Source organism: Muntiacus reevesi, chromosome 3, assembly GCF_963930625.1.
Source record: "Muntiacus reevesi chromosome 3, mMunRee1.1, whole genome shotgun sequence".
Classification (NCBI taxonomy): domain Eukaryota; kingdom Metazoa; phylum Chordata; class Mammalia; order Artiodactyla; family Cervidae; genus Muntiacus; species Muntiacus reevesi.
The window spans coordinates 153,410,611-153,482,699 of record NC_089251.1 but is presented as its reverse complement, the minus strand read 5'-3'; positions in this window follow the sequence as shown (position 1 = coordinate 153,482,699).

Genomic DNA, 72,089 nt, shown 5'->3' with positions numbered 1-72,089 from the left:
AGAAATGTGATATACAGAACAGTAAAATAATTAGTGCAATTTCCATACTAAAAAAAGACAGAGGCTGGATAAAACCACTGGTGTCCTGGTAAATGTTTAATAGCCAGCTGCCTAGGGTGGGAATAGGGGTGGAGCTGGAAAGATCCTGATTTTATAGCATTTGCTGACTCCCCTGCTGCAGATACTCTCATGACAGATTTCAGGCTACCTCACTGAATTGATACTTTCTGCTGCCTTCAGTGTAATGACCAAATTCTTCATAACTGGCCCTAACATAGAGTTATTTTACTAGGTAGTTTTTAAGGTTATGAACAAACCCGAGCCTACAGTCTCATAATTTTTGCCTCGGAATATGGAGAGACTTACCACATGATGAATTCTGTTTTGTTTATTTTTAATACAACTGAATACACTCGCACTTGAAAATAAATTTGGACCACTGATGTATAAGTAGTTTAGAGAGTCAAATAAAACTTTTCAATTTTATTTTCCTTTTAATTTTGTGCTTAATTTTCAACATTAAGCTGGTTAGATATATATTCTTTATGAAGAAAAGAGATCACTCAAAGGTTCCAAGAAGCATTAATGAACCAAGTGCACCAACATTTTCAATCAGTCAATCTTATTGTAGTAACTTAATATTTATCTCTTTCTGAATAGGTCTATAAAAGTTTGTTACCTATTAAGGTGTCTCCTTTCAAAATGATTACCAAGGGCTATATAAAAGACATAAAAACTAATTGGACATTTATTAATATTGAAAACAATCTCAGCTAAATAATTAATACCTGTTTCACACTCTACAAAAAAAATTTGCCTATTTCTTTTATGACATTTAAAAATCACAGATAGTTATAGGCATTTGTAAATAAGAATAAAATTCTGCTTGAGGAGAGCTTAATATTTTTTTCAACTAAGGAAACTTTTTTGGAGTAGTGATACAGCTCCATCTCCATAAGACAACTGTGGTTTTCTGTCAACATTGTATGGAATTCAGAGAAAGAAAGATGAAGTAAATGCAGCAAAATTGTGAACCTAGATGAAGAATTCATGGGTTGCCATTATACTATATTTGCAACTTTTCTAAGTTTAATTTTTCAAAGTACAGTTCCCTTCCAAATGGAATAGAAATGATGTTACAACATGCTTCTGCTGTTTGTTTGGCCCTAACTCTAGCCTACTGTAATGTGTTGGTAGTAGGTTAAGGTCAGGCATGAGATAGGCAAAACTAAAGAAATTTGGACATAGCTAATCCAGCAATGTATTCACTCGATTCAGAGAAGTTTCTGGGTCAGACACATAAGTAATCTGTTACACATAAGTGTAAAATGTGTGATAAATTGGGGAGTTAATATGGAATTGACAAAACCTAATGAATCCAGACAAAACTGGTTGTTAACTAGACCAAAGAGAACTAGGCTCCTCATAGAGCAAGCAGGAACCCTTGGAAGAATCTCAGGGGGTTCAGGAGTTCTCACTTCCAGTCATTACACTACCCCCATGCCCATTTGCAATTTTGTTACTTGGGGATATATTTTTAGAATGTAAGAGTGATTAGCTTCTCTAAACATCAATTTCCACATCAGACAAATAAGAATAGCAATACTTAATTCAAAGAATTCTGGGAAGATCAAAAGAAATTGTATGCTCATGATCTACCAGAGACTGTAGGCTCCTAGAAGAGAACGTGCTATACTGTGATAATCTCTGAAAGTCTTGGCATTGCATATGGGGAAAATCCAATAAAACTTAGGTTTCCAAATCCCTTAAATATAAGATAGTTTCAAAAGGATGTTTTATACTTAAGAATCTGAACTATCATTTTATGTTGCCTACATTTTTATTTCTTGTTTTTATTCTTGGAAAAGCTCAGAGGCAAAATCATGGAGCTTAAAAATAAGTCAGAATGTTTATGGAAGATTTAGGGGAAATCATCATGTCTCTAACCTTTAAAGATCTATTTTCAATATGAGATGATAGACAAATTATCTATCAGTATATGCACAAGGACTTCCATTTTTATAATATTACTGTTTAAAATACTTTGTATATTCAAGTCACAAAGAGTCGGACACGACTAAAGCAACTTAGTATGAATGCATGCAAATATTCTGTGAAATATCAAACTATTGAAGAGTTTGAATTTGCTTTTAATGGTTTCATTTTGTAAGCAATTAATGTGTAAACACTACATTTTCTAGAGAAAATGTTGCTTATAAGTAATTAAGGATGTATTGTATTAAATGGAAATCAAAACCAATTAAAAAAAACTATGATATATATTGTAAGAAGTCAAAATTGAATGAGATAAAGAAGTATGGAAGTCCAATTTTGAAGTGGGATAGAGAAAGTTATTAAAGAAAAACCTTTAACACTCCATGCAAGATTGTTGACAGATCCCAAACAGATATGAAAATTATCTTGAGAGAGTAGAGAAGAAATACTGGTTTTACTTTTATCGTGCTTTGTTTGTGCAACTGGGGTCAAGATTTTCACACTGGCTAGGGTTGAGTTATTTGAACTTTATGTCAATGGAGCATAGAACTTTCTTATTTTTCTGGGCTCCAAAATCACTGCAGATGGTGACTGCAGCCATGAAATTAAAAGACGCTTATTCCTTGGAAGGAATAAGCCATAACTTTATGACCAACCGAGGCAGCATATTAAAAAGCAGAGATATTACTTTGTCAACAAAGGTCTGTCTAGTCAAGGCTATGGTTTTTCCAGTGGTCATGTATGGATGTGAGAGTTGGACTATGAAGAAAGCTGAACACCGAGGAATTGATGCTTTTGAACTGTGATTTGGAAAAGACTCTTGAGAATTCCTTGGATTGCAAGGAGATCCAACCAGTCCATGCTAAAGGAAATCAGCCCTGGGTGTTCATTGGAAGGACTGATGTTGAAGCTGAAACTCCAATACTTTGACCACCTGATATGAAAAGCTGACTCATTGGAAGAGACCCTGATGCTGGGAACGATTGGAGTGGGGGCAGGAAGAGAAGGAGACAACAGAGGATGAGATGGTTGGATGGCATCACCGACTCAATGGACATGGGTTTGGGTGGACTCTGGGAGTTGGTCATGGACAGGGAGGCCTGGCGTGCTGCAGTTCATGGGGTTGCAAAGAGTCGGACACAACTGAGCAACTGAACTGAACTGAACTGAGAGGTGGGGCAAGAGGAAAGCTGCAGGGAAGTTTCTATAAACTTATCAGCAAACATCAAATATAAAATCAAACTTTTTATTAAAATCCATCTTTGATAATTAGGCTGATGACTGAAATGGAACATGTCTAATTTAATTGAACTTTAAAATAAGCCTTACTGCTCTTGTATTTATACTTATATGGAGAGTATATCATGCAAAATTCTGGGCTGGATGGTCAATACTGAAATCATATTGATTATGTCTTTTGCAGCCAAAGATAGAAAAGGCCTATACAGTCAGCAAAAACAGGACCTGGAGCTGATTGTGGCTCAGATCATGAGTTCCTCATTGCAAAATTCAGGCTTAAACTGAAGAAAGTAGGGAATAGCACTAGGTCATTCAGGTATGACCAAAATCAAATCTCTTATGATTATACAGTAGAGGGGATGAATAAACAGAGTGTCTGAAGAAGTATGGATGAAGGTTTGAATATTGCACCAGGAGCAGTGACCAAAACAATCCAAAGAGGTGGAAAAATGCAAGAAGGCAAAGTGTTTGTCTGAGGAGGCTTTACAAATAGCTGAGTAAAGAAGAGAAGCTAAAGGCAAATGAAAAAGGGAAAGATATCCCCAACTGAATGTTGAGTTCCAAAGAACAGCAAAAATAGATAAGAAAGCCTCCTTAAATAAACAGTACAGGGAAACAGTGAAAAGCAATAGAAAGACTAGAGATCTCTTTAAGAAGACTGGAAACATCAAAAGAAAATTTTATGGTATGATTGGCATGATAAAGAAGAGAAATTGTTCAGGACCTAGCAGAAGGAGAAGATGTTAAGAAGTGGCAAGAATACACAGAAGTAAAAAAACAAGATAGGTCTTAATGACTCAGATAACCACAGTCAGGCAGAGCTTCACACCCTGGAGTGTGAAGTTAAGTGAACCTGAGGAAGTATTACTAAAAACAAAGGTGCTGCATATTTGAGATATTTCAAATCCTAAAAGATGATGCTCTTGACCTGCTGCACTCAATATATCAGCCAATTTGGAAAACTCAGCAATAGCACAGGACTGGAAAATGTCAGCTTTCATTCCAGTCCCCAAGAAGGACAATGCCAAGAATGTTCAAACTATCATACAGTTGTGCTTACTTCACATTCAAGCAAGGTTATGCTCAAAATCCTTCAAGCTAGGCTTCAGCAGTACATGAGTTGACAACTTAAAGATGTACAGGCTGGATTTAGAAAAGTCAGAGGAACCAGAGATCAAATTGCCAACATCTGTTGGATCATTAGAAAGCAAGGAGATTCCAGAAAAACAACTACTTTACTTCATTGACTACACTAAAGCCTTTGGCTGTGTGGATCAATAAACTGTGGAAAATTCTTAGAGAGATGAAAGTACTAGACCACCTTACCTGTATCATGAGAAACCTATGTGTTGGTCAAGAAACAACAGTTAGAACTGGACATGGAACAACAGAGTGGTTCCAAATAGGAAAAGGAGTACATCAAGGCTGTATATTGTTACTCTGCTTATTTAACTTATATGCAGAGTATATCCTGTGAAATTCTGGGCTGGATGAATGAAAAACTTGGATCAAGATTGCTGGGAGAGATATCATAATCTCAGATATGCAGATGATACCACCCTTACAGCAGAAAGTGAAGAGGAACTAAAGGGTCTCTTGATGAAGGTGTAAGAGGAGACTGAGAAAGTTGGACTGAAACTCAATATTCAAAAAACTAAGATCATGGCATCCAGCCCCATCACTTCCTGGCAAATAGATGGGGAAACATTGGAAAACAGTGACAGATTTTATTCTCTTGGGCTCCAAAATCACTGCAGATGGTGACTGCATCCATGAAATTAAAAGATGCTTGCTCTTTGGAAGGAAAGCTAGGACCAACCTAGACAGCATATAAAAAAGCAGAGACTTATTTTGTCAACAAAGGTCCATCTATGTAATGCTATTGTTTTTCCAGTAGTCATGTATGAATTTGAGAGTTGGACCATAAGGAAAGCTGAGCACCAAAGAATTGATGCTTTTGAACTGTGGGTTGGAGAAGACTCTTGAGAGTCCCTTGGACTGCAAGAAGATCCAACCAGTCCATCCTCAAGGAAATCAGTCCTGAATATTCATTGGAAGAACTGTTTCTGAAGCTGAAACTCCAATACTTTGGCCACCTGATGCAAAGAACTGACTGTTTAGAAAAGACTCTGATGCTGGGAAAGATTGAAGGCAGGAGGAGAAGGGGATGGCAGAGGATGAATTGGGTGGATGGCATCACTGACTCGATGGAATTGAGTTTGAGCTAGCTTCAGGAGTTGGTGATGGACAGGGAAGCCTGGCGTGCTGTGTTTCATGGGGTCGCAAAGAGTCAGACACTACTGATCAACTGAACTAAACTGAACTGAATGGTGACCTCTAAGAGGACTTATGCCAGGGGGGGGCTTCCAATACTGCTGCTGCCAGTGCCTCCATCCCTGTGGTGAGGCCCTGTTGACCTACCCTTCACAGGACATCCTCCAACATCACCAGTGAGTTTTGTATCAGTCTCCTGTGGGGTCACTGCTCCTTTCCTCTGAGTCTTGGTATGCACAAAATTTGGTTTGTGCCCTTCCAAGTCTGGAGTATGTTTCCCCTAGTCCTGTGAAAGTCTTCTATTCAAATCCCACTAGACTTCAAGGTCAGATTCCCTGTGGATTCCCAATCCTTTTACCAGATTTCTAGGCTGGTAAGCCTGACATGTGGCTCAGAACCTTCACAAGAGTGGGAAAACTTCTTTGGCATTATTGTTCTACAGTTTGTGGGTCACCTACCCAGCAGGAAGGAGATTTGATTTTAGCATGACTGCACCTCTCCTACTGTCTTGTCGTGGCTTCTTCTTTGCCTTTGGACATGGGGAATCTTTCTTCGGTGAGTTCCAGCCTCTTCCTGTCAATGGTGTTCAACAATTAGTTGCAATTTCATTCTCTCACAGGAGGAGATGATCACACATCCTTCTACTTCACCATCTTCAGCTGGAAATCTCTAAATACTGTTTTTCTATAGTCAGTCATTATTGTTATATTATAATTAATATTCTTCATAGAGATTTATTGTATAGCTGCAGATTGCATCTTTTGTATTTTAAATAAGTGTACCTTTGCCTCTATAAGTGGAACTTAAGTAAGTTAATGTAGATTATTTAAAGCAAATGCTAGTCATGATAGATTTAATTTTTTTGCTATGACAGCTTATATAAATACAAATGATAGACTATTTGTTCCACAAAGGGATTATAAACATACTGATAGATGGAAGCGAGCTACCAATTTCTTCCTTTTATAAGTTTCCTTCAGACTTTTACAGTTAAATATTTCAACCAAAAGATCAAGGCATTTGTATCTCTTTAGAGGTATCCTTGTAGTGAAGGGGAAAACCTGAATATACATATTTAGTATTCATAGTTCTATTCTAGACTAAATTTTATTTGTTTTTTAATAAATTAGCTAGATACTTTTAGATGGCCTTTCCCAGAATATTCTGAATATTTTTTTTTTTTTAATCATTCCACTACTTTACCTACTGACATTTTCACTATTCAGAAGTGAGTGTGGTCAGCAGCTTCTAATTGTGTTTCTGACATTTGATTAAAAAAAAACACAAACCTAATGAATATTAAAACTGATTTATCTTAGGAGAAAGAGGAACATGTAATGAGATTAATATTCCACCTCTTATATTTTCAACAAGGTTAAAATTGAAAAAGTTCCCTTCACATTTATTTGCATAAGAAAGTACTATTGTATATGTTAACAACATTTTTAAATAGTGTAAGATTTTTCGATCATTTTGTGTATTAGTTGCATTTAAAAGTAGAAGGAAAAATAAGTATACTATCTTATGTAATTCTAACTTAAATAATTATCTAAAATTAGTTTTTAAAGTTTTATATTCAAAATTAGATTATATTAAACTTTAAAGATTAATTTTACCTGTAGTTACTTTTATTTCATATAAGGGATTAACACTGCTAACAGAAATATGCTGCAAGTATATTATGTTATATATTATTATACATTACATATATGTAGTATATATAAATAGTTTATATTTAAAGTAAAGCAATTTTCAATTCTCCAAAATATCTAGATCTACTATACTGTCTAAAAATAAGCTTAAAATCAAAACCACAATGAGGTACAATTACACGCCAGTCAGGATGGCTGCTATCCAAAAGTCTACAAGCAATAAATGCTGGAGAGGGTGTGGAGAAAAGGGAACCCTCTTACACTGTTGGTGGGGATGCAAACTAGTACAGCCACTATGGAAAACAGTGTGGAGATTCCTTAAAAAACTGGAAAGAGAACTGCCATATGAGCCAGCAATCCCACTCCTGGGCATACACACCGAGGAAACCAGATCTGAAAGAGACACGTGCACCCCAATGTTCATCACAGCACTGTTTATAATAGCCAGGACATGGAAGCAACCTAGATGCCCAACAGCAAACGAATGGATAAGGAAGCTGTGGTACATATACACCATGGAATATTGCTCAGCCATTAAAAAGAATTCATTTGAATCAGTTCTAATGAGATGGATGAAACTGGAGCCCATTTTACAGAGTGAAGTAAGCCAGAAAGGTAAAGACCAATACAGTATACTAACCCATATATATGGAATTTAGAAAGATGGTAACGATAACCCTATATGCAAAACAGAAAAAGAGACACAGATGTACAGAACAGACTTTGGGACTCTGTGGAAGAAGGAGAGGGTGGGATGTTTAGAGAGAACAGCATCAAAACATGTATACTATCAAGGGTGAAACAGATCACCAGCCCAGGTTGGATACATGAGACAAGTGCTCGGGCCTGGTGCACTGGGAAGACCCAGAGGGATCGGGTGGAGAGAGAGGTGGGAGGGCAGATCGGGATGGGGAATACATGTAAATCCATGGCTGATTCATGCCAATGTATGACAAAAATCACTACAATATTATAAAGTAATTAGCCTCCAACTAATAAAAAAATTTAAAAAAAATTAAAAAAAAAAATAACCTTAAAAAAATACTGAGTATAATAGGAAGCATAAACAATTATTTTTTTTTCCTTATGTAAACCAGGATTTTTAGATCACTTAAATATTATTAATAACTTGATAGATATCAATGACTACTATATCTCTATGATGGCTATTAATAATTATGATAAACTAATTCATTTATACATATATGTATTCAACTTAATTGCACATATATATATACATACATTTGTAAATATAAGCTATATAAAATGTATATATATATACACATTTTTTACTTTTCTCATGAGTTTTCATACTCTGTATTTCTCTGTGATCTCTCTGTGTATTTCATAACTAAATAAATTTTGAAGTGGGAGAAAAAGTCCCTCTAGGTAGTGATTTGATATAATGGTTTCAACTTAGAGTTATATATTACAGTAAACTGTGTGTATATCTGTGTAAAAGAAATATGTATTTGTATTAATTATAATTTGAAATACCAGTTTAATTCAAAAGTAAAAGACTTAAGTACCTAATTTGATGAGTCAAAACTGAAAATTTATGAACATGCAATCAAAGTGTAAATAATAGTAAAAACAACAACAACATCAACTAACTGAGCACTCACGGCATAAAGGAATTTAAGACTAAGTTGTGAACATTTATTTTCTTACCACCCTGATTATTTCAATATAATGATACTCTATGTTACCAGACCCTTATAACTGCTGTCTTATAGAAAGAGTATCCCTATTTCAGGTGTTGTGATCAAATAAGTTTGTGACATATATTGTCTTCCACCATCTTCTTCACTCCCCCCTCCCCTGACTTAAAAGTACTCATGCACTTGGCTCTCTTCCTAATGATGGGAGGGGCTAGCTATAATGAAAATACCAGTAATTACTCTTTCAGACCAGAGCTTAAATGTTGAGGATCAACATTTCAAGATTCTTGCTGCAAGACTGAAGCAATCATGCTAAATGAAGACTCAGATCATCAAGCCACAGTATCATCTCTTTAATTGTTTCTCTAATACACCAACAAGAGCAATATAAATGTATTACTGTAAAGATTAACAAAATAAAAGCTGATAAACAGATCTAGGATTTGTCTTTTTTTACCTATTGAATCATGTAAAATTATTCATATGTTTTTAAATGAATAGAAAGTGGGACCTATCCTTATAACTGAGAGAACTTTCGGTTCAGTTCAGTTCAGTTGCTCAGTCGTGTCCTACTCTTTGTGACCCCATAGACTGCAGCATGCCAGGCCTCCCTGTCCACCACCAACTCCCAGAGTTTACCCAAACTCATGTCGATTGAGTCAGTGATGCCAACCAACCATCCCATCCTCTGTCGTCCCCTTCTCCTCCTGCCTTCAATCTTTCCCAGCATCAGGGTCTTTTCCAATGAGTCAGCTCTTCCCATCAGGTGGTCAAAGTATTGGAGTTTCAGCTTCAGCATCATTCCCTCCAATGAACACCCAGGACTGATCTCCTTTACGATGGACTGGTTGGATCTCCTTGCCGTCCAAGGGACTCTCAAGTCTTCTCCAACACCACAGTTCAAAAGCATCAATATTCAGTGCTCATCTTTCTTTACAGTCCAATTCTCACATCCATACATAACCACTGGAAAAAACATAGCCTTTACTAGATGGACCTTTGTTAACAAAGTAATGTCTCTGCTTTTTAATATGTTGTCTAGGTTGGTCATAACTTTTCTTCCAAGGAGCAAGCGTCTTTTAATTTCATGGATGCAGTCACCATCTGCAGTGATTTGGGGGCCCTCAAAAATAAAGCCTCTCACTGTTTCCACTGTTTCCCCATTTATTTGCCATGAAGTGATGGGACCAGATACCATGATCTTAGTTTCCTGAATGTTGAGTTTTAAGCCAACTTTTTCACTTTCCTCTTTCCCTTTCATCAAGAGGTGCTTTAGTTCTCCTCTTTCTGCCATAAGGGTGATGTCATCTACATATCTGAGGTTATTGATATTTCTCCCAGCAATCGTGATTCCAGCTTGTGCTTCATCCAGCCCGTCATTTCACATGATGATGTGCTCTGCATATAAGTTAAATAAGCAGAGTGACAATATACAGCCTTGACTTATTCCTTTCCTGATTTGGAACCAGTCTGTTGTTCCATGTCTAGTTCTCACTGATGCTTCCTCACTTGCAAAGAGATTTCTCAAGTGGCAGTTCAAGTGGTCTGGTATTCCCATCTCTTTCCGAATTTTTTACAGTTTATTGTGATCCACACAGTCAAAGGCTTTGGCATAGTCAATAAAGCAGAAATAGATGTTTTTCTGGAACTCTGTTGCTTTTTTGATCATCCAGCTGATGTTGGCAATTTGATCTCTGACTCCTCTGCCTTTTCTAAAACCTGCTTGAACATCTTGAAGTTCACAGTTCACATATTGCTGAAGTCTGACTTGGAGAATTTTGAGTATTACTTTGGTAAGGTGTAAGATGAGTGCAATAGTGCAGGAGTTTGAGCATTATTTGGCAATTGCCTCTCTTTGGGATTGGAATGAAAACTGACCTTTTCCAGTCCGGTGGCCACTTCTGAGTTTTCTAGATTTGGTGGCATACTGAGTGCAGTATTTTCACAGCATCATTTTTTAGGATTTGAAATAGCTCAACTGGAATTCTATCACCTCCACTAGCTTTGTTTGTAGTGATGCTTCCTAAAGCCCACTTGACTTCACATTCTAGGATGTCTGGCTCTAGGTGAGTGATCACACCATCGTGATTATTTGGGTCATGAAGATATTTTCTGTACAGTTCTGTGTATTCTTTCCACCTTTTCTTAGTATCTTCTGCTTCTGTTAGGCCGATACCATTTCTGTCCTTTATTGAGCCCATCTTTGCATGAAATGTTCCCTTGGTATCTCTAATTCTCTTGAAGAGATCTCTAGTCTTTCCCATTCTATATTGTCCTCTATTTCTTTTCACTGATCACTGAGGAAGGCATTCTTATTTCTCCTTGCTATTCTTTGGATCTCTGCATTCAGATGGGTATATCTTTCCTTTGCTCCTTTGCTTTTCACCTCTCTTCTTTTCACAGCTATTTGTAAGGCATTCTCAGGCAGCCATTTTGCTTTTTTGCATTTCTTTTTCTTGGGAATGGTCTTGATCCCTGTCTCCTGTACAATGTCATGGACCTCCGTCCATAGCTCGTCAGGCACTCTGTCTATCAGATCTAGTCCCTTAAATCTATTTCTCACTTCCACTCTATAATTGTAAGGGATTTGATTTGGGTCATATCTGAATGGCCTAGTGGTTTTCCCCACTTTCTTCAATTTCAGTCTGAATTTGGCAATAAGGAGTTCATGATCTGAGCCACAGTCAGCTCCGGTCTTGTTTTTGCTGACTGTATAGAGTTTCTCCATCTTTGGCTTCAAAGAATATAATCAATCTGATTTCGGTCTTGGCCATCTGGTGATATCCACCTGTAGAGTCTTCTCTTTTGTTGTTGGAAGAGGGTGTTACCTCTGATCAGGCATTCTCTTGGCAAAACTATTAGCCTTTTCTCTGCTTCATTCTATATTCCAAGGTCAAATTTGCCTGTTATTCCAGGTGTTTCTTGACTTCCTACTTTTGCATTCCAGTCCCCTATAATGAAAAGGACATCTTATTTTGGTTGTAATTCTAAAAGGTCTTGTAGGTCTTCATAGAACCATTCAACTTCAGATTCTTCAGCATTACTGGTCAGTACATAGACTTGGATTATCATGAGATTGAATATTTTGCTTTGAAAATGAGCAGATATCCTTCTGTCATTTTTGAATTGCATCCAAGTACTGCATTTTGGAGTCTTTTGTTGACTATGATGGCCATTCCATTTCTTCTAAGGGATTCCTGCCCACAGTCATAGATATAATGGCCAACTGAGTTAAATTCACTCATTCCCGTCCATTTTAGTTCGCTGATTCCTAGAATGTTGACTTTTACTCTTGCTGTCTCCTGTTTGACCACTTCCAATTTACCTCGATTCAGTGTTGGAGCTGCGAGTGGCTGAGATGAGCTACCCCACGTCCAAGGTCAGGAGCAGCGGCTGTGAGGAGATACCTCACGTCAAGGTCAGGAGTAGCGGCTGCGCTTTACTTCTGCACCCGTGAAGAGATACCCATGTCCAAGGTAAGAGAAACCCCAGTAAGACAGTAGGCGTTAAGAGAGGGCATCAGAGGGCAGACAGACTGAAACCACAATCACAGAAAACTAGCCAGCTGATCACAGGACCACAGCCTTGTCTAACTCAATGACACTAGGCCATGCCGTGTGGGGCCACCCAAGAAAGACGGGTCATGGTGGAGAAGTCTGACAGAATGTGATCCACTGGAGAAGGGAATGGCAAACCACTTCAGTATTCTTCCCTTGAGAACCCCATGAACAGTATTAAAAGGCAAAAAGATAGGACACTGAAAGATGAACTCCCCAGGTCGGTAGGTGCCCAATATGCTACTGGAGATCAGTGGAGAAATAACTCCAGAAAGAATGAAGGGATGGAGTCAAAGCAAAAACAAGACCCAGTTCTGGATGTGACTGGTGATAGAAGCAAGGTCCAATGCTATAAAGAGAGCATTTTAGGCCACTATATAGCATTCCTTAAGAAAATAAAGATATGAATTCTTTAAACATAGTGTTTAACAAAATAAATTTTAAACATTTGTGATCAAATATTCAATATTGAATTTGATTTTTTGCTAAAATTTTATTCTTGTAAGAGACATAGTTGAACTAAGGAAATAAGATATATAATGCTTTTTGTATCTAAATAACATCAAATAAAATCTCTCATAATTGCCTTTACATTCAGAATATACATTATTCTCAAGAATCTGCATGTATTTGGTCTCAAAATAAATTATCTTAAAATCAGCTAATTACTTGCCATGGCACTAGTGCACATAGAAATGTATCTTTTCACAACTCTTTGTTAGAACTTTTAAACACAGTTTTAATTACTTCTGCTTCTTAGAGAATAGTGATATGGTGCCAATCTTCTCAGGTGACTCAGTGGTAAAGAATCTACCTGACAATTCAGAAGGCACAGGAAAGAAGGTTCAATCCCTAGGCCAGGAAGATCCCCTGAAGTAGGAAATGGCAACCCACTCCAGTGTTACTGCCTGGAGAATTCCATGCACAGAGGAGTCTGGCGGGCTACATTTCCTGTTGCAAAGAATCAGACACGACTGAGCGACTAAGCATGCACACTTATACATATTGGTTTATAGCAATGTCTCTGATTCAATCTATCACCACGATTCATTTTAATCTTCCATTCTTTTTATCTTTTAACTTCTCTCTGTGACAGTGAGAAGCCTGAATCCCACTGCCTACCATCCATTTACTTGTTTATTCAATCCCAGTAAACAGATAAAATATCTTTAGAGTGGTTAAGCATATCCCCTTGAGAAATGAATTTGAGTACAGTATTTAAAGTTTCTTTAGTTTTTCTTTTTTTCCATTTATTTTTATTAGTTGGAGGCTAATTACTTTACAATATTGTAGTGGTTTTTGTCATACATTGACATGAATCAGCCATGGATTTACATGTATTCCCCATGCTGATACCCCCTCCCACCTCCCTCTCCACCCGATTCCTCTGTTTTTCAATAGGTAAACAAAACACCATTATTCCAGAATTGCTTCGATCAATTCCTAAATTACCTTAACCAAGAGATGAAGGTTAATATTATCAATGATGTCATAAAGATAACAATTTCACTTGATATGAAAAGACAAAAAGGGCATTTTCCCTCTGAATTTTTTTTTCCTGAAAATACATAGGCTAAATTCATACATGAGAAAAAAGAAACAAATCAATTAAGATTAAGGTCACTTTACAGAATACCTGGACAGTACTTCTCAAGACTATGAAGATTATGAAAAGCAAGAAAAGACTGAGAAATAGTCATAGACAAGAGGATACTGGAGAAACATGACAACCAAATTTTGATTTTGTGGATAGGTTCCTAGTATAGAAAGAGGATATAACGAAAAACTGAAATCCAAATAAAGATAGAGTTCAGTTAAGAGTAGTATAGCAATGTCAGTTACTCAGTTTTGATGAATGTACAATGGCAACGTAAGATGTTAAGGGTGAAGCTGAGTGAGTGATATACAGAAACATTCACTGTACTATCTTTGTAAATTTTCTATACATCTGTAAAAAATCTTAAATGATAAAACCATGCAAATTGGTTTCCTTTACCTTTACTCTAAGAGTTTTTTGTTTCTTGTCAGATATGTTACATGCATTTTGGATATGTCTGTTTTAGTTTTATAGTTAATTTATGATTTTAAAGTTATTTTTGCAAAGTCATATCTATTTTTGCAATCTTATAGTCTCATTTTCAACTTTCATAGAAAATTTTCAACTCACTTCTTGTGGCTTAAGATTTTTCCTTCTGATTTCTAGGAAATGTCACATAAGGCTTTATGTAAAGGTTATATTTATTTCATAAGTGTGTGTGTGCTAAGTTGCTTCAGTCCTGTCTGACTCTTTGCAACCCTACGGACCACTGCCTGCCAGACTCCTCTGTCCGTAGGATTCTCCAGGCATGAATACTGGAGTGGGTTGCCATGCCTTCCTCCAGGGATCTTCCCAACACTGGGATTGAACTCGCATTTCTTACGTCTCTTGAACTGGCAGGCAGGTTGTTTACCACTAGTGCCACCAATGTAGTAATTTTATTTGGGGAAACTGGCATGTTTAAAAAGTGTAAATCTATCTATAATTTTTGATTCTCTCAAAGCTAATTTATAATTCGGTTCCTAGGAGAATAATTCCATTTGTCCCAAGCAAAATGTCAATAAAATTCTATCATACAAAATATGTATCTATTTTGTGTCAAACTAGTTTTGTTTTGCAGACTGAAAAAGAAAGTCCGCATAGTTTCCCTAGATGAAGATCACATTTCCAACGCAGTCATTTTGGGTCTCTCATGGCTGTGTCGTTTCAGTCAGTACTGACGTAGAGAAGGACTCCCCTGCAACTTTTACCTGGCCTTTGAGACTTACGTATTTTTCACTGCGTAAGTGAGAGAGAGAGTTACTCCCTCAGTGCAGATCACCATTGGTAACGATCCTGCCAGCAGTGTGCTGTGCTGTGCCGCTATGCTTAGTCGCTCAACCCTGTCCAACTCTTTGAGACCCCATGGACTATAACGCGCCAGGATCCTCTGTCCGTGGAATTCTCCAAGCAAGAATACTGGAGTGTGTTGCCATACCCTCTTCCAGGGGATTCTCCCAACCACAGGATCAAACCCAGGATTCCTGCATTGCAGACGAATTCTTTACCATCTGAGCCACCAGAAAAACAAGAATACTTGAGTGGGTAGCCTATCCATTCTCTAGGATATTTTCCCAATGCAGAAATTGAACTGGGGTCTCCTGCATTGCAGGCAGATTCTTTATCAGCTGAGCTACCAGGGAAGCCTGCAAGCAGCATAACTTGCCCAAAAGATAAAATTGAAAATAAAAAAATTAAGACAATGGAAATATTCAAAAGTTAAAGTGATAATTAGTAACAAAAAACATGGAGACTTAATAAGCTATTCATACTCTCCAATATGAGATTAAGCACACACCGTGATGAACAACAATTACATGTATGTACTAATAGCAGATAGTGTACAATTCTCTCCAGGATATGGAGAGAATTTTATTCTGCTTTCAGGTGAGAAACAGAGAAGAAAGCATGGCAAAAAAAAAAAAAAAAAAAAAAAAATTACCTCTTATTTGTACATTAACCTACAGACAAGAATGTTCTCAGGATTATTAAGGATTTCAGGAAAATATCAATTAGGTCTAGCTGGTCCATTGTGTCATTTAAAGTTTGTGTTTCCTTGTTAATTTTCTGTTTAGTTGATCTATCCATAGTTGTGAGTGGGGTATTAAAGTCTCCCACTATTATTGTGTTACTGTTAATTTCCTCTTTCATACTCATTAGTGTTTGCCTTACATATTGCAGTGCTCCTATGTTGGGTGCATATATATTTATAATTGTTATATCTTCTTCTTGGATTAATCCTTTGATCATTATGTAGTGCCGCTTCTTTGTCTCTTTTCACAGCCTTTATTTTAAAGTCTATTTTATCTGATCTGAGTATTGCGACTCCTGCTTTCTTTTGGTCTCCGTTTACATGAAATATATGATAGGAGGACAGAGTAATGAGAAAATGAAAGAAACAGGGAAAATTAAGTTGAGCAGCTATCATAGGAAATCTCTTTTGTTGTAACACTAAGCATTTTTAGGAACATTTTTGTGTTTTAGGAAGAATGTCCCCTTCACCAGCTCCTTAAGATGCTATCTGAAAAGACATACTTTTTTTAAAGGGTTAATGTGAGTGATCTTTTTTGTTCTTGTGTGTGTGACTCAACACAGCCTTTTTCTTTTCAAGTGTTTAAATAATTTAAGGATTTTAGGACCATTCTACCTGAAAGTAACATTCAACCATCCCTTGAAATTCATATGCATCATTATTGTACCAAGAAAAATCAGGTGCCCTGAGTTTAAAGATCCTTTTTAGATGTGCCTTTCAGACATATAAGTTACACATCAAAGACAAAACTTAACCTATTCAAAAAGTGAAATATCTTTATGAAGTCACTCAAGTTCCAAAATTCTTAACATATAAAAGGCTGCAATAATTGTATTAGGGATAATATTTCAGTAATTCTAATTGCCCAAAAAAACTAGGTCACTGACTTAGTTTAGTTCTGTGTAATTCATTGTACATTGGCATTTTTCTATGAAAGATTATTACTTAAAGCAGATATCTGAGTGTTCAAGCATGTAAACAGTCAGGAAGACATCAGTCAGAGGAATTTCGTGATTAGTAAGCACGAAGGAGCCATCTTTGTGTGTGATGTAGAGAGTTATGCATCTAGAGAGGTCTGAGATGTATAATCAGAAGTTGGAGATTGGTAACAGAAGTCAGAAAGATTTTCCACCTTGAAGTAAGAATCAGAATCAATATTCAATTTTGGAGATAGAAAATTTTGTTAGGAATAGCTTCGAGAAGCAAAAGGAACAGAATTTTAAAAAACTTTGGATCAAAAGAAAGAGGGGATATAAAAAACAGTCTTCAACAGGTGAGAAAACATCCTAAGGGACGGTAATTAATTATACATGATGGGTTTGACCTATAAAAATATTAATAACTATCATATTTACATTAAGCTTCCTTAATATGATTAATATGAGAAAATACCATTTAATACTAGTTTTAATTCCTAAAGCAAATATTGAAATTGTTAAAATATGTAATATTAGTTATTTCTTTTGCTCCTGGGGCTTTAGAATCAACACTTTGAAACATTTAATAACTCTAATGTTTGTATTCTATCATACCTCTGAGAAACTGATAACTTCTGTAGCTCTCTGCACACTTTGAAATGTCAGACCACCATGCCTGACTATTCATCTTTTGTATCCTCTTTTTTTCCACTAAATGCCAGCATTTCTCTTGAAACTTTTTAGGTGAGAGGCAAACTGCCATATCTACAATATTCTTTCTGGAATCACCTCTACATGGCCAGGACCTCAAAGTGACACTTGCTGCCAGTGTCTAATGTAACCACCTCACATCCCCTACATATTGGTTGCTGTTTAGTCACTGGATCTTGTCCAACTCTTTGTGACCCCATGGACTACAGCCCGCCAGACTACTATATCCATGGGATTTTTGAGGCAAGATTACTGAAGTGAGTTGCCATTTCCTCCTCCAGGGGATCTTCCAGACACAGGGATCAAACCCACATCTCCTGCTTACGCTGAGCCACTGGGAAGGCTGTACCTGCTGCCTTACACTTTTTATCGACCTCAAGGTTGTGGTTACTTATTGCAGGGGATGTGGAACATTTGGAGTCACTAAACTTCTTTGAATTCCCTCCCTCTCTTTTGGGTTTTTCAGTTCAAAGGTAGAAACCAGAAACGTCTTTTTGCCAGACTAACCTAAGTCTAAGTGTAGGTATAGCCAATCACACACATTAGTGTCAAACTTTGATTAAGGAAGGAAAAAAAGAGAAGGAAGACTCAAGATGGGGAATCAGTCTTCTGGAAAGTACAGAGTCAGAAGAGAGATGTTTATTTATTCTGGTGCAGCACTGGAAGGGTTCTGGTATCCTCTGTCAAGCTGGATCATTTGCGCAGACTGTGAGGGATACTTGAGTGCCATTCCGGAGAACTTTAGGTCTCTCTGGCCCTTGTGGAAGGATACTTAACATTCATTAATGCATTTATGTTCTGTGTGTATTCTGATTTTGAAACTAAGCAATGTGGTAGGAAATTTTGCAGTGGTCATCAGTTGTTTTCTCTCTAATTGTGTCCTGAAAGAATATTCTCTTTGCTAATTGGTTCCATTTTTTTGTTGTTGTTGTTTTAGTAAATATATTCATTAGAAGACAAAACTTTATTATATGAAGAGTTATGCAATGACCCTTGACCAAACAGTATCTGAAAAATGACCTGAATTACTGGAGGAAAATTACATAGATTTATATTAACTTTCAAACAGAGTGTTAGATAAAATATTTGTCAAGTTTTACATGTTGAATTCCTCTGTAGACCTAAAACTATGAAGATAAATTTTGGTAAATAAAGATGTTTCTGACACAAACATTAGTTCCAAAATTCTTAGTATATTACAGCTGTACTTGTTGAGAACCACAGATAGTAACTCTAATTGCCTAAAATTTAAATAACTGACTTGACTTAATTCTGTGAAGTCATTGTACATTGGTATTTTTCTATACATTTTCTCATAAAATGGATATTGTTATAATATAACTGGTAGTATTATCTGGATGACATAAAAAGAATGTTTACTAATATCTACCAGCACTAATGCATGTAATATTTATATTTATAATAACTTCTCTGATTTATAAATTATTAATATAAATATAAATGTATGCAGTGATATGTATATTCAAACTAAAAAATAATATCAAGTAAATTGATCATGAACACATGTTGGCTCAGATGGCAAAGAATCTACTTGCAATGCAGGAGACCCAGGTCCAATCCTGGATTGGAAAGATCCCCTTTAGAAGGAAGTGGCAACCCACTCCAGTACTCTTGCTTGGAGAATCCCATGAATTGAGTAGCCTGGCAGGCTACAGTCCATGGAGTCACAAAAAGACAGACATGACAGAATGATTAAAATTTTCACATGTCACCAAATCTTGACTACATGCACAAAAAAGCATGCTGCTATTTTCTATTTAATATAAATAAAATATACTAACAATCATAGTCTTACCATAAAATATAATAAATTGGTCCGGCTATAGATGAAACATTGCAAACAGAACGAGCAAGGGATTTATAATGAGTGATTATTTTTACAGTGGGTTTATTTTTTGATGATTGTACAGCTTTATTTTTGTGTTTGAACTTAGATAAATATATCTCATATGTATAGTTTATATATCTTAATCCATTGCTGCAAAATGTTTCTCACAATACATGCTCACTATAGGTCAATAACCTCTATCAAGGAATCATCATATGCTTGAAGGAGAAACTTCTGATTAACTGAAGAATACATAATTCTTGTTTTTCAGGAATATAAAATAATATAACACCTATCACATAGAGTGAACTAAGAAGCAAGTCTTCTAAAACAGTGAATGAGTTGTGATTAATCTAGTGAAGGAAATGTTAAATTGCTTCACTGGTTTCCAAATCTCTGTGACCCTATGAACTGTAGTTTGCCAGGCTCCACTGTGTCTGATCTTTGGGCTGGGATGATCTCTTATAGGAGGAAATAGCAACCCATTTCAGTATTCTTCACTGGAAAATCCTGTGAACAGAGGAGCCTGGCAGGATACAATCCATGGGATTGCAAAGAGTCAGATAGGACTGAGCACACACACAAGCATTATCAATTACAAGCAGCATATTGTATATTAGATACTTAGATCTTCTTCATTTATAATTGAAAGTCTGTACCCTTTTACAAATCTTTCCTTATTTCCCTTTTCCTACTGTCCCAAGTAAACAACATTTTGCCCTCTGCTTCCAGGAGCTCAACTTTTTAAAAAGACTTTTTCATATAAATTATACCATGCAATACTTGTCTTTTTCTGTCTTATTTCACTTGCACAATGCCTTTTAGGTTCACCCATGTTTTCACAAATGGTAGGATTTCATTCCTTTTTAAGGTTGAATTAAATGAGAGATAGATAGATAATAGACAGATTGATAGATAGAGATAGACTTAAAACATTTTGTTATCCACTTATCCATCACTGGATATTTAGGTTCTTTCCATATTTTGGCTATTATAGCAATGAACATGGGTGTACAAATGTCTCTTCAAGAGAGTAATTTTATCTCATTTGGATATATGCCCAGAAACTGGATTCGTGGGTCACATAGTAATTCGATATAATTTCATGAGGAATTTCCATACTGTCTTCCACAGTCACTATACCACTTTACATTCCCTATCGTGTACAAAGGTCCCTTTTTTCCACATATTGCCACCATCTGTTATCTCTTATTTTTCTGATAATAGGCATTCTTACATGTTCAGTTCAGTCAGTTCAGTCGCTCAATCATGTCCGACTCATTGTGAACCCTTGAACTGCAGCACACCAGGCTTTCCTGTCCATCACCAACACCTGGAGCTTGCTCAAACTCATGTCCATCAGGTCAGTGACACCATACAATCATTTCATTCTCTGCTGTCCCCTTCTCATCCGGCCTTCAATATTTCCTAACATAAAGGTCTTTTCCAATGAGTCAGTTCTTCGCTTCAGGTGGCCAAAGTATTGGAATTTCAGCTTCAACATCAGTCCTTCTAACGAATATTCAGGACTAATTTCCTTTAGGATGGACTGATTGGATCTCCTTGCAGTCCAAGGGACTCTCAAGAGTCTTCTCCAACACCACAGTGCAAAAGCATCAATTCTTTGTTGCTCAGCTTTCTTTATGGTCCAACTCTCACATCCATACATGACTACTGGAAAAACCATAGCTTTGACTAGATGGACCTTTGTTGGGACAGTAATGACTCTATTTTTTAACATGCTATCTAGGTTGGACATAGTTTTTCTTTTTTCCCCAAGGAGCAAGTATCTTTTAATTTCATAGCTGCATTCACCATTTGCAGTGATTTTGGAGCCCCCAAAATAAAGTCTGTTATTGTTTCTGTTACTTCCACATGTATTTGCAATGAAGTGATGGGCCTGGTACTATGATCTTAGTTTTGTGAATATGGAGTTTTAAGCCAGCTTTTAAACTCTGCTCTTTCACTTTCATCAAAAGGTTCTTCAGTTCTTACAAGTATGAGTTGAAAAATCATTATGATTTTAGATTTTCATTTCCCTGATGATTAAAGCTGTTAAGTAATTTTTCATGTGTTTCTTTGTAATTTGTATATCTTCTTTGAAATAGAACCCACTGTCATAGCAAACATGTTCTTCCAACACATAAGAGAAGACTCTACTCATGGGCATCAGTAGATGGTCAATATTGAAATCAGATTGATTATATTCTTTTCAGCCAAAGATGGAGAATCTCTATACAGTCAGGAAAAAAAAAAAAAAAAAAAACAAGACCAGGAGCTGACTGTGGCTCAGATCATGAACTCCTTATTGCAAAATTCAGACTCAAATTGAAGAAAGTAGGAAAAACCACTAGACTACTCAGGTATGACCTAAATCAAATCCCTTATGATTATAGAGTGGAAGTGACAAATAGTTTCTAGGAATTATATCTGATAGACAGAGTGCCTGAAGAACTATAGGTGGTGGTTCCTGACATTGTACGGGGGCAGTGATCAAGACCATCTCCAAGAAAAAGAAATGCAGAAAGGCAAAAAGGTTGTCTAAGGAGGCCTTACAAATAACTGAGAAAAGAAGACAAACTAAAGGCAAAGGAGAGAAGGAAAATACACCCATTTGAATGCAGAGTTTCAAGCAATAGCAAGGAGAGATAAGAAAACCTTCCTCAGTGATTAGTGCAAAGAAATACAGGAAAACAATAGAATGGGAAAGATTAGAGATCTCTTTAAGAAAATTAGAGATACCAAAGAAACATTTCATGCAAAGATAGGCACAATAAAAGACAGAAATGGTATGGACCTAACAGAAGCAGAAGATATTAAGAAGAGGTGGCAAGAATACATGGAAGAACTACACAAAAAACATCTTCATGACCCAGATAATCATGATTCTGTGATCACTCACCTAGAGCTAGACATCCTGGAATGTAAAGTCAAGTGGGCCTTAGAAATCATCACTATGAACAAAGCTAGTAGAGGTGATGGAACTCCAGTTGAGCTATTTCAAATCCTAAAAGATGATGCTGTGAAGGTGCTGCACTCAGTATGCCAGCAAATCTGGAAAACTCAGCAGTGGCCACAGGACTGGAAAAGGTCAGTTTTCATTCCAATCTCAAAGAAAGGCAATGACAAAGAATGCTCAAACCACCACACAATTGCACTCATCTCACATGCAAGCAAAGTAATGCTCAAAATTCTCCAAGCCAGGCTTCAACAGTATGTGAACTGTGAGCTTCCAGATATTCAAACTGGATTAAGAAAAGGCAATTCAACCAGAGGTCAAATTGCCAACATTAGCTGGATCATCATAAAAGCAAGAGAGTTCCAGAAAAACATCTACTTCTGCTTTACTGACTATACCAAAGCCTTTGACTATGTGGGTCACAACAAACTCTGGAAAATTCTTCAAGAGATGAGAATACCAGACCACCTGTCCTACCTCTTGAGAAATCTGTATGCAGGTAAGGAAGCAACAGTTAGAACTGGACATGGAACAACAGACTGGTTCCAAATTGGGAAAGGAGTACAACAAGGCTATATATCTTCACCTGTTTCTTTAACTCATATGCAGAGTACATCATGAGAAACGCTGGGCCTCATGAAGCACAAGCTGGAATCAAGATTGCTGGGAGAAATATCAACAACCTCGGATATGCAGATGACTCCACACTTATTGCAGAAAGGGAAGGAGAACTAAAGACCCTCCTGATGAAAGTGAAAGAGGAGAGTGAGAAAGTTGGCTTAAAGCTCAACATTCGGAAAACTAAGATCATGGCATCTGGTCTCATCACTTCATGGCAAATAGGTGGGAAAACAATGGAAACAGTGGCAGACTCTATTTTGGGGGGCTCCCAAATCACTGCAGGTGGTAGCTGTAGCCATGAAATTAAAACACGCTTGCTCCTTGGAAGAAAAGTTATGACTAACCTAGACAGCATATTATAAAGCAGAGACGTTATTTTCCAACAAACATCTGTCTTGTCAAGGCTTGGTTTTTTCAGTAGTCATGTATGGATATGATAGTTGGACTATAAAGAAAGCTGAGTGCTGAAGAATTGATGCTTTTAAACTGTGGTGTTGGAGAATACTCTTGAGAGTCCCTTGGATAGCAAGGTGATCCATCCAGTCCATCCTAAAGGAAATCAGTCCTGAATATTCATTGGAAAGACTGATGTTGAAGCTGAAACTCCAATATTTTGGCCACTTGGTGTGAAGAACTGACCCATTTGAAAGGACCCTTATGCTAGGAAAGATTGAAGGCGGTAGCAGAAAAGGACGACAGGATGAGATGTTTGGTTGGCATCACTGTCTCAACGGACATGAGTTTGTGTAAGCTCCGGGAGTTTGTGATGGACAGGGAAGCCTGGCATTTTGGAGTCCACCGGGTCGGGAAGAGTCAGACACGAATGAGCGACTTAATTGAACTGATTCTTTACAAGTAGATAGCTTTAAAAATACATTTTGATACCTTGAAATCTATCTACTTTTTTGGTAAGTCTTTCTTGTTCTCAGAAGTTACCGTTTTTATGTATTACTTTTTATACTGCATTTTAGCTTGCTCTATTTTCTGATTCCATCTTACCAAATTTATTTTATTTAGACGTAAGAATATAAATACAGATGTCCCACATGTGTTTATAAAGAAAATAAATTATATAATGAAGAAAATGAAGCACTTACACATATATTTATATTTGGCAGGAAAATGAGATGAAAGAATACTTTAGTAAAACATTTTCCTACTTCAGTAAACCTTGTAGTAGTAGGCTTACTATATTTCACTGTTATTTTTATTGCTATCTTTCACTCTAAGCTAAATAAAAATTATTCTGTAAATTGGCTCTCATTTATTAAAATATATTTCATTGCATAGTACATTTAAGCACTTTTGGTTCTGGTGGTAACATAGAATTATATGTATAAAATGAAACAGCAGCAATTAAATTGAATCTTTTGAATTATGGATGAATGATGTGTTTTGATATATATGAATGAATATAGGGTTTTGATACTCATGTGTTTGTGTTTTACTAAACATATTTAATAAAATTCTATCAGAGTTTAGAAAGTCTTTTGTACTTTAGAAAAGTATATTCACTTTGAAAGGCATTGTTTATTTTTTAAATCAAGCTATTCTCTAGGCAGTACAAACAATATTTTTCTATAAATTACAATTAACTCTTCTAGATCATGGAAAATTATGGCCATGCTATGTTGAAGCCAAAGAAATATGGCTGCAGAAACACTGTAGAAAGTTACAATGTGCTGATATAAAAAATAAAAATAACTTATTTAGAGTATTTAACCAAGTAGCCATGTGTCTTATGTCATTTCTACATATTTAGAACCTAGGTTAAGGAGATCAAACCAGTCAATTCAATAAATAAATATAAATTCTAAATGTACTTATTTCACTTTTCTGAACATGTATGGGTTCAAAATAAATTTTAATTACTCTATCACAAGAAATATATCTATTTTTCTGTCTGAATAACTTACATAATCATTAATATTCTGCATCACTATATGCCAAATGAAATACTAGTTATCTCCTTTACCTGTCTTGTAGTTGTTTAGTCGTTCGTCATGTCCAACCTTTGCAGTTCATGTGACCCCATGAACTACAGCACACCAGGCTTCCCTGTCCTTCACTAAATCCCAGAGTTTGTTCAAACTCATATCCATTGAATAAATAATGCCATCCAACTATCTCATTCTCTGTCACCTCCTTTTCCTGCCTGCCCTCAATCTTTCCCAGTATCAAAGTCTTCCAATGGGTTGACTCTTTGCATCAGGTGGCCAAAGTATTGGAGCTTCAGCTTCAGCATCAGTCCTTCCAAAGAATATTCAGGGTTGATTTCCTTTAGGATGGACTGGTTTGATCTCCTTGCTGTCCAAGGGACTCTCAAGAGTCTTCTCCAGCACCACAGTTCAAAAGCATCAATTCTTTGGCACTCAGCCTTCTTTATTGTTCAGCTCTCACAACTGTACATGACCATTGAATAAACCATAGCTTTGACTATAAGGATCTTTGTTAGCAAAGTGATGTCTCTACTTTTTAATGTGCTGCCTAGGTTTGTCATAGATAACCTTCCAAGGAGCAAGCATCTTTTAATTTCATGGCTGCAGTCACTATCTGCAGTTATTTTAAAGCCTAAGAAAATAAAATCTGTCAGTGTTTCCACTTTCCCCATCTATTTGCCATGAAGTGCTGGGACTGGTTGCCATTATCTTACTTTTTTGAGTGTTGATTTTAAGCCAGCCTTTTCACTCTCCTCTTTCACTCTCATCAAGAAGCTCTTTAATTCCTCTTCACTTTCTGCCGTTAGAGTAGTATCATCTGCATATCTTAGTTTGCTGATATTTCTCTGGCAATCTTAATTTTAGCTTGTGCTTCGTGCAGCTTGGCATTTTACAGAATGTACTCTGCATAGAAGTTAAATGAGCAGAATGACAATGTACAGCCTTAGTGTACTCCTTTCTCTATTTTGAGCCAGGGCATTATACCTTGTCTGGTTCTAACTGTTGCTTTCTGTCCTGCATACAGGTTTCTCAGGATACAGGTAAAGTGGTCTGATATACCCTTCTCTTTAAGAATTTTCCACAGCTTTTTGTGATCCACACAGTCAAAGGCTTTAGCATAATCAGTGAAGCAGAAGTATGTTTTTAAAAAAAAATTCCCTTGCCTTTTCTATGATCTAACGAACACTGGCAATTTGATCTCTGGTTCTTCTGCCTTTTCTAAGTCCAGCTTTTACTTCTGGAACTTCTTGGTTCATGTACTGTTGAAGCCTAATTTGAAGGATTTTGAGCATTAACTTGCTAGCTTGTGAAAAGAGTACAATTGTATGGCAGTTTGAATATTTTCTAGAGTTGCCTTTCTTAGGGAATGGAATGTAAACTAACCTTATCCAGTCCTGTGAGCTATTGCTTTCAGATAGCCATGTAAATTACTTTGTAAATATTTATACTATATATATATATATATATATATATATATATATATATATATTATATACAATATATTTTTATAGGGTCAGTTCAGTTCAGTTGTTCAGTCGTGTCTGATTCTTTGCGACCGCATGACTGCAGCACTCCAGACCTTCCTGTCCATCACCAACTCCCAGAGCTTACACAAATTCATGTCCAATGAGTCGGTGATGCCAACCAAACATCTCATCCTGTCATCCCTTTCTCCTCCTGCCTTCAAACTTTCCCAGCATCAGGGTCTTTTCAAATGAGTCAGTTCTTTGCATCAGGTGGCCAAAATATTGGAGTTTCACCTTCAGCATCAGTCCTTCCAATGAACACCCAGGATTGATCTCCTTTAGGATGGACTGGTTGGATCTCCTTGCCATCCAAGAGACTCTCAAGTGTGTTCTCCAACACCACAGTTCAAAAGCATCAATTCCTTGGTGCTCGGCTTTCTTTATAGTCCACAACTCTCACATCCATACATGACTACTGGAAAAACCATAGTTTTGACTAGACAGAGCCTTGTTGACAAAGTAATGTCTCTGCTTTTTAATATGTTGTCTATGTTGGTCATAACTTTTCTTCCAAGGAGCAAGTGTCTTTTAATTTCATGGATGCAGTCACCATCTTCAGTGGTTTTGGAGCCCCCCAAAATAAAGTCTCTCACTGCTTCCAATGTTTCCCCATCTATTTGCCATGAAGTGCTGGGACCAATTGCCATGATTTTAGTTTCCTGAATGTTGAGTTTTAAGCCAACTTTTTCACTCTCCTCTTTCACTTTCATCAAGAGGTGCTTTAGATGTCCTTTACTTTCTGACATAAGGGTAGTGTCATCTACATATCTGAGGTTATTGATATTTCTCCTAGCAATCTTGATTCCAGCTTATGCTCCGTCTAGCCCAGCATTTCTCATGATGTACTCTGCATATAAGTAAGCAGGGTGACAATATACAGCCTTGACATACTGCTTTCCTGATTTGGAACTAGTCTGTTATTCCATGTCTAGATCTAGCTGTTGCTTTGTGACCTGCATATAGATATCTCAAGAGGCAGGACAGGTGGTCTGGTATTCCCATCTCTTGAAGAATTTTCTAGAGTTTCTTGTGACCCACACAGTCAAGGGCTTTGGTGTAGTCAGTAAAGCAGAAGTAGATGTTTTTCTGGAACTCTCTTGCTTTTTGATGATCCAGCTAATGTTGGCAATTTGACCTCTGGTTGAATTGCCTTTTCTTAATCCAGTTTGAATATCTGGAAGCTCACAGTTCACATACTGTTGAAGCCTGGCTTGGAGAATTTTGAGCATTACTTTGCTTGCATGTGAGATGAGTGCAATTGTGTGGTGGTTTGAGCATTCTTTGTCATTGCCTTTCTTTGAGATTGGAATGAAAACTGACTGTTTTCAGATCTGTGGCCACTGGATGATTTTTATACTTAGAAACAGTTTTATTTTTTGTAAATATAACAGAAATAAATCCATATATTCCTTAGTTTCCAATTTGCTTGTCAGATTTGTTATTACATGTCACCATTCCTAACATGTTTTTTAAACTCTGTGTTCATGTGCCTATTTCCTTCACTATCAATTGTGCTATAGCAGTAATGGACTTTTTCCATCTTTATTTTATTTTCTCATCTGCCTCCTCAATGTATGCTTTTTTTCTCTCCATTCCCCAGAGACTTTATTTTCTGCTTTACTTTACTGTAGACTTTGCATTAATTGCTTATAATTTCTTTATAATTTCCATATACCCTTGAAATATGAATTTTACTCTCCATATACATAGCAATCACCACAGAATACAAATGAGCTCTGTTAAACATCATCCATTCAGTTCGGTTGCTCAGTCATGTCTGACTGTTTGTGACCCCATGGACTGCAGCACACCAGGCCTCCCTGTCTATCACCAACTCCCAGAATTTACTCAAATTAATGTCCACTAATTCAGTGATGCCATCCAACCATCTCATCCTTTGTTGTCCCCTTCTCCTCACATCTTCAATCTTTCCCAGCATCAGGGTCTTTTCAAATGAGTCAGCTCTTTGCATCAGATGGCCAAAGCATTGGAGTTCCAGCTTCAACTTCAGTCCTTCCAATGAACACTCAGGACTGATCTCCTTTAGGATGGACTGGTTGGATCTCCTTATAGCCCAAGGGACTCTCGAGAGTCTTCTCCAACGCCACACTTCAAAAGCATCAATTCTTGGTGCTCAGTTTTCTTTATAGTCCAACTCTCACATCCATAAATGACTACTGGAAAAACCATAGCCTTGACTAGATGAACCTTTGTTGGCAAAGGAATGTATCTGCTTTTGAATATGCTGTCTAGGTTGGTCATAACTTCCTTCCAAGGAGTAAACGTGTTTTAATTTCATGGATGCAATAACCATATGCAGTGATTTTGGAACCCAAAAAAATAAAGTCTCTCATTGGTTTCCACTGTTTCCCCATCTATTTGCTATAAAGTGATGGGACCGGATGCTATAATCTTATTTTTCTGAATACTAAGCTTTAAGCCAACTTTTTCACTAACCATATTCTAATCACCCCTGACTACACTTTGATTTCACTGATTCTATCATTTTTTTTTTTTTTTTTTAATTCTTGTCAAAATTCTTTCAGGTCATTTTTTAGCACACAGTAATTATTCTTTTAGTGATTCTTAATGTATCTTTGCATCTAATTCTATTTCAAAACATTTTTAACCATTATTGTATAGGTCATATAAATGCTTTATGTATTCAACAGATTAAAGATCAAAAGTTGTACATCAAACTAAAACAATTATTCATTTTGGCAAAGAATCTTTGACCTAACTTTAATCAGACTACTGAACCTTCTCCTAGGCCCACCTGTGCAGTTCCTTATAAAATCCAGTGTTAGCAAGAAGCATATTAATTCAGTTTAACTGAAATCCCTAAATCCTGAATGTCTGCTCATTCTCAAAATCTGATCCTCATCCTCCTCCATTCTCCAGGTGATATCTGCTTACCCTGGCCTGTCTTCAGCTTCAGTTGGGAATCATGTTAGGTTGGTTCAGCCAGAGTCACCCTTACTCTGATGTTTCCTCAATAATTTTTCATCCACTTCCCCTCATTGGCTATTTTTGGAGTTGAGCCCATCTCCCTCACTGTAAAATCCCATTGCAGTAGTCTCTTTAACTAGTATCATAGTCTTGAATAAAATCTGCCTTATCATCTTTAACAATTATCATTGAATAATTTTTTCTTTAATAATTTGGAATTCAGATTCTGTGGGAAAATTATATAATATTTGCCTTTACACAGACATAGAGCTTTGTTGGAAGTCCTTGCCTCTAAAGCTGTGAGATAATAAAATTATCAGTAATTTTAGGAATCAGAACTGTCAACTTTAATTTTATGTTATTTATCATCTAAACACTTATTTGGAGCACTGTCAAAATATACATAGATTTGGATTTTATAAGTATTTATCACTCATGCGTAAAAACAGACTATTAAAAATTAATGCAACATTTTCTATTTTTTTTTTAATTGGCCCATGACTATTTTAAGTTCTTCAGTTAGGTAGATATGATAACTCAGAATTTATTAGCCACAGTTTTCCCCAAGGCAGTCAATATCCTAATTAAGGACAAACAAATAAATAAAAATCTCTTCATTTGTGACTTTAATATACTTTGTGTCTGTACTTGCTCACTTTATTCTCTCCTTATTTAATAATATTTTAATATTTTCAAATCTGCCATAGCTTTTTAACCTTTTCTTAACTCTCTTTCAAATAAAATTTGAAAACATTATACACTGCCAGAGTACATAGATTAAATTTTCCTATTTATTTCTTTTATTTTCATTTTAAAAACTACATAAATGTTGATTTTCAAGACCAAAATATTTCCATAGACAGTTATCCCATTGCAGGTATTGGGTAGAGGAAACTTTTTTTTTTATTCTCCTCAAATTACCTAGACTGGTATTGGATAAATACTATAATAATTAGATCATACTGACAATTAACTCACACTAATGACTCTATTTTAAATTTATTATCACTGCAAAGACCATATTTACAAATAAGTTCATATTCTGAAATATTAGAGGTTAGAACTCCAGTATATCTTTTTGAGGGGAATAATTCATAACGAATACCTATAATTTTAGCTATTTTCTTTTATGAGGGTGCAGTACCATATACACTCAAAAATAAAGAGCATATGCTTGTATATTTATCTTTGAAAAACTTTTAATATTTTGTACCTAATACATAATGGCATTTGTCTAGATATACTTTGTTCAATGTTTTGCCATAATTTATTTCTTTTAACAGGGAGTGGGTGAGGTAGGATGATATATTCTTTCCAATAGTAGCTAAGAATTAACTACAATATTATTCATTTATACTTTAAATTTTGTGAATATGGAATTACATATATAATATATTAGAATCAGAATGGGCTATTTAACAGTCCTCAAATTACAGGTTGTTTTTTTTTCCTGTTTATTTTTATTAGTTGGAGGCTAATTACTTTACAATATTGTAGTGGGTTTTGTCATACATTGACATGAATCAGCCATGGAGTTACATGCATTCCCCATCCCGATCCCCCCTCCCACCTCCCTCTCCATCCCATCCCTCTGGGTCTTCCCAGTGCACCAGGCCCGAGCACTTGTCTCATGCATCCAGCCTAGGCTGGTGATCTGTTTCACCCTTGATAATATACATGTTTTGATGCTGTTCTCTTGAAACATCCCACCCTCGCCTTCTTTCGGTTTTGCTTTGAATTGGCATTTGTACTCTATTTGTTATAGGACCTGGCACTGATATAAAGCATTCACAGATTTATATCAAAAGCATTGAACTCAGTGGGTAAATATAATTCCAGTTGTTATTTTTGAAATCATCTTCCTATTTTTTAAATTTGGTTTGTTATGATCTGATCAAGATTATTTTAAAGGTTTGATGATATCAAACCAAATAAAATATGTTTCATTACCCAAGATCTGTTAATGAAAAGAGAGACAAGAGAGAAAATAACCCAGAAAAACTCAATATTAGGAAAGCATTATTTTTTGACTAGTTTTACCTAAAATATTTGGCTGTAAAATCAACAATTAGAACAAAACAGCTGGTTTGGTTTTGTCTAATTTTGATTTTACACATGGGAATTGAAAGAAATGAATTTCTAGAGGCCTATCTGTGCCAGGAATTTAGATATTTACAATATTTCTCTTTAATAAGGCCCAGAGTCCCTGAACAGACGGCAATTCCTATTCCTGGGATAAGGAAGAACACAGAAACTAGAAAAACGCATATACTGTTAACTATATCTTAAGAGCTTTTGAATGTGGCTTTTGAGGATTCTAAAAGTCAATCCAAAAGAAAAGTAATTTGTAACTTCAGAGAAAAGAACAACCATAAACAAATCAAAATATTAGTGCACTGATATTCAGACTAAGCAAAAAAAAAAACAAAACAAAACACATTTTGATTCATGTGAAAGAAAATTAGGCTAAAACTTTGGTCACAATCAAGGCCAGTATATTTTTTAACTTAGTTTGAATGATATGTTCGACAATTCTCTGTCCAAATATATTTGACTATATTTTGAATTATGTCTTCCTGCTCAGTAATATTTACATATTAATAGAGTGGGTCCCAAATCCCAGTTACAGAAGGACAGATGATACACAAAAAATTTCACCTTTATGAGTCATGTAGAATAGTTGAAATCAAGGAAGTAGAGTAGAGGAATTGTTTCCAGGGGCCAGGACTAGGGTGGGGGGGGGGGGTAGGGAGTTGTTTTTTGTCAGGTATAAGGTTTCAATAACTCAAGATAAATGTTTCTGGAGGTTGTCTGTAAAACATAGCAAATATATTTAACAGTACTTTATCATCTACTTAAACTTTTATGAGGTCGGATCCATGTTAAGTGGTCTTACCATAATAAAAATTTTTTAAAGATAAATTTGATAAAAATAAAAAGAACACTGTTTTACATCAAATAAAATTATCAAATAATTGACAACAACCTATAAAATGGGAAAAATGTTTGCAAATAATTTATCTTATAAGGGTTAATATCCAGAATGCTAAGGACATTTACAACTGAACAACAAAAGGACAAAGAACATAATTTTAAGATATGCAAAATATTTGAACAGGAATTTTTCCAAAGATGGTTTAAAATTCCCAGGAAGTGCTTAAAAAGGTATTCAACATCACTGATATTTAAGGAAATGCATTTTAAAACCACAATAAGATACCACTTCACACCCACTCAAGTGACTAAACTAAGAAGGATGGAAATAACAAGTGTTGGTATAGATGTAAAGAAATAACTTTTATTCATTGCTAATAAGAATGCAAAAAGATACAGCCACTGAAGAAAACAGTTTGGCAGTTCTTGAAGGAGTTAAAGATACAATTAATCTGGTGATTCTACTCCTAGGTATAGAGCAAGAAAAATGAAAATATAAATCCACATAGAAATTGTGCAAGAATGCTTATAGCAGCATTATTCTTAGTATCAAAAGGTTGAAACAACCCAAATATCTATCATAGGTCAATGTATAAACAAATTTTTCTATATACATACATGATTATTCAAGCACAAAGCAGAATGAAGTATTGACAAATGTAACCACCTGGATGAACCTTTTAAACATGCTAAGTGAAATAAGCCAGACTTAAAACATCACATGCTGTACAATTCGTTTCAAATGAAATATTCAAAATAAGCAAATATATAGAGCCAAGGGGCAGATTAGTGGTTATCAGGATATGAGGGATAGTGACAGTGATTATTTAATGGATATGGGAGCTGATTATTTAATGGATATGGAATATTCTTCTGGAGTAATGAAAAGTTGAAATGAGAGATAGCAGTTACACACGATTGCAAATAAACTAAATTCCATTGAATCATAAACTTTAAAGTAGTCATTTGTGTTTCATGTGCAGTTCACTTTCGTTAAACAGACACACATTCACACACATATACACACACATGGTCACACACAGAGACACAAATGTGAATTTGATTCCCAATTCTTCAATTGGAAGTTTTCATCCTCCAGGAAAACATAGTGCTGAAAAATAGTCCTGCCTTTCTAAGATTATGAATTGAAAGTATAAGGTTAATCCAGTTTTTATTTTGAGATTTATAAAAAATACGTATATTGAACACTAATGTCACTATGATATATGCTTATATTTCCTAAATTTTTTCAACTAAAATTTAGTCTTTTGCTGACAGAAATGGAAATATATGTAATGGGAGACAGCTTTATTTAAAATTCTTAGAATTAGTGAGTAAAATTTTCTAAATTCTGCATACAGTTTCTCAATATATGCATGCTTTCTTTGTGTACAAAGAGTAAAATAATATCTTTGTATGTTCAAATTTTTCTATTATCAAGTAGACAGAGCCTTGAAAACAACTTACCATGTTCTCTGACTTACACCTATTTCAGTGTTAACACAAGTAATCTACTTAATGCTATTTTTTGAAATACTGTCTTTATACTATGTCAAGTTCTTCTCAAGAATGTATGGCACTTCAGGGATTTACTTGTTTTATGCAAAATAAGCGTGAAGCTATTGCTCTGTCTTCTTGTTAGCCCGTAGGGAGCTAAAGAAAGAACACCAGGTGCATCCTGTGCTGAGTTATTGAGTACTACTTGCCTTCATTTAGGACAATATGACAAACTTGAAATGCACTAAATGTTTTATGACAGATACTGACAGAAATCACTGATTTTTTTTTCCTGAAGAAAAGGAAACTGGTGTAAGAAGAAAGCTTTTACAATGACTAACTGACATGCATTAGAATGTTAGCCATGATCTTGATTTTTTTCCATAAGATTCCCCACACTTAAGTATCTTGCCCTCAGGATTGTTTTAGGAAAGTCTAGTATTTGTAATATAACACAAGTCAGGGCAAGGTTACACATAACAGGATGCTTGAAGAAGTACCAATGAACTGGGGAATATAGGTTTTAATATCAACAGGTTCAAGATGCTGACAGATTGGACATACTTGCTAAGACATCTGATCCCATAGGAAAAGTGCATCTCAGACACTGATAGCTGATCTGACTGTTACATTATACTGGGAAAAGAAAAAGAAAAATGTGTTAAGGCTGAATGATTAAGGCTGAATGTGTTAAGCTTTCTGATTAAATTTTGTGATTCTGTTAGATTTTAATTATTCAAAAATGTATTATAAATTGAGAGCTAAAGCAATTATTTTTTATGGAATTCGATTCTATTTTATTTGTGAATCTGTTGACATAGAATTTTAAGTGAAACTGATAGTCAGTCAGTTATGTTCAACTCTTTGCGATCCCATGGGCTATAGCCCACCAAGCTCTTCTGTCCATGGAATTCTCCAGGAAAGAATCCTGGAGTGGGTAGCCATTCCATTTTTCAGGGATCAAACTCGACTCTACTGCATTGCAGGCAGATTCTTTACCGTCTGAGGCATCAGGGAAACCCTGACATAGAAATGAGTACAAAAATGTATTAGTTGAGATTTTGTCCAATGAAAAGTTAATTCTATGTATACCCTTAAAATATTTATGTGTGTGTGTGTGTATCTGTGTGTGTGTGTGTGTGTGTGTTATTCGCTCACTCATGTCCAACTCTTTGCTTGCAACCCCTCAGACTAGAGCCCGCCAGGCTTCTCTGCCCATGGAACTCTCCAAGCAAGAACTCTGGCGAGTATTGCCGGTCCCTTCTCCAGAGAAACTTCCCAACCCAGGGAACGAACCCTGGTCTCCTGCATCGCAGGCACTTTGTTTACCATTTGAGCTACAGGAAAGCATCTCTCTATATACACACATATGTATATACATAGCAGATTCTTTACATTTAATCTACACGGAAGTATCCATCTATATAAATATTCTCAGTTCAGGTCAGTCGTGTCCGACTCTTTGCGACCCCGTGAATCGCAGCACGCCAGGCCTCCCTGTCCATTACAAATTCCCGGAGTTTACTCAAATACATGTCCATCGAGTCGGTGATGCCATCCAGCCATCTCACCTCTGTTGTCCCCTTCTACTCCTGCCCCCAGTCCCTCCCAGAATCAGGGTCTTTTCCAATGAGTCAACTCTTTGTATGATGTGGCCAAAGTATTAGAGTTTCAGCTTCAGCATCAGTCCTTCCAATGAACACCCAGGACTGATCTGCTATAGGATGGACTGATTGGATCTCCTTGCAGTCCAAGGAACTCTCAAGAGTTTTCTCCAATACCACAGTTCAAAAGCATCAATTCTTCGGTGCTAGCTTTCCTCATAGTCCAACTCTCACATCCATACATGACCACTGGGAAAACCATAGCTGACTAGATGGACCTTTGTTGGCAAAGTAAAGTCTCTGCTTTTTAATATGCTGTCTCGGTTGGCCATAACTTTCCTTCCAAAGAGTAAGAGTCTTTTAATTTCATGGCTGCAGTCACCATCTGCAGTGATTTTGGAGCCCCAAAAAATAAAGTCTGATACTGTTTCCACTGTTTCTCCATCTATTTCCCTTGAAGTGATGGGACCAACTACCATGATCTTAGTATTCTGAATGTTGAGCTTTAAGCCAATTTTTTCACTTTCCTCTTTCACTTTCATGAAGAGGCTTTTTAGTTCCTCTTCACTTTCTGCCATAAGGGTGGTGTCATCTGCATATCTGACAGTATTGATATTTCTCCTGCCAATCTTGATTCCAGCTTGTGCTTCATCTAACCCAGCATTTCTCATGATGTACTCTGCATGTAAGTTAAATAAGCAGGTGACATTATACAGCCTTGACATACTCATTTTCCTATTTGAAACTAGTCTGTTGTTTCATGTCCAGTTCTAACTGTTGCTTCCTGACCTGCATATAGGTTTCTCAGGAGGCAAGTCAGATGGTCTGGTATGGCCATCTCTTTCAGAATTTTCCACAGTTTTTTTGTGATCCACACAGTCAAAGGCTTTGGCATAGTCAATAAAGCAGAAATATACATTTTTCTGGAACTCTTGATTTTTTGATGATCCAATGGATATTGGCAATTTGATCTCTGCTTCCTCTGCCTTTTCTAAAACCAGCTTGAACATCTGGAAGTTCTCGATTCACGTATAGCTGAAGCCTGGCTTGGAGAATTTTGAGCATTACTTTACTAGCATGTGAGATGAGTGCAATTGTGCAGTAGTTTGAGCATTCTTTGGGATTGCCTTTCTTTAGGATTGGGATGAAAACTGATCTTTTCCAGTCCTGTGGCCACTGCTGAGATTTCCAAATTTGCTGGCATGTTGTGTGCAGCACTTTCACAGCATCATCTTTCAGGATTTGAAATAGCTCAATTTGAATTCCATCACCTCCACTAGCTTTGTTCGTAGTGATGCTTTCTAAGGCCCACTTGACTTCACATTCCAGGATGTCTGGCTCTAGGTCAGTGATGACACCATTGTGATTATGTGGGTCATGAAGATCTTTTCTGTACAGTTCTTCTGTGTTTTCTTGCCATCTATTCTTAATATCTTCTGCTTCTGTTAGGTCCCTACCATTTCTGTCCTTTATTGAACCCATCTTTGCATGAAATGGTCCCTTGGTATCTCTAATTTTCTTGAAGAGATCTCTAGTCTTTCCCATTGCTTTCCTCTATTTCTTTGCATTGATCGCTGAGGAAGGCTTTCTTATCTCTCCTGGCTATTCTTTGGAACTCTGCATTCAAATGGGAATATCTTTCCTTTTCTCCTTTGCTCTTCACTTCTCGTCTTTTCACAGCTATTTATAAGGCATTCTCAGGCAGCTATTTTGCTTTTTTGCATTTCTTTTTCTTGGGGATCTTGATCCCTGAGTCTTGATCCCTGTCTCCTGTACAATGTCATGAACCTCCGTCCATAGTTCATCAGGCACTCTGTCTATCAGATTTAGTCCCTTAAATCTATTTCTCACTTCCACTGTATAATCGTAAGGGATTTGACTTGGGTCATACCTGAATGGTCTAGTGGTTTTCCCTACTTTCTTCAGTTCAAGTCTGAATTTAGCAATAAGGATTTCATGTTCTGAGCCATAGTCAGTTCCTGGTCTTGTTTTTGCTGACTGTATAGAGCTTCTCCATCTTTGGTTGCAAGGAATATAATCAATCTAATTTCAGTGTTGACCATCTGGTGATGTGCATGTGTAGAGTCTTCTCTTGTGTTGTTGGAAGAGGTTATTTGCTATGACCAGTGCATTCTCCTGGCAAAACTCTATTATCCTTTGCCCTGCTTCATTCCGTATGCCAAGGCCAAATTTGCCTGTTACTCCAGGTGTTTCTTAACTTCCTACTTTTGCATTCCAGTCCCCTATAATGAAAAGGACGTCTTTTTTGGGTATTGGTTCTAAAAAGTCTTGTAGGTCTTGATAGAACTGTTCAACTTCAGCTTCTTCAGTGTTACTGGTTGGGGCATAGGCTTGCATTACCGTGAGACTGAATGGTTTGCTTGGATATGAACAAAGATTATTCTATCATTTTTGAGATTGCATCCAAGTACTGCATTTCAGACTGTTTTGTTGACCATGATGGCTACCCCATTTCTTCTAAGGGATTCCGGCCCACAGTAGTAGATATAATGGTCATCTGAGCTAAATTTACCCATTCCAGTCCCTTTTAGTTTGCTGATTCCTAGAATGTCAACATTAACTCTTGCCATCTCCTGTTTGACCACTTCCAATTTACCTTGATTCATGGACCTAACATTCCAGGTTCCTATGCAATACTGCTCTTTACAGCATCAGACTTTGCTTCTATCACCAGTCATATCCACAACTGGGTATTTTTTTTTTTTTGCTTTGGTTCCATCCCTTCATTCTTTCTGGAGTTATTTCTCCACTGAGCTCCAGTAGGATATTGGGCATCTACCGACCTGGGGAGTTCCTCTTTCAGTGTCCTATCATTTTGCCTTTTCATACTGTTCATGGGGTTCTCAAGGCAAGAACACTGAAGTGGTTTGCCATTCCCTTCTCCAGTGGACCACATTCTGTCAGACCTCTCCACCATGACCTCTCCATCCTGGGTGGCCTCACATGGCATGGCTTACTTTCGTTATGTATATGTATACATACATATATGCTGCTTATGCTGCTAAGTCACTTCAGTCGTGTCCGACTCTATGTGACCTCATAGACGGCAGCCCACCAGGCTCCACTTTCTCTGGGATTCTCCAGGCAAGAACACTGGAGTGGGTTGCCATTTCCTTCTCCATACATATACATACGTGTATGTATATATGTATATGTATGTGTATATATATATATGTATATCCATGATTATGTCCAATAGTATTTTAAAGTCACCATTACAAGGAAAATACACTGACAAAATATGTTAATAATTGTTCTCTTAAATGTATTGAAATTTAAATCTTATAATATCATGTCTCCTAGTAGATTTTCCACTATATGCATGTGGATATTTCTAATAGTAAGGAAGAGTTCATCTAGAGGCGGCAAAGATGAGAGGTGTCTGTCACTGGGAATTAGTACAAAGACAAGGTTTCAAGTGAGGGTATTGATTAACTTACAAGAGGAAGGAAGGTACTTTTAGAATATTTGACTAAATATTTAAAGATTTCTTTGAATCTTTATGTTCAAGAGCTAAATGTTTTTCTCTTCCTTATCTGAAACTTAAAAAAGATTAAAACTAAAAGCATATAACAGTATATTTTATAAATTCAAATGACAAAATATTAAATATTCATATTCAAGTGTTATAGTTTTCCTGCTCCCTTTATAACAACATATGTATGTATACCACATACATATATACATCCATACACACATATATATACATTCATATACACCCAAATGTAATTGTTAAAGTTTCATTAGAATTAATTGAAGCAGTCTTTTGAGGGTAAAATATAAAAGTTCTTTGTGTCAAGATTCTAGAGCAAATTGCTTTGTTAAGATACTATCGATATTTAAAACTTAGTCATGTTTTAATGACTAAGAGTTAAAAAAAAAAAAAAAGAAAAGAAAGAAAGAGAACCTTGGACATTGTTGGTATACAGTTTAATAGAAAACTCTATTGTAAAACAAATCATTTTACCAATCTCCATGCTCCAAAGAGACAAAATCTGGACTGGACTGTTGTGCTTCTTATGGTCAGAAGGTTAGAATAAAACTTAAAGTCTGTATTTAACTATACTGATTCTGGTTATACAGGTTATGCATCTTATGTGAACAGGTCATCATTTTCATTTAGCTCACTGAAATTCCTAAAGGGCAAATATTGCCTTATCTTCCATACAGAAATATTGTCCACTTCAAAAATCTGCTTTCTGTTTCCAGCGTATTTCCATAGATTTGATCCCTCCATATCTGAACCTAGACAGGTTCTATAGGAAACCAGGAAACCGTGTAATATGGAAACTGTAACTGTGTAATAGGAAACTGTATAATATAGTAATGGGAGTACATGGATACTTAATATAGACAGTTGTGTCCTAATTTTTCCCTAAGCTATCACAAACAATTTTGGAAAAAAAAATTTAAAAGAGGATTTTAACCAAATCGGATATTTGCACACAGTTCTCAAAACTTCTTTTGGGAATGTGCCAAATCAGAGCCACAACAAACATTTACCTCTGTAGCCATCAACTATGCCGATAGTTTCTTATGTTATACTAAAAGTATATTAAATATAGTTACAGAGAATAGACCATTTTCAGTTTCAAAATAATGAGAGCAAAAGCAAACAATTTTCTTCCTTCGATTTTGGTCAGTTTTGTAACATTACTCTGGAGCTATATGTAAATTCTCCTTTCTAAATGTAGCGAAAGACTTTTCAAAGAGTTCTTTAAAAATAAAATGTGTTTTCATTTATTCTTCTTCTTTGTCCGTTAATCCCCAATTTACCTTGATTTTACTTCCTGTTTGTTTTTTATGTCTTTCCTAAAAATATTTTACATGATAAGAGAGAGGAAATTAAATAACTTTATTTAGTAAAATATAAAGGTCAATATATTTACTTTATATGTTTATATATAATTCCACAAAAATGTGTATATAACTCTAGAGAAACCCTAATTATAAAATCAGAAGTTGGGTTTCATAAGTACGTGAAAGTTGCTCAGTCGTGTCAGACTCCTTGCAACCCCATGGACTGTAGAATTCTCCAGTCCAGAATACTGGAGTGGGAAGCCTTTCCCTTCTCCAGGGGTTCTTCCTAACTCAGGCATGGAACCCAGGTCTCCCACATTGCAGGCGGTTCCTTTGCCAGCTGAGCCACAAGGGAACCCCAAGAATACTGGAGTGAGTAGCTTATCCTTTCTCAAGCTGATCTTCCCAATCCAGGAATCAAACCAGGGTATTCTGCATTGCAGGTGGATTCTTTACCAACTGAGTGATCGGGAAAGTCCAAACCCAATGGGTTTCATATCTTACCTAATAAAAATTAATGTTCATAGAGGAATTAACTAATGTATTTCTCCATTTTTTATACTGCTATCTCTCTGCTTCCTAAATACTAACCAGAATTAACAAGAAATCAATATATCAAAATAGCCTATTTACTGATACTTACTTCTGAAATTAAGTTTCTTAGCAGTTTCTTCCATGTTTCCTAGTAATCTATTTAACTAATTACTTTAATTTTTTCTTTTTGAACATTTAGTGAAATCACTGATCTGTTTTTATCCTCTTCATATTCCTCCTCACTACGGAGGGAAGAGGAGAAAAATGAATTCCAAGCATAATCCATTTTTAATTACTAGCATACCTTGGAAACATTGTGGGTTCAGTCTCAGACCACTGCAATAAATTAAGCATCATAATAAAGCAAATCACAGGAACATTTTGGTTTCCCAGTGCATAGAAAAGTTATGTTTATACTATACTGTAGTCTGTTAAATGTGAATAGTATTATGTCTAGGAAAGGGTGGACATACTTTAAAAATACTCTATTGCTTAAAAAGTCAAACCATAATCTGAGCCTTCAACAAATCTAAACTTTTTGCAATAGTAACATCAAAGATTATTGATGTCAAATCAGCATAACAAATAATAACAATAATGAAGAAGTTTGAAATGTTACAAGAGTTACCAAAATGTGACATGAAGTAAGTAACAACTTTTGGAAAAAATGACACCAATCGATTGACTAGAAGTGGGGTTGACACAGATATTCAATTTATAAAAAGTGGAACATCTTCAAGTGAAATACAGTCAAGTGCAATAAAACAAGGTATGCCTATAACACTTCTTAACTAGTGTCTACATTTCTGATAGTCATAAGCATGCTTTATGTTTTGTAGTACATGCCCAAAGTTAAGTATCAAATGAACATCCAATATTAGAGTCAACATAAGTATGTGCAGTTTATTTTACTTTCACTTTTATATATAATGTGTTCTTTTTATTTCAAAGGCAAAATATAAAGTTCAATATGCTATTTCATATAAATGTAATGAAATCAAAGATTCCATAAAGAGAAACCAGGAATGTCCTAAAGCATAGTAAATTTGTTAACTGGAAATGTATACAAGTTATTTAAATATTTATCTAAAAGCTAATTAAAAGTAAAGATCATTTATACAACAAAAAATATAATTTTTAAAAAAGAATATTTTTGTAGTGTTTGTTCTTCATGTTCTCTGCAAGATTACTTTGATTCCTTTTCAATTGCCTTGAAGAAAAGATCCTTTAATAATAAATGATTGACTGCACACCTAGGCTGTGTTTTTACTCATCCAGTGAATGTTTCTCTAGTTCATCACCTAAAAATACATATACTCATTTTTGTGTTGATAATTATTAAAATGTATACATTATTAGTCTTTTGTACCAGAAGTGACTTTGTGATACACTATATAAGATTGAACATTGAATATTCAATTGAACATTGAATATATGAGTGAACCTTGGCATTTTAGGAATCAGTGAACTAAAATGGATTGGAATGGGTGAATTTAATTCAGATGACCATTATATCTACTACTGTGGGGAAAAATCTCTTGGAAGAAATGGGGTAGCCCTCATAGTCAACAAAAGAACCTAAAATGCAGTACTTGGATACAGTCTCAAAAATGACAAAATGATCTCTGTTTGTTTTCAAGGTAAACACTTCAATATCACAGGAATCCAAGTCTATGCCCTAACAACTAATAATGAAGAAGCTGAAGTTGAGAACTAACAACAACAACAACAAAATGTCCTTTTCATTATAGGGGACTGGAATGCAAATGTAGGAAGTTAAGAGATATGTGAAGTTACTCCAAGGCAAGTTTGTCCTTGGAGTAAAAATGAAGGAGGGCAAGGCTAATAGAGTTTTGCCAGGAGAACACACTGATCATAGCAAACACCCTCTTCAAAGAACACAAGAGAAGATGAACATCACCAGATGGTCAATACTGAAATCAGATTGATTATATTCTTTCCAGCTGAGATGGAGAAGCTCTATACAGTCAGCAAAAACAAGACAGGAAGCTGACTGCGGCTCAGATCATGAACTCCTGTTGCAAAATTCAGACTTAAATTGAATAAAGTAGGAAAGACCATTCAGTTATGACCTAAATCAAATCACTTACAATTATACAGTGAAAGTGACAGATTGAAGGGGTTAGATCTGATAGACCAAGTGCCTGAAGAACTATGGATGGAGGTTTGTGACACTGTACAGGAGGCAAGGATCAAGACCATCAGCAAGAAAAAGAAATGCAAAAAATCAAAATGGTTATATGAATAGGTCTTAACAAAAGCTGAGAAAAGAAGAGAAGTGAAAGGCAAAGGAGAAAAGGAAAGATATACCTATCTGAGTGCAGAGTTCCAAAGAATGGCAAGGAGAGATAAGAAAGTCTTCCTCAGTGACCAATGTAAGGAAATATAGGAAAACAATAGAATGGAAAAGACTAGAGATCTCTTCAAGACAATTAGAGATACCAAGGGAATATTTCATGCAAAAAGGGGCACAACAAAGGACAGAAATGATATGGACCTAACAAAAACAGAAGATATTAAGAAGAGGTGGCAAGAATACATGGTACAAAAAAGATCTTAATGACCCAGATAACCACAATGCTGTGATCACTAACCTAGAGGCAGACAGGCTGGATTGTGAAGTCATGTGGACCTTAGGAAGCATCACTATGAACAAAACTAGTGGAGGTGATGGAATTCCAGTTGAGCTATTTCAAATCCTAAAAGATGATGCTGTGAAAGTGCTTCACTCAAGATGCCAGCAAATCTGGAAAACTCAGCAGTGGCCACAGGACTGGAAAAGATCAGTTTTCATTCCAATCCCAAAGAAAGGCATTGCCAAAGAATGTTCAAGCTACAGCACAATTGCACTCATCTCATATGCTAGTCAAGTAAAGCTCAAAATTCTCCAAGCCAGGCTTCAACAGTACTTGAACCATGAGCTTCCATATGCTCAAGCTGGATTTAGAAAAGGTATAGGAAGCAGAGATCAAATTCCCAGCATCTGTTGGATCATCGAAAAAGCAAGAGTTTCAGAAAAGCATCTGCTTTTGCTTTATTGACTATGCAATAGCCTTTGACCCTGTGGATCAAAACAAACTGGAAAATTCTGAAACAGGCTGAAATACCAGACCACCTGACCTGCCTCTGTACACACGTCATGAAGCAGCAGTTTGAACCTGATGTGGGACAACTGGCTGGTTCCAGATGGGAAGGAGCACATCAGGGCTGTATATTGTCACCGTGCTTATTTAACTTGTATGCAGAGTACATCATGAGAAACGCTGGGCTGGAAGAAGCACAATCTGGAATCAAGACTGCCAGGAGAAATATCAGCAACCTCAGATATGCAGATGACACCACCCTTATGGCAGAAAGTGAAGAGGAACTAAAAAGCCTCTTGATGAAAGTGAAAGAGGAGAGTGAAAAAGCTGGCTTAAAACTCAATATTCAAAAAATGAAGATCATGGTATCCAGTCCCATCACTTCATGGCAAATAGATGGGGAAACAATGGAAATAGTTGCAGATTTTCATTTCTTGGGCTCCAATATCACTGTGAATAGTGACTGCAGCCAAGAAATTGAAAGACTCTTGCTCCTTGGAAGAAAAGCTATGACAAACCTACACAGCATATTAAAATGCAGAGACATTACTTTGAGGACAAAGGTCCATCTAGTCAAAGCTGTGGTTTTTCCAGTATTCATGTGTGGATGTGAGATTTGGACCATGAAGAAAGCTGAGTGATGAAGAATTGATGCTTTTGAGCTGTAGTCTCGGAGAAGACTCTTGAGAGTCACTCAGGCTGCAAGGAGATCCAACCAGTCCATTCCAAAGCAAATTAGTCTTGAATATTCATTGGAAGGACTGATGCTGAACCTGAAGCTTCAATTTTTGGCCACCTGATGTGAAGACTTTCACTGGAAAAGACCCTGATGCTGGGAAAGGTTGAAGGCAGGAGAAGAAGGGGATGACAGAGGATGAAGTGGTTAGATGGTATCACCGTCTCAACGGACAAGAGTTTGAGCAAGCTCTGGAAGTTGGTGATGGACAAGGAAGCCTGGAGTGCTGCAGTTCATGGGATCACAAAGAGTCAGGTATGACTGAGTGACTGAACCTTATGTAGATTATAAAATTAAAGGAAATATGCAGTTTTCTAGTAATATTCATATACAACAAAATACTAGCACTGAATTTAAGAGCAAATAAAAGGAATCATACATCATGTTCAAAAGAGATTTATTCCAGCCATACAAGTATAGTTTAAAATTCACTGAAGAATAAATGTGATATATCACAATGACAAATGAAGACAACTCACATGATCATCTTAATAGATGTAAAAATTATATTTTACAGATTCGATGTACCTTCTTGATAAAAACTTTTAAACTGGATAGAGGCAATGTGTCTCCACATAATAAAGGCTATATATGACAAGCTCACAGTTAAAATCATACTTAAATGTGAAAATCTGAAGCTTGTACTCTAAGATCAGAAACAAGATAAAGATGATCATTTTAACTACTTTTATTTGCTATTGTGCTGGAGTTCTTAGAGCAATTAGGCAAGACAAAGAAATAAATGACACCCACATCAGAGCAGAAGAAGCAAAACTGTCTCTACTTGTAGATGACATAGACTTAAATATAGAAAATCCTACAGACTTCTCCAAAAACTATTAGAGCTAAGAAATGAGTTTACTAAGATGAGATTAAAAAATCAACATACAGAAATCAGTTGCATTTCATACACTAAATATGAACTATCTGTAAGAGAATATAAGAGAGCAATCTTAAATGCAATAACATCAAAAAGAATAAAATACTTATGAATAATTTAACCAAGGTAGTGAAATATCTGTATGCTAAAAATTATAAGACCTTGATGAAGTAAACTGAAGAAAACATATGGAATAATTAATATGATTAATTGTCTATTCTACCCAAAGCAATCTACAGATTCAACTCAATCCCTATCAAGATTCCAATGACAATTTTCAGAGAAGTAGGAAATAAACTATCATAAATATTTGTTATTGTTGTTGTTGTTGAGTCACTAAGTCATGACCAACTATTTGTGACCCCATGGACTGCAGCACGCCTGGCCTCCCTATCCCTCACCATCTCCAGCTCACCCAAGTTCAAGTCCATTGAATCATTGATGCCATCCAACCATCTCATCCTTTGCTGCCCTCTTCTTCTTTTGCCTTCAATCTTTCCCAGCATCAGGGGCTTTTCCAATGAGTTGGCTGTTTGCATCAGTCAAAGTATTGGAGCTTCAGCTTCAGCATCAGTCCTTCCACTGAGCATTCAGCATTGATTTCCCTTAGGATTGACTGGTTTGATCTCCTTGCTGTCCAAATGACTCTCAAGAGTCTTCCCCAACACAATTAGACAGAGTCAATTCTTCAGTACTCAGCCTTCTTTACAGTCCAATTCTCACATCCATACATGACTATTGGAAACACCATAGCTTTGACTATACAGACCTTTGTCAGGAAAGTGATGTCGCTGCTTTTCAATACACTACCTAGGTTTGTCACAGCCTTCCTTCCAAGAAGCTTGTGTCTTCTAATTTCATGCCTGCCGTCACCATCTGCAGTGATTTTAGAGTCTGAGAAAAGAGAAACTGTCACTCCTTCAATTTTCCCCTTCTATTCACCATGAAGTGGTGGGACCATATGCCATGATCTTGGATTTTTAGTGTTGAGTTTTAAGCCAGACTTTTAACTCTCCTCCTTCACCCTCATCAAGGGGCTCCTTAGTTCTTCTTCACTTTCTTCCATTAAAGTGGTGTCATCTGCATATCTGAGGTTATTGGTATTTCTCCTAGCAACCTTGTTTGTACGGAACCACAAATAACCCTAAATATCCAAAGAAATCATGATAAAGGAAAACAAACCTGGAGGCATTACATGTCTTGTTTTCTAATTATATTACAAGCAATGATAATCAATACCCTATTTCACTGGCTTGAAAACAGACAGACCAGTGAAACAGGATTCAGTTCAGTTCAGTTCAGTCGCTTAGTGATGTCTGACTCTTTGTGACCCCATGAAAGCCCAATAATAACCCCCTGTGTATACAGACAACTAATGTTTGACAGGTTGCAAGAACACACAATGGGGAAAAGGATAGTCTCTTCAATAGTTTTGGAAAACCTCAATAGTTATATGTAAAATGGACTCCTATGCTGTGTCACTCACAAAAATTAACTCAGAGTAGATTAAACACATTAAGATTTGAAACTTTATAACTGCTACATGAAAACATAAGGAAACATATCCTTGATATTTTTCTTAGTATTTTTTTTTATGTTAAACCCAAGGAACAACAACAAAGGCAAACAAATGTGATTACATCAGACTGAAAAAACCTCTCTTCAGAAAACAAAACAATGAAAAAAAATGAAAATGCAACTTATGGAATGGGAGAACATATTTGCAAACCACCATATATTCCATAAGATGTTAGTATCTAAAATAAATAAGAAACTCAAAGAACCCAAGAGGAAAAAAAAATAATATTCCAATTAAAGATTGCAGAGAACCTGAATAGGCATTTTTCCAAAGGAGACATACAGATGGCCAGCAGGAATTTAAAAAAATGCTCAGCATCACTAAACATCAGTGAAATTCAAATCAAAACCGCAATGAGATATCACCTCACTTGTTTGTGTTGCTGTTATATAAAGGACAAAATTAATAAAAGTTGACAAGGATATGGAGGAAAGGGAACCTTATACACTATTGGTTATAATCTAAATTGATACAACCATTATGGAAAACAGTATGGAATCTTCTAAAAAATGTAAAAATAGAAGTATGGTACAATCCAGCATTCCTACTTCTGGGTATATAGCTGAAGGAAATGAAGTAAGTATCTCAAAGAGATACCTGCACTTCCATGTTAATTGCAACAGTATTCACAATAGTTAAGACATGGAAACCATGTAAGTGTCCATCAGCAAATGGATGAATATAAAAAATGTGGCAAGATATGTACATATGTATACATCCACATAAACATTGTTAATTATTAATCAAAAATAAAATGGGAGGAATTATTATTGACATTTGTAAAAACATTTGAACCTGGAGGACATTATGCTAAGTGAAATCAGCAGACAGAGAAAGGTATACACAGCATTGTGTCACTTTGTGGAATCTGAAAAAAAAAGCCAATGTCATAAAAACAGAATATAAAGGTGATGGTAGGAACACTTTCTTTCATTTCAATTAGTGGCAAATGTGATCAGTTTATGTGATAGTGATTGTCATTCTAAATCCCACTGAAGTTATTGTGCATTTTATATACTTAAGAATCTTTGCGTTCAAGCTATTACTGTTATCTATACACACACACACAAAAAAGAGTCTTTGCTGAGGGTTGCAAAGAGTTGGACATGACTGAGTGACTGTCACCTCTACTTTGGTTAATTGTTTATTGTCTTAGATAAATTACCTAATTTAATTATGCATCATATTTTTTCCTTTGTTAATTGAAGATGATCATAGTATCTATCTTATAGAGGTGATATTAGTATTAAAAGTATTGATAATTATAAAGTGGTTAGAAATAGACTGGCCTATGATAAGTATTTTATAGTATTGCTAAGCAGGGAAATAAGGACTACTGTCAAAGGAAAAAAAATTAATGGACTAAATCTTAGTGAATGAAATCAATCCTACAAATACTTTATGTATGTTGTTTCTTATGATAATCTTTACCATTGTACTTAACACATGAGATATAGAACTTGTATAGTTGTGGGCTTTTTATTAGTTAAATATTAGATTAGATTACTTCATTTTATAGTTAAATAATTTTATAATATAGAATATATCCTAAAATTATAAGAAAATAATTGATCCTATACATATACTGAGACATATAAAATAGGTAATATAACATTACCAAATCATACAAACACCTATAGTGTTTAATATCTATACAGCAAAATAAAGGGGATCATTGACTTATGTTAACTACCTTACTTCAGGGCTTCTAAGATACTACTGATTGTAAAATGAACGATCGTATTATCTATTAAACTTAATAAAGCTATAAATTAAATCATACAAAAATGTATTCTTACCACACACTTTATGTTACATATTTATAGAGTTCTTTTAGACATAATACACCCTATACACTCTTCTTGATGCCAATGCCATGCATAAATCAAAGGAAAATTTAATGAAACTAACCAGTTAAGGTATTCTTAGAGTCATCCTTGTTTGTCTGATTTTTTTTCCTACCAACAAGAGTGATAGGAAGACAATATGTCTGTAAAGAATTTTACATCCTTTTCTTTACCTCTTTCTCCAAGCCATTAACAACACGTTATGCTTGTTTTGATTATAAAATAAGTAAAACATTTTAAGAAAATGGCCAGAAACAATATACCTTCCTCAAATTGCCCTTGATTATTTTTTGAGTAAAGCATCCAAGGATTGCAGTTTTCCAGTTGTGTTATTGGTAATTTCAGCCATGCTCATGAATTGTCCAAGTAATAAAATCTCTGTCATGTCTTCCTCAGGCTGACAGAAACTGTAAAAAGACATTGGCTTTAGGTATATCCAGATTGCAGAGATGTTAAAATGTAAGAAAAAAATATGTCTTTAGGATCAATGAAATTTGATATCTAGAAACCAGACTGCTAGATGTTGAAATGTAATATTTAAATTTAACTTTTAAAGATTTAAACAAAACAAGACAAAAACAACAAAATGACACTTGGTGAAACTTAGGTTCGTTGTATAAGTCCTACAGTTAATTAGCAAGTGAATCAGTATTTAATCTCAGATCTTCGGGCTTCCAAGCTGGTATTGATTCTACTATATTGCATGACTTAGGATTTCTTAATTCAGGGAGTCTTAATATTAGAAATATAAAATCACATTTATCTCCTACAGGCTGACAGCATTAACAGAAAGAAAAAAATTCAACATACTTTTATTAAATGTGTGCAATATGTAGGATATTATAGTGGGAAGAAAGTAAGATGAATAAAATCTAATCTTGGCAGTGGTGAAGGATGGAGAATGGAGAGAAGAGGGGCTAGCAGACTATTACAGACAAATGGAGTTAAAAGCAGAAGGCAACAATTGCTATACTTGGTGTTTACTGAATAGAAATAAATCTAACCCAGGTGTGAAATGTTTAGAGTGGGAACAAACTTTTAACATTATCAGGAGGTTAAGACTCACAAAAACTAGTTCTAGTTTTTTTAAAGTTCCTTCATGCCAGTTGCTTGACTTAACCTCAACACTTTCCCAGCATAATTCATGTAGTTTTTGTAGTGAACATGTGAATTGCATGTTCAGTATTAAATTACTATAAATTATTCTTAATAATTCTTAAAAGAAGATTGTCTAGGCTTATGTGAAATCCTTGATCTAAATTCAGTAGGGCATTGATTGACAAAAGAATAATGAAGATAATACCCCCATTAAATGAAGAGCACACCCAAGATAAAAATATGCAAACAGATAACAATGAAAAAGGAAGTGGCATAGAGAAAATTTTTGAAGAAAACTTTTTTGCCTTAAATATGTTTTCATTAGTCACTAAAAAGACTTAAAAGTGCTCATAATACATTAGTAATGTATTAAAGCTTAAATGCTTAAATTGTGGCCTCTAACATTTCCCACTAAAATGAACAAAGTAAAAGGCTGATTCCAATTCTGGAACAGAAAACATGAAAGATGCAGCAGGGAAGTTATCCAAACCTGCCGATAACATTAAATGGATACAGGAGTGAGGTTAAAGGACATGCCACTGCTCTAAGATGGCAAAGGGGGTTATTATAAAAAATAATCACTGCAATGGATTGCAATATTTAAAATACATTTACAGCCATCATTTCATTAAAAATAAATTGGTTACCTTTGGATGCTAGAGTATTATTGATAATTCAAATTACAAAAAGAAAAGGAAAATAATTGAGAGTTTACCCTGCCTTTCTTTTATATAGTTCAGGGACTCAAAATAATGAATATGGACATGATTGAATTAGATTGTCACCCATTTAAACCTCTGATGAAGCAATGTATAATAAGCAAATATCAATAAATACTAGGTAAATTCTGGTTAGAAATCTATGAATCATGCTGATATTGGAAACCAGTGATGAATCTTGACAAAAAGTGAAACAATCTGACAGTATTTTAGTATAAAATAAGAAATATGAAGCCACAAGTATGAGGTAAAATCATGGCTAAAATAAAGGCGTTTTAAAGAAAGATATAAAATTAATTACCAGTTTACAGATATAAGGTGGGTAGAGGAACGTGTTAAATGAATTTAGCAATCTGTCAGACCTTGCAAGTGAGAATATATGTAAGGCAAATGTCTGACTTTAGATTCCCCAGAAACTGGTCTTTGGACAATAATTATAATGCAGGGACCGTGAATGGGGAGTGGCACATGGGGAGCAGGGAGGGGAATAAAACCATAGAGCCTGCATTGCAAACTAGCTACCACTGGGGGGAGCCAAAGCCTAATCCCATCATGCTACTAACTGCTAGGAAAAGACAGGATACCCTTCAGAGGCATTCCACCCAAGAGCCTAGGGAGGTGGCATGTTTCTGCACCGAAAGCCCTCTTTTTTTTTTTTTTTTTTTTTGTTATAATTTTATCTCGAGGGTATTAATTCTAATTTTCCATCCAGAATAAGAGTGGTTTTCCACAGCTTTAAGGAAAGTCCCCAGGCCAAACATCAGATACTGGCTATATTAAAAGGTAAAGGGCACTGACTTCACTAGTTTCTACCAGAGATAATATAAGCTGGGAGTTAGTGGAGGAAATGGCTATAGATTCAGAGAAACTTCATATATTACTGAGAACGACTATACATATTTTTTATATTAATTTTGGAGATAGTTTTAGGGAGACACACACACACACACACACACCACACACACACACACACACACACATACACACTCATTGAAGCTGAAGCTCCAATACTTTGGCCACCTGATGCGAAGAGGTGATTAAGTGGATGCTTTCCCTGATGCTGGGAAAGATTGAGAGCAGGAGGAAAAAGGGACAGCAGAGGACGACATGGTTAGGTAGCATCACTGACTCAACGGATATGAATTTGAGCAAACTCCGGGACAGAGTAAAGGACAGGGAAACCTGGCGTGCTGCAACCTATGGGGTCACAAAGAGCTGGACATGACTTAGTGACTGGACAGCAACACACAGATGCACATGCATGTGTACATATGTGTATATGCATGTCAAATCTCATAATGTGGTACAGTTTTAAGTATGTGCAACATATTGTATGCCATTTATACCTCGGAAAAGTGGTTTTAAACAACAATAATGGGAAAATAAAACTTAAGAAATCATACCAACCAAGTTTTTTTTTTTTTAAAGATTTAATTTGATCTTAATTAAAATAAGGATAGTCTAAAAACACACTAATATAATTTAAAAAATGTGCACACAACAGACGGAATTTAGATGACATTAACTACAATTAATTTTGCTGAGTACAATATTGGTCTTGTAATTATGTTAAAGTATTATCTGCTCAATATTATGTCTGAGATTTATTTATAAATACATTTGTAAAGAGAAAAACTGCTTCTATGGAAGAAGTAAAAAGCAAGAACATGCCACAATTGTCTACTTTGCTATTTCCTCTCTTTTCCTATTTCCTCTAATTTTATCTGAAGTATTCCATAATAAAATGTTAAAGATAGCAATTTTAAAACCAAAATGAAGATTAAAAAACACTGTGATTTTTGCAAGTAGATTAATTTAAAAAATCTAGTTATTACTACTTTCAACATAGCACTGATTTTGTTTTGAATTTTATAAATGTCTGAGTTTTAAAACCCAGACCATATACCATGTACCATCTACCATCTACCATGATTTACCCCATAGTGTTGGTTCACCATAGAAACCAAAATTTCCAGCAGTCTATATAAAAACAAAATATGATAGTTATTTTACTACTATCTTTACTTTGCATAGAACATAGACTTTGCTTTATTATGTGCTTTCATTTTTAAGGCATCTTCTCTATTTATTCAAGTAATAAACATAATTCTTGATTATAGTAATTTGAAGCCATATTCACTGCTTCCAGTTTCCAGTTTAATTGAACATATAATAGGGCAGAACGTTGAAAATAAAAATAGCATGGCATATATTTTTAATATTTTCTAAAGTTAAAAAGAAAAAATGTAATGAGGAAAAGATAACTTGGGAAATTCAGTTAATTTAATATGCAGTCAGTTCAATATAGTATGTTGAAAATCCAATCAGACATTGACATTTTATGCAACAAATGCAGTTTTAATACAGCCTAGTAAGTAGAGAGGAAGACAGTCTGCTAAAAGAATAATTTTATTTTTTATTCAGGATAACTGCTACATCATAATGATGAAAGATTTGTTGCATGTATAAGACAAAGTTGAGCTATAATGAGGCTATTGGTTTTTTCAGCAAATAAGTGAACTATAAGTAATGAGTTCCTTTTTAATGCTGAAAATAAGGACTTTGCAAGACACTGATATATCATTGAGTTACTCTGAATGCTCTTCAGTCATTAAAAATGAATGTAAAGGAGTTGAGGGGGAAAGGAAGACTGAAGTTCTATTTATATTCTATTATATAGTATCATTACCTTGAAACACTGAGGCTATAATTTCTAAGGAAAAATATAAATAATAAATATTCTAAAATAAACAAGAAAAGAAACTAATGGAAAAAAGAGCCTCATTGGTTATAAACCAAATAAAACAACTTTCTTAAACAAAGGCTTTTAGGGTATTTAAATGGAGTAATGAGACAGAATGAAGGCACAATAAAAGCACATTTGACAATCAAAAGACAATTTGAAAAAGTTACTAACTAGTCTTTCTAAGGTATGGTAAATATTAACCTGTGCCAGCTATATCCTATTTGTCCACTTGAGATCTTTAGGAGTATATTTCCAATGTCTGGAATTTGTTTCTGTTGTCTTCAGCACAGATGATGTTCATATTCTCTAAATCAATTGACTAATACAGTTTTATAGATTAAAAAATTCATGTTTCAAAAGAGATGTAAAAGTGAGAATGATTTTAACACTATTATAAAAAACATTTTTAGAGATATTAAAGTGTTAACTATTCATATTCTTGTTTGAGTTTTTTTGTATTCTATTAAAATTGATTAGAGATAAAGGAATGTAAGGAAATACTGTGGGAGGTTTTTCATAAGTGACATATTGCTTTTTTATTTCTAGTATTAACATAGTTACTTGCAAACAGAAACTGAATCTTCTTACATTTCTAACCTCTTCTAGGAGGCAGTAGTAGATATTTACCAGGGAAACAAATATTTATGGAATGATGTCCATATTTCTGAGAAGCGTTAATATGTGCAAAAAGCAAAGCATTTAGCTGAAATTTTTTAGTAATTTTTAATAATAAAATATCAAAGTGGATTTTTTTCTATTTTAGATTATGTATTTTCCTGAAAATCCAAGAGACCAAATGAGATTAAACCCAACTTCACACATCTTGCTTTTTATCTGCATGCTAGTAAGTGGAAATTGAAAAAAAATCATGTTAAACAAAGCATGTTTCATCATAAACTGTCAATGATAGAAAATAACCATTCCTTTTTTCTCTGCTTAGTCTCACAGTCGTGTCTAACTCCTTGTGTCCCCATAGACTATAGCCTGCCAGGGGGATTCTTCAGACAAAAATACTGGAGTGGGTGGCCATGCCCTCCTCCAGGGGATCTTCCCAACCCAGGGATCGAACCCATGTCTCCTGCATTGCAGGCAGATTCTTTGCCATCTGAACCACCAGGGAAACCCAAGAATACTGGAGTGGGTAGCCTATCCCGTCTCCAGGGGAACTTCCCAAGCCAGAAATTGAACTGGGGTCTGCTGCGTTGCAGGCAGATTCTTTATCAGCTGAGTTACCAGAGAAGCCCCACTTTTCTCTATATATATGTGCTTATTTTATGAGTACAAATGCTTTTATTTCTATGATTAACTTTATGCGGGCTTCCCTGGTGGCTTTAGGTATTTTACCAGGCGCTAGAAAAAAATATATATAGTTAGTTACATAAGGAATGCAATGTAATTAGACTATGAAAATATGCATTAACAGAAATATATAAATGATGAGATCTTGCTAAACACATAGCGGTTAAATATGACATGAGGAGAGCAGAAGAAATATTATTGCAGTATTTCAGAGAGGAACACCATTTACAGTGTGGAATCTGGCAATATGTGCAAGGCAAGTCAGGTGTGAGACATGTCTGGCTCATAAAAAATTCACAGTGATTTCTAACCTACTGTCTAAGGGGAGTGGTAAAGTGAAGCAGATATGATAAACTCTCTCAGCAGAGGGAGCTGAAGGAACGCTATGGAAGGGAGAGGCTTGATGTCAGCAAGATGTGGGAACTGGTAGAGCCCAGCCACGCTCTACCTCATGGTCCCTTTGTGACCGGGTAGCTTCAGTGTGATGACCACCTTTTCACAGCCCTCTCCACGAGAAAATCGGAGTCCCTGTGAGCAGTGCAATCTGAAGGCATCCTGGTCCCATCAATTTCCTAGAATCCACTGCACACACCAACAATTGCTAATCCCTTCCTTCCCCAACTGCATCCTGGAGTGCCAGCTGCTTGCCACTTAACTGATCAGCTCTTCTCCCACCAAACCAGCCACTATACCTAGAGCTGATGTGGTGTATTCTGAACTCCCGAGTTCATCCTCCTTTAGATAATTTTCCTCAGTTCTGAAGTACCATACAGAATTTCCTGATGCCTAATAGTTGCTTTTTTACCATAGTTAATAATACTTTTACAAAACATTCCATTTAAACTTCTGTGTAGTTTTTTTGTAGTCTTTAATCTCCTGATTCAACTCAGACTTCTACATCATTTTAATTCAGTGTTCCCATTCACAAAGTATGGAAATTCACATGTTTCTTAAAGATAATTTATGAATGACTTCTTGTGTTCATAAACAAGGCAAGTCATAGAAAATGCATTGAAATATTTTAAAACACCATTCTTTACTTGATGTTATGGATGATTTTAATTCTGGACAGAATGAATATATATTTTCAGGAAAGTAGCATCCTAATTAAAATATTACAGATGAGTTACTGAAATAGAAGGTTATTTTAGAAGTCTAATTTAATGGAGTTCTTTAACTATCCATTTGACATCAAGAGTTCATGGGTTTAAAATTTCTTTTAATTTACTGATGCCTTTGACATGTCCTATATTCAAAACGGGTAGCTGACTGCAATCATATCTGACAAGAGAAATGAGAAAAAATGCATATAAGTAAAACAATTAAAATTATGTACACTTTCTTGAGACTTTGTCAAAAGAAAACTTAGCATTTCATTTTTCTCTTAGTTCATAAATTAATGTAATAAATTGATGACAAATTTCTAATATTTGGCCTGTAGTGAACTTAATACATTAAAAAAATGAATGTGGACTGTTTGGGACCCTATGTATTATTCAGATTACATAGAAATACTAAATATTCAAGTCCCAAATGCTTTAACTCAGAAAAATATGATTTATAGATACCCAAGATAGGAAATTCCTAAGCAACATTATAAGGCTACAAATTATATTTGAGAGCTATAAAGTTTAGCTTTATTTGACAGTAATTTAGCTAGTGATATGCCTTGGTGGCTCAGAGAATAAAGAATCTACCTGCAAAGAAGTAGACCTGGGTTCGATCCCTGGTTTGGGATTATCCCCCGGAGAAGAGAATGTCTACCCACTCCAGTATTCTTGCCTGGAGAATCCCAGGGACAGAGAAACCTGGAGAACTACAGCCCATGGGGTCACAAAGAATTGGACACGACTGGAGCAACTTAGCACACACACATACACACAAGGGAGATTAATTTAACCAGCTTGTGAGAAAAATATAGTTTGCTAATCTTATGACACCAAAGATAACTAACACTATAAATCTACTTTATTCCAGTGTTACCTAAGTGATCATTACAGATTCTATAGATACAGCATTGGGCTCTCTCTTTTAGCTTGTTCCTTTATTCATTCTGGCTCAGACTAGAAAAGTTAGTGTCCAAGCTCTGGTTTGGAACAAATAACAACCCTGTCTACTGGACTCTCTAAAATTCTAACTCCTCACCACTGCACATGCATTGAATCATTGGTCTGTTGATAAGATGATGGTTCAGTAAATCGGTATTGGTGGGGAAACATAAGCAAGGCCTCAGAAAGGTCTACCGTAACTCTGCCACTTGCCTGAAGTACGAGGGGACAGGAGGCCTGTTCACACCGCTCCTGGGCATTTTGAACTGCCTAATGGACTGTTTGAAACCTAGCAAATGGGTTTTATACAACTTCCTTCACCAAGTGGATATAAACAGGTTTTAGACATAGTCTAAATTTTCATATTGGACTGAAGCTTTCCTTGCAGAAAGGCTACTGCCTCTTCTGTGACTAAAGTCCTTTTGGAAAAGATTATCCCTGCCCAGGGAACTCCTCTGGAACTTCTTATTGACTGAGGAACCAATTTTACTGATCAGGTACTTTAATTTCAGATAAAAAGTACTGGAGGGTTTTCCCTACTACCATTCCTTCTTTCTCATATGTGACCTTAGTAAGGGCACTTTCCCTCTGATGTTACTCTCTACAGCTTGGAAATGCCCTTTCTGGGTTTGAGGGACAATTTGCTGCTGATACTAGAAAACCTGACCTTTGTTCAGCAATGCTTTCAGAGATCTTGATCAAAATGTGGAAATGTAAAAAGTTGATAAACAGGTCTAACCTCAATTAATCATATTTTGCAACCTGGAAATTTCATCTACTGGAAAAGATACCTTCAGAAGAACTCTCTTAACCATTGGTGAAGGGAATCCTATCAGATACCGCTACGCACCCCTTGTGCCATCAAGCTCCAAGGAGCAGACTTTTGGATTCATGCGACAGACCTAAGGAAAGTACCAAACACTGACTGGACCTCACATCATCTGGTAACTTGAAAGTAAACACTTGCCAGAAATGAAGCAGACCATGACTGATGAGACAGTTTTCCTAAGATGTGTGGACCAGGCCTGCTGGAAGTATGTTGCCAGTCTCTAATGATGACATTGTACTTCTGCTGATTTCCAATATATTGCATCATTGAACCTTATATTTAATTCCTCCCTATAAACATGCCCTTGGCCATATCACTTTGATTTGCCCACTGCTTGACTCTGGGCTTGGTCAAGTAATTTGCTTTGATCAACTGGATTTTAGTAGACATGATGTAAGCTTGAAATGAATGTACATGACTGGGTTTTCCTTCTTTCTCTCCTACTTCTATCAATACTAAAAGAATATGCCCCGACTTGTCTAGTGGAGTATAGAAGAGACTTGTGGAGTATAACAGAGTTGCTCTAGTCATCTCAGGTGTTAGCAGCATAGATAAGCAAATAAGCTAGTTGATTCTCTGGACAAATAAATGACCCCAAACAAGAATAACAAAAAATCAACTGACCGAAGACAGTTAGTGAGAGGATGGTAACTGAATACTGCATAATTTTACTTTACCTAAAATTATTTAAATTTTAGTATATTTTTGGAACATTAATAGAAATTAGTTCATTTTAAAAACTGAGATTTTTGCTGTGGTTTTGTTTAAAACTGTTAGCAATCTGCATCAATTCTGATTGATACTCTTGAAAATAACTAGATTTAAAATAAAAAGTAATCTCCCCTTGAGCTTTCTTCATTTCTATTTAATATTAACACTTCCATATAAAATAGAACTGCAATGTGCACTTGATAATAGCAACAGCTGCTTACTGATGAGTTTTGAATCCTGAGATATTTTGAAGGCTAACTCCCACTGGGAACTTTGTCAGTGTCAGTACTTATTAATAATTGCTGACAAATTATCAACAGCCCAGGAGCAAGGTTTCTGTTGATGATCTGTGGGAGAAAAAAAAAATATGGTAACTTTGACATTGTCTTAATTTTCTTGTAGGAGATATTTCGTTTTGATATGAAAAAAGACAAAGTCAATTTCAAAAAGTTTATGTGATGTTGGTAGAGAGTATATAAAGACTTTCAGTGTATTTTGGTTGTTGTTTCAATATGATTTTCTGAAATGTAGAAAGTGCGTCTGGAATAGCACTGGTTGAACACAAGTATAACAATAAGATAGAAAATTCCATTAGCAGAACAGGTTTTTAGGAACTTAAAAATGGCATTTTAAAGTGTGTTTTCATTTACAGCATTCTCATTGTCAGTTTTCTTTAGAAAGGTAGAAATGCCTAATGCAGCAACCTGGGTGATCAGATAGAAGACACAGAAGAGATTAAATAAGAGATTTTTTCCCCCTCTACTTTTATTTTTCTCAAAAAGACATTAGTTATAACAGAACATAGCCAAGATAGTAAATCATTTTAGAAACAATTTTCTCTTTGGAATGGAAATTCCTCATAAAAATCACAGAGTAGGCTTCTGTGTAGACATAGTGCATCTTCATTTTCTTAGGAAGTGTGAGTACAACTCAAATTTCATTCTCTTAAGAAGATTACATATTAGGGCAGTTTTTGAATAGTAAAAATAGAAGCTGAATTCTACCTCCACTTGGAATATGAAAAGTTGCTATTGACTGTCACCCTCACCCTAACAAAGAAAACAGTCTCTTCTCAAAAATATATGCATAGATAGAATTTTGACTCTTATAGTATCAGTGAGAAACCTAATAACAGAAACATAAATTTAGGAAAATAGGAGGAATTTTTCATATTGTTTAGAAGCTCAACTAATCAGATAATACAATAATCATAAATGTGTATGTCATAATAACAGAATTTTAAAGTTCATGTGAAGAAAATAGAATTGACAGGAGAAAGAGTCAAATCAATGATTGTAACTGCAGATGTAAACACCTCTCTTTCTCTCAGTAATTTTTAAAACAAGTAGAAAAAACTATAAGAAATTTTCAATATCATCAACTTGCTTGAACTAATTAATATTTATAGAACACTCTACCCAACATATATTTGAAATGTATGGAACATTAGCTGTGTATTGAAGAATAAAGCTAGTCTCAATATATATCAAAAGATTGGAATCAAAGAGCATATATTCTGACCACAATGTAAATACATAAGAAATTAGTAAAAAAAAAAAAAAAATAAGGCATACACAGTTTTTAAAATTAGGGAATTAAACAAAATAGCTATAAATAGACATAGTATTAAAGGATAAATTACAAAAAAATAGAAAATTTTATTATTAGAAAAATTATCAGAAATTACAAAAATTACAAGAAAAAATAGAATATATTTCAAATTCAATGATAAGCCATAGCCTACCAAAACCTGTGAGATGAAACTAGAGCAGTTTTTTGAGTGAAATTGACAGCTTTTTTATACATTATAGAAAAATAAAGGTCTAAAAGTAATTATTTATGCTTCCAAATCCAGAGTAATAAAATAAACAAGAAATAATTAGAAGAAAAGAAATAATAGCATAAATCATTGAGATATAAAATAAAAATAGAGAAAAATTATAAAGTAAAAATCTGTTCCTTAAAATGATTAATAAAATTGAAACTTTAGCAAGACTGATGATAAAAAGGTAGAGAAAACACCAAATTACATACACTAACTTTAAAAAACTGTACTGATCATACAAAGAATAAAGAATATTTGTGGGGCAATATGAATGACTAATAATTCAAAAAACAGGAAGTTTTGTGGGTAAAAGAATTTGTTAAAGCTTTATTAAGAGAAACAAAAGTAAAAGTCTAAATAGCCTCATATTTATTGGTTATATAGAATTAGGAATTTAAAATAATGCTTACCACAAAGAAAATGCCAGGTCCATGTGAATTTGTTGGCGATGTCCATTAAAAATGTCAGGAAAAATAATACCAAAATCACACAAGTCTTTCAAAATGTGAAGGATGGAATACTTAACCTGTTTTATTTTGCATATGTAATCTTGATACTAAAAGGTAAGGTATTTAAAAGCAAAAAATATTTTTAAAACCTTTAAGGAAAACAAAAAATATCAGACAGACACAACTTAGTTAGTGAACAGCAACAACAACTAGGGGCTCAGTGGCAAAGAATCCACCTGCAGGAGACACAGGTTCAGTCCTTGGTCTGGGAAGATCCCACATGCCACAGGGCAATGAAGCCCATTTGTGGTTGCTTAGTCACTCAACCATGTCCAACTCATTGCAAACACATGGACCGCAGCATGCCAGATTTCCCTGTCCTTCATTATCTCCTAGAGTTTGCTCAAACTCTTGTCTATTGAGTTGATGATGCCATCCAACCCTCTCATTCTCTGTCACTCCCTTCTCCTTTTGCCTTCAACTTTCCCAGCATCAGATTTGTTTCCAATGGGTTGGCTCTTTGCGTCAGGTGGCCAAAGTATTGGATCTTCAGCTTCAGCCTCAGTCCTTCCAATGAATATTCAGGGTAGATTTCGTTCAGAATTGACTTATTTGATCTCCTTCCAGTCCAAGGGACTCTCAAGATTCTTTTCCAACACCACTTCAAAAGCATCAATTATTCAGAGCTCAGTGTCTTTATGGTCCAAATCTTACCTCCATACATGATTGCTGGGAAAACTGTAGCCTTGACTATACAGACATTTTTGGCAAAGTAACATTTCTGTTTCTTAATATGCTATCTAGGTTGTACAACTTTTCTTCTAAGGAGCAAGTGTTTTTTAATTTCATGACTTCAGTCACCATCTGCAATGATTTTGGAGCCCAAGAAATTAAAGTCTATCACTGTTTCCATTGTTTCCCCATCTATTTGCCATTAAGTGATGGAACTGAATGCCATGACCTTTGTTTTTTGAATCGTGAGTTTTAAGCTGGCTTTTTCATTCTCTTCTTTCATCTTCATCAAGAAGCTCTTTTGCTCCTCTTCACTTTCATCCATAAGGGTGGTGTCATCTGAATATCTGAGGTATTGATATTTCTCCCAGCATCTTGATTTCAGCTCTTGCTTCATCCAACCCAGCACTTTGCATGATGTATTCTGCATAGATTTTAAATAAGCAGGGTGACTACATACAGTCTTGATGTACTCTTTTTTCCCAATTTTGAATTAGTCCTTTGTTCCATGTCCAGTTCTAGCTGTCCCTTCTTGACCCACATAGAGACTTCTCAGGAGGCAGGTAAGGTGGTTTGGTATTTCCATCTCTTGAAGAGTTTTCCAGTTTGATGTGATCCACAGTCAAAGATTTTAGTGTAGTCATTGAAGCTGAAGTAGATGTTCTGCTTCTAAGCCCACGCACCACGACTCTTCAGCCTGTGTTCTAGAGCCTGGGAGCCACAACTAGTAAGCCCGCATGCTGCAACTATGAAGCCAGAGTGCCCTAGATCCCATGTTTCACAAGAGAAGCTATGCAATGGGAATCTTGTGCACTGCAACCAAAGAGTAGTCCCTGATCTCTGCAACTAGAGAAAAGCCTGCAAGCAGCAAAGACCCAACAGAGACAAAAAAAAAGAAAAAGATAAATAAGTAACATTATAAAAATAAATAAATGCAAGGTTGCTAGATATAGGTTATTACACAAAAAATTAAATTTCTAGCAATAAATCAATAAAAATGAAATTAAGAAAAACAAAACTATTTACAGTAGCAAGAACCAGTGCAAATTACCTAATACAATATAATCACAAATGTTTAAGAAATTTTCACCAAAATTACAAAACATTGTTGAGGCAAACTGAAGATATAAAATAACTGGAGATATACACTGTCATCATTGAAATTGAAAAACTCAGTATTGTTAAGGTATCTTTTCTCCTCAAGGTGTTTTTTTTAAGAAATTGATATGCTGATTCCAGAACATATATGAAAAGAAAACAGATATATATTAGCCAAAATAAACTTGAAAAAGAAAAATAACTTTGAAGGCTTTCGTTACCTGACTTTGAGACTAAAATATGATTATAATACTCAGTACTGGTGGAAGCATGAACAGATACATTAAGAGAACAAAAGAGATGTGCACATTCATAAATAATAGAATGTGTATCAAATCAATCCAAAGGGGGAGGAAATTATTCTCAACAAAGGGTTCCAGAACAGCTGGACATATATGTCAAAAATTTTAAGTACCCTATATCCCTTTTATATCAACCTTTATATCACAAAAAATAGTTAAGAGAAGTCATAGATTTAAATATAAATATTATTGCCATAAAGCTCCTAGAAGAACAAAGATACTTTTCATGAATTACATTAAGATGAATTTATTGTAAAGAATACAAGAACATAATAATATTAAAGATAACATGATAATTATTTCATAAAAATAAATATTTCTTCTCATCAAAAGAGAAAATCAGTGGAGGGAAGAAACACTGTAAATGCATATATCAGACAATTGACTAGTATACAAAGTATGTAAAGGACTTCTATACATCAACAGTAAAAATAAAACAAGACAATGAATAATAGTAAAAGACTTGAAAAATCCTTTAAAAAGGGATACATATACACCTTTTGTATATGTGGCATATTTTTATATATGTGGCAAGAGTACACGTGAAAAGACACAACGGCAACATCAGTGCACCTATAGTAACCCTTCTCAAAGGGAGACAGAGAATAAGCTCTAAAACCTCTCTTTCTTCCTCACCCTAAATGTAAGGCATTATTTCCATAATCCAGTTACAACCAGAAGCCTAGGGTCAAAGTAACCCATTGATATTCCATTAATGGAGATGGGGGTTACTGAGCAGAGTGGGTCTGAATGGAGTTTGGATCTGAAGGGAGAAAGAAAGTGCAACTAGCACAAATCTCTGATAGCATCATTTTCTCCCAAAAAGAAAAATGAACAAATATACTGAGGACAATAGAAGAAAGGAGGACAGTGAGATAGATAAATGGTTCCAAATATAATATCCTTTCTTTTTTTTTCCCTGAGGCTGTTTAAGTGAAAATATTTCTTCTGCATCTGCTAGTTCAATATCTTTGTTAAGGATTTTGGAAAGATTGAAATTTTTATATTTCAATTATTACCTTACTTTCAATCTAGCAAATTAGCCTGCCAATTTCATGGATGATGGCCAGTGACATAAAACTATGTAGTTAGAAATAAAGGAGATGTTGTTACTCAAATCATAGAAATGGTGGGAAAATTTACAGCTGTGCTTGTTCCCTAAATCCCAGTTCTCAAGAGTATCACAAACACAGTAGAGTGTGTTATAGAGGAACTCTGATGTTAGGATATCTCGATCTTTTATAACAAGCTGTAAGCCTACAGAACCTTTGCCCAAAAGCGGGACATTATCTTTAGTAAACTGGATACTAAACAAACTTACCCTTACTTCAGAGGTAAAATTTATCTATGTCTTCCAAGACTTTTAGATATACAGGCAACATTGAAAAAACTATTCAGAAAAAAAGACAGACAGTATCTCTAGTTGCAAGATGGACAGAAACTTGATTGAGAGACACAGCGTTTTTCCTAGAACTCCTTTTCTTAGAACTCCATCTCCAATAAGTCACAAACAAGCAAACAAAAACTTTCTTGAATGAAAACAAACAACAGCAACCAAAAAACCCACAATATTTGTGATGTCTCTGTGCCTATGTGTGTGCTAAGTCACTTCAGTCTTATCCAACTCTTTTGCTACCCCATGGACTGCAGCTCACTAGGCTCCTCTGTCCATAGGATTCTCCAGGCAAGAAGAGTGGAGCAGGTTGCTATTTCCTCCCCCAGGGGATCTTCTCCAAAGTACAAATATTCCTTGAGTTTTTCTACTCAAAACTCATTCTGAGGATAATTCAATACTTTGTTCATAACCAAAGGATTTTACTGACCAGTCTGAAATCCAGTCTTAGTGCACTTTGTTTTGGTGCATATTTTAAAAATTTGTGGTCAGATATATGAAACAATCTAAATAGGCTCTCCATGAACTCTCTATGGTAATGTCACAAGCAGGGTTATTATGTCACATCCAGGGATATTGACAAGTTACAACAGATGTGGCTCAACATTTTTCTCTATTTAAAATGTTGACAGTGGCCATTGGAATATTGGAGGAACATAATGTTTTCATAAATTGACTCCTAAAAAAATGCAAAATTTGTCATCTTCTTTCAAAGTGACCATTCATTATGATCCTCCGAGGCCCCAAGGAAAGCTAGATATAAACTTCATCTGTGACTAGCACAGAGCACAGAATTCTTTGACATCTGTTCCAACTCTTCCTCCATTTGAACTACATTTAGCTTCTGAATTGATGAAAAATGTTATCTTTAAATAAAATGGTGATTTGATGCTTGACTATTTTATAAACTAAAATATTTTTTAATTCTATATATTGAGGTGACAAATAATATTAATTGAATTTAATAATTAGCAGTAATTTAAAACAATGAAATTTTGAAAAGTAGACCTCATTAAGTTAGAGCCTAATATTAATAGTTCACACTGGGCAGACAATTTCATAAATGTAAATGTGCTAGCTCTAAACATGAGGCTTCCCCAGTGGCTCAGCGGTAAAGAATCTACCTGCAGTGCAGCTGCCGAAGGAGACACGATTCGATCCACGGGTCTGGAAGATCCCCTAGAGGAGGGCGTGGCAACCCACTCCAGTATTCTTGCCTGGAGAACCCCATGGACAGAGGAGCCTGGTGGGCTACAGTCCAGAGGTTGCAAAGAGTCGGACAGGACTGAAGTAACTTAGCAAGCATGCATACATCTCCAAGCATAGGAGATTCTCTCATGCCTTAGGGTAGTTGAGTTTTCAGAATGCCTGTCCCTATTTGACATTTTCTATAATTTCCTTACAGGTGTGGCAGCAGTTTAAACCTTTAGCTTAGACAGATAAAAAACAATTAACTTTTGTATGGGTTTAATTGCACAATATATTGGGCAAAAATTGATTTTTAAATTTTGCTTATTTTTATTTCTAATATTTCAATATCAATGCCTAAGTAGAATCCTTATATTGGTAAAGAGTGTCAACATATTTCTGAGTTAAATCACTTTTGTCCATGTACTCTCAATAAGAACATCTATCATGATTTGGTAAAGATAATATTCTGATTATTTGTGCAATTAATTGGGAAGATAAGCATTGGAACACACATAGAATACATGCTTAGAAAGTGTGGCTCTAGCCTGGACACTGAAGGATGTTCTTGCTCTGTCAGATATCTGAAGACAGAAAGGCTTTTCAATGCTATGAGGCAAAGGCATACTGTGGTTTGAAGGATAAATAATGTCAAACTCAGGTCAATCTGCTCTAAATGTTATCTTTCAATTAAATGTCAGAGCAATTCCATGGAAAGTAGATATTGTGTAACAGAACAAAACAGTACTATTCACACAATACTAAGTTTGATATAAGGAAAATAATAAAATACTACTTCAAGGGTAAGAAATACAGAGATAAGCTTTTCAAAAATCTCAAATTTAAAGAAAGTATTGTTGAAAATGTATTGTTGAGTTATGAATGAGTTCCAAAGCTATGGGAGCTTGGGATTTTTAAAATCAAGAAAGGAAAATAATCATTATTATTTCTTTATTCTAGCCTTTCCCTGGCATTGCATAACTTTTTTTTTTAAGTTTATTTTTTAAATTTTTTTGTCATTTATTTTTATTAGTTGGAGGCTAATTACTTTACAATATTGTAGTGGGTTTTGCCATACATTGACATGAATCAGCCATGAATTTACATGTGTTCCCCATCCCGATCCCCCTCCCCCCTCCCTCTCCACCCAACTCCTCTGAGTCTTCCCAGTGCACCAGGCCCGAGCACTTGTCTCATGCATCCATCCTGGGTTGGTGATCTGTTTCACTATAGATAATGTACATGTTTCGATGTTCAACTGCAAATTCAACCTCCAGAACCATAGTTATTTATAGTGCACAGTGAGAGTATGTCTCATCAATTTTCATAACTAAATTTAGTCAAGTAATATGTGCCATGTATATTTTCTATCCATTCTTTTCTGCATTCCTCTTTACTCTATACCATCATTTGCTGTCTTGTTTTCCATATGATTCAGGCACCAAGGTTTCAAAGTGGTCATGGATTACTTGGAGTTTTTTTACGTGGATTGCCCTGAGTTTTATTCATAAGTATGTATAGAACGCCTCCCTTTACTCCAGTCACTTGTGTTTTCTGTGTTTACATGGACAATGAAAGAATAGAATTATCCCAATACTACAGTATCCCAAAGAGACTTTTAATGAAAACTGTAGTTTCCATTGTGCAATCATTTCTACACCTCACTAATTTCTCTTGCATTCACTCTTTCATTCTCTTTTCTTTTTCAAATCACCTATTGTTTGAGAACTGATCATAAGTCCAAGGCAAGGAAGCTTACCTAGGCTGCCTTAATTGTTTTTAGTCCCTAAATCTTGTCTGACTCTTTGTGGCCCCCATGAACTGCAGCACCCCAGGCTTCCCTGTCCTTCACTATCTCCTTAAGTTTGCTCAGACTCATGTCCACTGAGTCGGTGATGCCATCCAACCATCTCATCCTCTGTCATCCTCTTGTCCCCCTGCCCTCAATCCTTCCCAGCATCAGGGTCTTTTCCATTGAGTCAGCTCTTTACATCAGGTGGCCAAAGTATTGGAGCTTCAGCTTCAACATCACTCCTTCCAATGAATATTCAGGGTTCATTTCCTTTAGTATTGACTGGTCTTTTCCAAATCTACATCCCCCTTTTTCCCATGAAAATCTTAGTTCTTGATTTCATTTTCCAATTTGTTGAAACTACTTAATAAATTGCCTTTCTCAGGATTATATTTCACTGTTCACAAACAGCTTATGATGCTGGCTAGAAAATAAATTGGAAACAGAGATAACTAATAAATGATTTAAAATTCAAGATCTGTATTATATAGAGCAATTATAAAAGTTGTACTTTATAAACAGTAATTTCAACATATTGTGAATATTATACATGAGATAGAAAATTTAAATCATTTTGTGAACTATTAGAAATAAAATATAAAGGTTGAAAGTATCAAGGATGATTCTTCAGAGGAAATAGCTTTAAAGGAAATAGCATTCTATGTAGCACTCAAAATATAATTTCTATTTTGAAATTAAGCATAAAAGAATATGGAAATATGTTAGATTATGGAAAGAATTCAGTAAGAATACCTAGGACTGTTTTTTTTAAAGGCCCTGATTTCTCATTAATTATTCGAGGAAAAAAGATTTCAAAATAATCTTCCTTTTTGAGGAGGTCAAGGACAATAATATTTGCCTCTAGGAAAGTAACTGGTCTTTACATTAATAGTAAATTTGATTGTTATGTTGATGTATAATGCTAAGATAATTTAAATGGTCTCATAATACATAATTTACAGATTAAGATAAAAATATAATTTGCAAATATTTCCTCATTAAATGTAACATTTTTAAACTATGCATTTTAATTTGTTCTTTAATAAGGCATGTTTTTTTAGCATATAAATTACAGAGGTGACCAGGACTCAATTACTCCCCCCCTATTGTAGTGCCTATTAACCAAATTTAATTAGCTGGCTGATTTTAAGCATATGTATTTAAAAGACCTTTTCTCAAATCTTTCCCCTTCAGAGTTAGCACTCACATGCTTGTGCTATTACAGGTTTTTTGTTTGATAAACAGTATCCTCTTCAAGAAATCACATGCTAGAGATAGTATAAATATGTATCCTATTGATTTTCAAAGTATCACCTCTTGACAGTCATTCATAATAAGCTGGAAGATAATTCTGTGTGTGCCTGCTCTGTTCTTAGTTGGGTCTGATTCTGTGACCCCATGGGCTGTAGCACGCCATCAGCGTCCTCTGTGCATGGAATTCTCCAGGCAAGAATATTAGAGTGAGTTGCCATTTCCTTCTCCAGGAGCTCTTCTTGATCCAGTGATCAAATCCATGTCTTCTGTGGCTCTTGCATTGGCAAATGGATTCTTTACCACTGAGCCACCTGGGAAGCCCAAAGAAATAACATATAGATTATTTATGATAATCATGGACATGCTATGTTCTCTTTGTAGACAGATGAATCACCTCAGGTTCGAAACTGATAAATCATTTAAAATGAGTAACCTAAAATACATCTTTGCTTATCACTACTTTCTTAAAATATATTTCATCTTTAAAAGGAAAGCAATTATACACCTAATTTTTTCAATTATAAAGCAATCAAATATCAGAATCTTTAGATCAACTTCAATATATTACCATAGTTGTACTGAATTTGTCCAGTTAATAATAAAATATAATAAAAAAAAATCATGTTCTAATTTTGATGTTTTGTTAGTTGAAGTCAAAATATACATTACACATTCCCCTCTACTCCATAGTTCGACATATGTTTACAGTTCTACATATGTTTACAAGAAGCAGAAATTTTTCTCGGTTTATAGAGGAATGAGAAAATAATGAAGTCTACTTAGTATCATGTTTTAAATATGGTTCACCCAGCCCTGTATATATATTTTACATTGTAATAAACATTTCACTTCATCAAAAGTAATAAAAAGTGTTCACAATTCTCTTCAAAATGTTTTCCTGAGCTTTATGTTTAATGGAATGTGGAATGGAATGTCTGTATGTTGAAGGCTCTTTTAATGAGGTACTGAAATTATGATTGGCTATTACTACTACCAATTTATTCTGCCCTAGAAATTGACTAAAAGAAACAGAACTCCTCCATGCTTTGAGGTAGATTGCCTGTTATGAGAAAAACAAACCAGATACCCGTCCATGAAGATAGAGAGGAATTCATATCTGAAAAGTCATATGAAAAATGGGACACAGATTTCACAAGGTTTGAATATTGTGTAATATTATTTTGTACAGAGAAAAGTGAGAAAACAATTTCCTCTTTTTTTGACTGGTCTCTAAGTCTCTTGGTGTCTTAAAATTTTACCTCATTGGTTATTACAAAAATAATAAAAAATCATCTTTGAAAGGGAATTCATCCCTAACACTCAGAAACACCTAAACTATTTGCTCTGGAAAGAAATCCTGGGTCATATGTAGCATATATAATATGAGAAACTGAAAATACATGGAGAAAGACCTCGGCTTTTTCCATCCTGTAGATTCTATTATCTTCTACTGATTCTTTAGATGCTAAACATTCTATTATATGACTGAACACATCCTTTCAGCTATGTCACTTTAGCTACCATTGTATAGGGGTCTTAGATTAAAAGTTTTTAAACCCTGTGTCGTTTCATTCACTTTATCAGGGTGCAGGGATACAAGCCAGTATATCTCAAGAAGCAGAAATTTTGAAACTGAATGTCAGCACTTCTCTCTTGTGTGATGCTGTCATATGTCCTAATATCTTTTTATAAATACTTAAAAAGGAGTGTTTCAAAAATAATTAATGTCTTTTATATAAACACATGCGACACACTAATTTAGCTCTCAAATTTTATTTTCCTTGACTCTGAAGGTTTTCTATATAATATATTTATGTGAACTTCTCTGAAAATATATGTAAACCAACTTCATTTTCTGTTTTATGCCATGTTTGTTTGGTTTTTTGTTGTTGTTGTTTGTTTGTTTCTATAACTAGTTATATATTCTATTATTCTTCATTATACCACCTTGGGGAAAAATAAACACCTTAATTTATATTGAGCTTAGGAGAAAAACTAGATTTCAATAAAAGATATATTTTTCTATTTATAAATGTATGTGTGTAGGAGAGAAGATATCTGTAGTGTGTGCCTGTGTGTGTGCGAAAATATAGGGATGATTCTAGAGCTTCTACTTTCCAACCACAAGGAACTAGGTGGTTCATTTAGAATACGACATCATATACTGAGAGTTGTTCTCAAGAATACAACTTCCACAGAATATCAATATGTTTTGCTGGTAAAAGAGAGATTTATTGATCAAAAAACAATGGGGAAGATTTTTTTTTAATATACAAATTTCTTTATTGCAAGACTTATCAAAGGTGTCAGTTGTGGATGTGAGAGTTGGGCTGTGAAGAAAACTGAGCGTCGAAGAATTGATGCTTTTGAACTGTGGTGTTGGAGAAGACTCTTGAGAGTCCCTGGAACTGCAAGGAGATCCAACCAGCCCATCCTAAAGGAGATCAGTCCTGAGTGTTCCTTGGAAGGACTGATGCTGAGGCTGAAACTCCAATACTTTGGCCACCTCACGCAAAGAGTTGACTCATTGGAAAAGACCCTGATGCTGGGAAGGGTTGGGGGCAGGAGGAGAAGGGGATGACAGAGGATGAGATGGCTGGATGGCATCACTGACTCGATGGACATGAGTTTGAGTAAACTCCAGGAGTTTGTGATGGACAGTGAGGCCTGGCGTGCTGCGATTCATGGGGTTGCACAGAGTCGGACATAACTGAGCAACTGAACTGAACTGAGAATCTTGTCAAAGACAACTAAAAAAAAAAAAAAAAAATTCCAAAGCTTTTTGACTATGGAGTATGTTTCCACAGATCACCTCCTAGGGTTGACCTACTAAGGGATGAACCTTTAAAAATGAGAAATTTGAGGGTCAGAGAGCTTAATCATCTTAAAATTGATAATATCTGAGATTCTAACTCAGAGCTCTGAATTGCCACATATGGTCCATCAGCCAGATCAATGTGACTTAGCCAAAATTTGAGAACATCGGAAAATAGTTTGTGAGACACCATGTATCAGAGAAGAGTTTGCATTTTTGTCATTAGAATAAAAAAATATAAAGAATATGTTAATAAAAAGGATGGTGTCTGTGTTTCCAGCGTTGATAGAAAAACAATTATAAGTCTTAAAAAATAAAAATAAAATACATATCTTGGACTCTGTAGGTGTAAACATGTAAGGTCAAAATGGTAAGAATTTGATTGAAATGGTCAATTCAGTCACTCAGGCGACTTTGTCTCAGTGACTCTTTGCGACCCCATGGGCTGCAACACGCCAGGCTTCCCTGTCCATCACCATCTCCCAGAGTTTGCTCAAACTCATGTGCATTGAGTCAGTGATGACATCAAGCCATCTAATCCTCTCGTCCCCCTATCCTCCTGACTTCAATATTTTTCAGCATCAGGGTCTTTTCAAATGAGTCAGTTCTTCACATCAGGTTGCCAAATTATTGGAGTTTCAGCTTCAGCATCAGTCCTTCCATTGAATATTCAGGACTGATTTCATTTAGGGCTGACTGGCAAGATCTCCTTGCTTTCCAAGAGACTCTCAAGGGTCTTTTCTAACACCACAGTTCAAAAGCATCAATTCTTCAGCACTCAGCATTCTTTACAGTCC